Below are 72,089 nucleotides of genomic sequence, written 5' to 3' on the forward strand. Positions count from 1 at the left end.
GAGTTTGGATAGGTTGAGATCTTTCCAACAACTGTGAAGAAGTAGCAGCAGTGGTTTCAAGTGACATATGTGTTGTCACTGCATTAACCTCTGGGATCTCATCTTCTAGAGGAATCTTTTTATTTTGTTTAGTTTTGATGGACTTTTTGGATGTGACAACTTTCTTTTTGCGATCACCAGGAGTAGTTCGCTCAACAACAGAAGTTTGAGCAACTGATGCGGACGTATCTAAAACAGGCTCATCTCCCTTTGTTTCAGTTGTTGAAACTTTTGACTCTTTATCCATAAGTTTAGTAAAAGTTTTACTTGTAAGACTATTTATTTGAAAAGCTACACCTTGTTCAAAATCTGTTTGTGACACTTGTTTTTTGTGACACTTGTTTTCGTAGGTAGTAGCTTAGAAGTCTTGGATACAACAGAAAAGCATTACTACGAACACCTTTTTTCAATTTTTTCACATTTTCACATTATTCAACAAATCAGAAAACAGTGCTTGTGATAAATTGTAATCAGATTTTGTTAAAATAGCATAACCCAAATACTGAATGTTCAAAGGTATCTCATTAAATGCGGTGGTCTTGGCCGAGAGACAAGTTAAAAGAGTATGAAACAAAAATTTCATTGGCGGAGGGAAGTTTGGTTTGTAGATAGTAACTTCCTTCAATTGTGCATCATACCCTCTTTCAATGAAATCTGTATGAAGTTCAAGTTTTTCAAAGTTGTTCTTACCTCCCAAGTCGTCCAATGCAAATGTAGTGGAAATTGTAAAGGGAGAAATTCGTACCACACTTTCCCCGACCTTAGATGTGATGGCAACTGGATTATTATCTTCAGCCTCTATTTCAGGATTAAACCAAAATTGTCGGAGTGTTTCTGTATGAACCGGAGCATCAGCAGTAAGAATTGATTTGTATTTCGATGACGTTAAAAGGTCAATTATTGAGTGATAGCTGGTATTTTTGTTGGTTTTCTCGAAGATGGGGAGGTAGTTGTGAGGGTTTTTGATGTTCAGAGACATGATCGGAAAAGAAGGTGATTTGGGGATGAAACAGGATTTAAATTGGAGGGTTTTTAATATGTTGGAAACTGTTTTTGAGAATTTTGAATTTGAGACTGCAGTGGTAGAACCTCGATTTAGGGATGAAACAACTTTTATATAGAGGGAAGAAGTGAATGCTGACGTGGTAGTAGTTACAAATATTTGATGGCTAAGATCTGTCCACGTCAGAACCTCTCTTGCGACAACCGATGACAGTTGTTTGGAAACCTCTGTTGGTCGTTGGGAACAGTGTGAGTCAAACAGTCGTTAGATAAACAGAAGTTATGAGAACAGATGATAACTTTCAGCTACGTCAGAACCTCTGTTGTCATAATGGATGACAGTCAGCAGTTTAGTAAATCAACAGTCATTAGGATAAACAGAAATTATGACAACAGACGGTAACCTTTAATAGTGGATGTATTTTTAGGCAAGTAGAAGTTTCAAAAACAGTTTTTTCAATCGGTGTAACTCAACAGTCGTAAGTCTAACATCTGTTATATGCCCAACCACTGTTAGTATCAAATCCTCTGTTAGGCATTTTAAGATTGAATATCATCTGTTGTTCGTTAACATCTGTTGACCCGTAGCAGACCTTTGCATCTTCAGACATTTATTCATCAGCAGATGCTCTCTTTTGTCAGACTTTAGCTACAACACACCTTTTATAACACAAAATATACCGTAAATTCTTCCAAAAAACTGTTGTTGATAAACAAAATTATATAATAATACTTATAGCAGACGCTATATAATAATACTTATTCATCATTAGCCCAACCACTGTTAGTATCAAATCCTTTGTTAAGCATTTTAAGATTGAATATCATCTGTTGTTCGTTAACATCTGTTGACCCATAGCAGACCTTTGCATCTTCAGACATTTATTCATCAGCAGATGCTCTCTTTTGTCAGACTTTAGCTACAACACACCTTTTATAACACAAAAATATACCGTAAATTCTTCCAAAAAACTGTTGTTGATAAACAAAATTATATAATAATACTTATAGTAGATGTTATATAATAATACTTATTCATCATTAGCCCAACCACTGTTAGTATCAAATCCTCTGTTAAGAATGTTAAGATTGAATATCATCTATTGTTCGTTAACATCTGTTGACCCATAGCAGACCTTTGCATCTTCAGACATTTATTCATCAGCAAATGCTCTCTTTTGTCAGACTTTAGCTACAACACACATTTTATAACACCAAAATATACCGTAAATTCTTCCAAAAAACTGTTATTGATAAACAAAATTATATAATAATACTTATAGCAGACATTATATAATAATACTTATTCATCATTAGCCCAACCACTGTTAGTATCAATAGTCGTTAGAATACACAGTTGTTTCATCATCAGCAGATGTTCTCTTTTGTCAAACTTTAGCTACAACACACATTTTATAACACCAAAATATACCGTAAATTCTTCCAAAAACTATTATTGATAAACAAAATTATATAATAATACTTATAGCAGACGTTATATAATAATACTTATTCATAATTAGCCCAACCACTGTTAGTATCAACAGTCGTTAGAATACATAGTTGTTTCATCATCAGCAGATGTTCTCTTTTGCCAAACTTTAACTACAATAGACCTTTTACAACTCGAAGTATTGACTCTGTGTAATTTGTAGGAGCACCGATTCTTCAAAAAACTGCTATCAATGATCAAATTCTAAACATTTGTTTTATCTTTGCACTCATCTATTCACCATCAAACCAACCATTGATACTATTAAACCTCTGTTGACTTACCAAACAGATGTTCAAACACAATTCAACAACAACATAATCTGTTCACCATCAAACCTACCCTTGACACTATTAAACCTCTGTTGACTTACCAAACAGATGTTCAGACACAATTCAACATCAACATAATCTAAATCTTACTCAAACACTAAATAAGTAAAAACAAAACACAACATAGATTCATAAAATTAAAATTTATTCATTTATTCATGACATTAAAACTAAAACTCCAATAATTATATCACATACTGAACAACATTAAAGGTCAAATCTAACAATAACAGCAAGAATTAAGAAACTTTAGCTTCAACTCCATAGATTGCTGAACCTCTCGATGTATGTCCTTCAACATCGCCATGAACTCCACATCTCTATCACCACACTCTATATTACTGACAACACAAAGCTCACGAATGGAGGTTGAAGGCATCCGCATAAGATCTCTGGAAACCTGCTCTAGTGAACAGGCCAACTTGCAATCCATCAAAACATCTCTTCAACTCTTGAAGAGTAGCCCTATCTTAATACACCTATTCCTCGATTTGCCTGACAAAACGCTGCTTTAAATCATCTGATTTTGCATTTGTGAATGACGCCATTTGAATAAACTATATTACTCGACTTTCCTGAAAGTATGATATCTTCGTAGGAAAACGTGATGAAAAACAGGTGAAGTGACTATGAGTTTATATACTGAAATTTGGTATTATGAAAACGTGTACATTTAATATAAACATATTAATGTATATTTCAAAACAACAATCTTTTAATGCAAAAACCTTTTCAAACCCCAACTTTTAAGGGAAAACTGTAAAATTAAATACCAAGAAACCCAAGGGACAAAATTTCGAAGTTCAAAGAACAAAAGCATATTATCACAATTACAATTAACCTCTTGATTTACCATGTAGACGTGTTTTTAAACTCTATAAAAGACTGATGATTACTTTTGATTCAAAACATTAACAAATAGTCCTACAAATCACGTTCTGTAAAAAATTGTTCCAAATCAGAAAACCAACAAATAATCTACATGGCAAACTTCAGCTTCTACCACTGGTCAGACACCAGCAATGTTAAAACACGGTTCTCCATGTGGTCACTCAAAGAACAAAGAACAGACGAAGAACTAAACAGGAAAGTCGACATAATAAATGACACTAATTACAACAAAACCTGGAACAACATAGCATTGCTCGATGAAGTCCTCCACTCTCCTCCATCAGAGTTCCAGAAGAATGCAGAAGAGTTTCTGACACAACTTGTAAAACGGGATCAGAAAATCTGCAACATGCTAACTGACCTGAAAATCAAAAGAGAGCATGAAATCACATAGAGAAAGGCCAGAGTCTACGAAATGCTAGCAAGTGTTAACTCTAGCGTGTAATACTTTATAATATTTCTTTAAATTTGTATTTTTCTATGTAGTAGTTCATTTTAATAATATAAACATGCATCTTTACATATTCTAAAATGTCAGTGTCTATAAAAACTCTCAACATCATCAACAATTAATCAAAATAAGAAACAAACCTAACATGCAAATGTCTCTTCTCAACTGTTGTAGTACATCTGACTTTTCACGATATTGCACGAATCTATACTTTCTATAAAAGGAGAAAATCTTCCTGATGCAAGAAAACCTGACTTTCGATTTAATGAATATCGAACAATGCAACTCTCCCATCAAAGAAGATAGCACACGCAACTTTTCACGATGTTGCAACAATGATACTGCAACATCGATATTGAAAGGTTGATGTGTGATGGGAAGCTTCATTGAAACGACGATGTTGGAACAATGATACTGGAACGACAACATGTAAACATAATCAACAAACATTCGAACAAAGAAGTGTAATCGGAGATTAGCGGCAGAATCATGAGAAAGATGCATTTGAGAGGGAGAGATACGCTCACAGATGTGAGCGGGAGAGATTTGAATGTGGAGCCAGATTATTAACCCTTATTTATAGGATGAATATATGGTTTGAATTTTGAATTTTGAATGTGGAGCCAGAATTTTGAATCTCGACAGATGTTTATTGGGAACTGATGTTTGATTATAAAATGTTGAGGGCAGATGTTTAAACAAAAGTTTAAATGCTATTTTATATTAGGCTTAACATGGGAAGACCTTTCCTCAGCAGACCTTTGCATCTTAAATGTGGGCCAACTTTGAATTTTAAAGTCTTTTAATATTAGGCTTTATGATGTAATAATGACATAAGAAAAGCCTTGTTGGACATGCTCTCCTGCTGACACATCAGCTTTTCTTATGTCATTGGGATTTCTCCTTTTATAGAAAGTATAGATAGATTAGGTATCATTTAAACCTCCTAATAAATTAAAAGGATCACTAAACTTACCCCAAGCGGACGTTCAACCAAATTATTCAAACCATATTTTTCAGTACTCCGACCATATTTTTCACTACTCCGAATAAACCTAAGGGTGGAGGGTATAATGTGCGGTGAGTGGTGCGGGGAGTGGGAGTCACCGATCGGTGATTATACCCACTTGATTGAGTTATGCGGTGAGTTGGAGAGAGTGCACCAAAATCGGTGATAGTTTATCGAAGTGATTGAGAGAAAGTGATGTAACTTTTTGACCGTTTCCCCTTATCTTTTGACCGTTGCTTTTTTTTAACGTTATTTTTTGACCGTTCCAGATTTTTTATATAAAACCCATATTTTCAATCAATTTAAAACACACAACTCTTTCAAAAGTCTCTCTTTCTACCCCCACAAACACCATGGATAAACAAAACAAAGGTGAACCCAAGAAAAAAGGTTCCGCTAGCTGAGGATCGGATTTAAGAAAAAAGGTTTCGCAAATGAGACAAGGTGATTTTAGAGGTCCAAGTGCACCGGTTCAAGCCTCCTACGGATATTCACCAACCACTCAACCTCAATTTTTTTACCCCCAAACTTCACAACCATCTTTTTTTAGCACCCAACCTACTTTTCCACCACAAATATTTTCACACCCAAGCTTCACAACCGAGTTCGATCCATTTGGATTTAGGACCCAGCCAATTCAATCACCAAGAGAGAATGTCGAGCGCCCACTTCCTATCTACGATGAACACCAAGATTTAGAGGTTGTCCCCGAAACACAACATTTGGATGTAGATAGTGGCGAGGACGAAGAAGAATATGAGGATGAAGACGATGATATTGGTGAAGCAAGTGACCCGAAACAAAAGGAGTCAAGGCGGAGCGTCAAAGTTGGACGAAAACACATGAAGAGACCTTAGCCAAGGCATGGGTTCATTGTTCTTTAAACAAGAAACAAGGAAATGCACAAAAAGGTGACAATTTTTGGAAAAAAAGTTCTCGCCCATTACAACGAAACGGTCGGCGGAAGTACTCGAACAGTTCATCAAGTACGTTCAAAATGGATGCCTATGTTGACTAAGATAAACCACTTCAATGGTCTTTGGCAACAAGCGGTAATATTTTATTTGAACATTTAAAAAATATTTTCCATAACATTGTTTATGTTAAATTTTTTTTACTTTATATTTGTTATCTATGTAGGATCGTATTCACGGTAGTGGGGTTAGCGACCTCGACGTCATGAATAGGGCTTTAAGTGATTTCAAACCCAAATATCCGAGTGGTTTTCAACATATTGAGGCATGGGAGGTCATTCGTAAACATGACAAATGGGCACCGGTACCATTGTTGGGTGAAGATAGTGGAAGTTCGGGACAAAAAAGAAAGTCGTCCGATTCGGGCAACTACAATATGGGTACACCAGGAATTGAGTCACCGATCGATATACTGGACATAAACGTAGACCCGTCACCAACAAGACAAAAAGGAAAGAAAAGAGGCCCGCAACATCATCAAACGATAGCCAAGAGGCCCTCACCGAGAAGCTCGCGCAATACACTCTTATGAAAGAAGAAAAAAAAGCACGGGCGATAGAGTTGACGAGTATACGAAAGAAACGAGAGGAAGACACCATAGCGTTAGTGGCGGAACAACGCGAGGCGGTGAAACAACTTATGTATGATCGGGATTTGAAGACATTTACTGAGCCACACGACCATGCTCCACCCGAGATGTTGCCGTTTATTCTCGTGAGGAAACGAGATATCGCAAAAAAATATAATTGGCCATGCAATTTCTAAATATTAGTTTAAAATATTAGGTTTATTTTATGGTTTAATTTTTTAGTTTTAAATGTAATGTGCTTGTTTTTTTAATTAAAAGTACTTTTATTTAGTTTAAAATATGTTTTATTTATTTATTTATGCATAGTTTATAATTTCTAGAAAATAAAAAATATATAACTCAAACACCCTTTGGTGATTAATCATACCCCCTGATTGAGTGCAAAATAGGGAGTGGAATGGGGAGTTGACATGGCATAATATTATTGGGTAGGATTTCACTCAATCACCCTAGAGTGATTAACCATACCCTCCACCCTAAGCGCTATAACTAAAACGATCAATTATACAAATATGAAAAATGAACCATTGGTCATTAGTTTGGTTTTAGCCAATAACAAAACCGAACCAAGCAGGGGCGGTTCTTAGCTTGGGCCATACGGGGTCCCCGACCCACCTGTTTTCTCGCTTCATAGTGTAAATTTTATCGAAAATTTATGTTGTGTAAAATACTGAATTTTAAAAGTCCGACTCCCTTGATTTTACCGAAAACTAAGTTTAAGATCTGCTAATGAAACCGATCCCTGCTCACCATGTACAAAGAATGGTTAATGTTTTAATAGTATGGAAAATCAATTGGCCAAAACATAAACACCCTTCACAGCAGATGGCACGGTGTCACGAGCCAAACATTTGAAAGTCGCAATGCTGTGGGCTGTGCTTGAACGCTTGGGTCACTGGCTAGTCCTGGACTTTATCGGGGGACGGAGTCAGTGTCAATGAAGAGGTGTACGTGCCTAGTCGTGCAAATGACGAACGCACCACTGGCTGAGAGCTGGCGCCGCTCTCCTGATGAGTCCAAGGCAGGACGAAACCAGTGACCCACACAAAGAAGCGGTATGGATTGGCTTGTCCCCGGGGACTTGGGGACGCCACACGAGGGTCGAAAAGTAACCCCGTGACAACGGGCTGACTTCGTCAGTGCGCTTTGTCAATGGGAGTTTTTAAGTTTTTATTAAATCAAATTTCAAACCGTTTAACTAGGGCTGTTTGGCAACTTCTGACTGGCTAAATGCTGAACCAGTAAGAGGTCTGAACCATAAAGTGCTGAACCAGTAAGAAGTCTGAATCATTAAGAGGCAGTATAATGCTTAACCCTTCATAGACAAATGTTTGATCAATTCAGATTAGAGGTCTTAACTATTCAGACTCTGTATAATACTTAACCATTTAGATTAGAGGTCTTGACCCATCCTTTATGGTCGTTTAACGGCTTGACTGTGTATCAAGTTCTACAATTTTTTATTTGAGGATGATATGTCTCAAGACTCTGGAGGGAGAAGAATCTTTGTTCATGGTGAAAAAAATAGATTTGGACATTGGTTTACCTATGTGCAAGGGGTGTCTTTCTTTACATTGATAATTTTTCCCCAGATGTAATTTTTTTTGAAAAATTGGTTTTTAATAAACCAACCTTTGCCCCGTTGGTAAATAATAATCCTACATACGTAATTGGTATACAATAATCCTACCTATCAACATGTTGGTTCTTAATGAACTTCCGTTAATTTTTTTAACTGAAGCTAGTTTTTAAGTTTTATTTATTACACAAACAGTCCTTGTAGTTATAATTTACTAGTTTTAACTATTTTGTAAAACAAAAAAACATCAAGGGCCATGTAATTAAATTTTATACATACATATGTGTACTAGTTCCAGATTTATCACAAACACCACTCGAAAATTGGAATTTCGGACAAAAGAACTCAGCCACCGCCACCGTCACCGTCATGGGAATTCTCCGACGGATCAAGTAAACGACCATCAAAATTGGAATTTCGGACAAAAGAACTCAGCCACCGCTGTCGCGGCGTTGCCGCCGGCCATCGCTCACGGCGCTGTCGCCGTCAAAAGTCCTCACCGGACCACCTCCGCCTCGTCTCTCTGTCTCTTGCTGTGTCATCATGCCACCACCAGATGGTGGTGGTGGTCGGCCGTCATACAGATCGAAAAGGAAGGGGGTGGGGTGATTTGCAGGTGGGTGTGTGTGTGGGGTGGCCCCTATTTGTTTGGCGTGTGTGTGAATAAGATTGCAGAGATGAGAGGGATAAGGGAGGGGGGGTAGCGGCTGATTCAAAAATGAAGGGAATTAGGGTTTGTGCCATTTAAATAGCTAGGTTTACAACTATAGGGACTGTTTGTGTAATAAATAAAACTTAAAAACTAACTTCAGTTAAAAAAAATTAACGGAAGTTCATTAGGAACCAACATGTTGATAGGTATGATTATTGTATACCAATTACGTAGGTAGGATTATTATTTACTGACGGGGCAAATGTTGGTTTATTAGAAACCAATTTTCCTTTTTTTTTCAAAATGTTGAATTATAAGCTTTTACTAACAGAATTATTTTCTAAATGACTTGAAGACATTGTCCAAGTTAGGATTCTGAAAATGGTTAAATAGACTTTTAATTGATTAAGTATTACAACTAATAAAAGTTGTTGATTATATGGGTCAAAATGATGTTAAAATGACCAAATAGACACCCACAGGTAAATTCCATCTAGGGCTGTTCGCGAGCCGGACCGAGCCGAGCTAGGTCAAAACTCGGGCTCGGCTCGATTATAAACCGAGTTGGCTCGGCTCGGATTTGAAACCGAGCTGGAAATCTAAGCCCAGGCTCGGTTTGATTTGGCTCGATTTTGAAAAGAAAAATTAATACATGGCTATCAAAATTAAGTAATCTAAAATATTATTCAATAATTCAAAAAAACATATCCAAAATAAGCTCAATCTAATACATTATAAGCCAAAATCAAATTTAACACAAAATACGTTCTTAATTTCAATGAAATATATATAAATTCATTAGCTTGGTAATCAACCTTGAAATGTGGTATAGATGTCAAATTACACTCCTAATCACATGTAAATAATAATAAGCTTTTGTGATATATTATAAATGTATATAAAAATTAATAGGGCTCATAGGCAGTTGAAGAGGTATGGTCCCAATTCCCTGCCTACATGGCAGGGACCACACCACTTTTATGCACACAAGGCATCCACGTCAACGAAACACTCCAGAAGCTTCTAGAAACTTCTGGATGATTCACAGTTGGCACCAAAGATGCTCTATCCGACATAAAGGACAACACGTGTCACCACTAGCAGAATGCCACATAGGCCTGCGACAATTCAGGGAGCAGCACTGACAGTACCAGTACGAGGCATCCAGCGCAGGCGAATGCAAGAACGCCACGTGTACCACTACACCTGCCATGACAGAGCAGACCAAGAGGATATTCCCCTTGGTCGGACAGTTGGCACGCGCTCACAGCTGGCACAGCTGCTCCTTCCTTCTTCACCCTCCGGCTATAAATAGGACCCTTCATCATTCAGGTTCAGGATCTTGACTCTCCTTATTCACTCTATACACACACTGTTTATTTCCTCTCGGAACAGTACTTATTCTCACGCCGGAGCCTGGTTAAGAGGGAAAATCCCCTTCCCCCCTCTTAACGAGACTAACGGTGTTTACTGTTTTCCAGATTTCGAGCCATCAATACGAGTAGAAGGAGAGGTTGAACCCATTGGACGAAACGATCCCATTGATTATCCTTGTGATAATCACTGTTTCAACATTGGCGCCATCCGCTTTTTTGCAAAACCACTCTCACCTCTTTTCTTTCCTAAAAAACACTCGTAAAAATGGCAGACCAAAATCATTCACACCCAGCTGACGGAGAAGTTTCTTCCTTTGAACTCGTTTCGGACACGGCACACGTCCAAAGGGGTCAAAGGAACGAGACCATCCAAGAAGGTCAGCTGAACAACGAGTTTCCATCCATCTTCGGAAGTGCATCCAGGGCTGTTAGCCAAACCACAACTGGACCCACCTTCCAAACACCAGCAAGAATCATCACTCAAACCACAAACGGAGCTGCTCTCCAATCTCCAACGGGGATATTACACCAAACACCTCCGCCGATGCAGACTCAAAGCCATGGAGCAGGCCCTTCTGCTCCATCGGAACAAGCACAACTCAACTACTCTGCACTTTTAGGACTACCCGAGGGAAAAACTCTGGCTTCCTGGTATGCTGAACAAATGGCGTCCATAAACCTCGTTTATACGCAGCTCAGCGCACAACAAGCCTTGCTCCAAGCACAGGCTAACCAATCAGCATTCGTAACTCCACAACCAAGGTCTCTGAGTACACACACGGCTCAGCAGACAAACGCGTGGAACTTACGTCCAGAAAGAGGACCAGTGCAAAATGTAAGAAGACCTAGCGTACACGATACGCGCGATACTTATGCTGAGACAGAGAGCAACTTCGTTCAAAACTCCAATCTACAACGAAGGCCGATCCAAACCTGTTTGGGCGCGCGCAACATGAATACGGAATGGGAAGAGGAGGAAGACGACCCAACTTACAAGGAAGAATCCACAGTGTTTAGCAGACTTCATCCGGAGCACGAAGCATACAAACCAACCAAGCGCGCAGGGCATAACCCCAACGCAGAGCATGATTATACCTTGAGCTATCGTCCTGAGGACATGGCTGAAAATTCAAAATTCATTCGAGAAATCGCGTGCGCAACCATTGACAAAACGAAATTACCACACAACGTGGGTAAATACTACGGGTTGACGGACCCAGACGATCACCTCCAGGTGTTTAAAGGGGCAGGAGCAACAGGCGGATGGAACTTACCAACATGGTGCCACCTGTTTGCTCAGACATTCGTCGGCGCGGCGCGCATTTGGTTTGACAACTTACCGGCTGGCAAAATCAAATCATGGGTCGATTTCCGAGAGAAGTTCCTAGCACACTTCTCTCAGCAGCGAAGGCAAGCCAGAGATCCGGGTGATTGTTTGAACATATGGAGAAAAGACTATGAAAGCGTAGAAGATTTCATCACAAGGTACAACAAAGAATGTTTAGAGATCGGAGACATACCAGAAAAGATGATGCGCGCACACTTCATGCGAGCGGTCAAGTGTGACGATCTGGTTAAAAGAATCAAAGGGCGAGATGGAGGACCCAAAGACTGGGAAACCTTCATCGAAGCAGCCAAGACTATCGCCCAGACAGACAGGCAACTGACCGGTGACGATCACCGTCAGCGCGCGCACAACCATAACGATCGAAACAACAGAAGGAGCAGAAATCAACCCTGGAGGGCTTCTGGACACAGAGAAAGAAGCCCCCCACGGGACGATGCACGCCATACGATCAACCAGATAGCCCATCGAAAAGAAGTGAAGCGCGAAAATAGAGAAAAGCAGTGGACTCCACTAACCAAAACACCTTCTGAAGTTTTGGCCACAGAGAACCATCAGTTCAAACCACTTTTGCAAATGCGCAACAAGAGAGGCCAAGACCCAAATCTCTTCTGTGAATTCTACAAAGATACGGGCCACTTAACTGACGACTGTTTCAGTCTAAAGCAAGAAATCGAGAGAGCCCTACGAGATGGAAAGCTCACTCACCTGGTCAAAGGCGGAAAGCACGACTACCCAAATACAAAGAAGAGACGAGGGACCAGATAACAAAAAGCTCAGAAAGCTAGAAACACACATGGTGCAAGGAGGTCCACGAAGACCAAGGAAAAACTACAACAAACGCGCGCAAGATGATTCATGGCGCGAAAGGCAAGTTATTTTTCCAGTTGTTAGAGGGGGTCCAAGAGAATAGCGACCAATAATCATTCCGGGTGTGGTTGGCCACTACCAGACAGATTACATCTTCATTGATCCCGGGAGCACCGCGGATATTATATATGAACAGTGCTTCAATCAATTTGATCAAGAGATCAAGGCGCGCCTAGAGCCAGTCGATTATCCACTAACTGGTTTCTGCAACGAGGCCGTCTTCCCCTGGGATAAATATCATTTCCGGTGTTGCTTTCAGACGGGAGAAATTCAAGAACTGAAGAAGTCACATTCATGGTATTGCCGGCGCACTCAAGACATGACATCCTCCTGGGAAGAGAATCCCAAGGAGATTTCAGCATGATCTGCTCTGCACCACATTCCGCTGTTGGTTTCCCCACCGAAACAGGCACTGCGCTGATATATGCCAGCAAGGAAGTTTTAGCAACAGACGAAATCAGACCAGCCAAAGCAAGCAAGCCAGCACCACGCATAGAGGCAGAAAAATGGGTATTGAACAGCGCATACCTAGAACAAACGGTCACTCTGGGGTCCGCCATGTCCGACCTGACGCGCGCGGCGCTCAAGAAATTACTGCATGAAAACATGGACGTGTTCGCCTGGACACCGGCTGATATGGTGGGTGTTCCACGATATATAGCAGAACACCGTCTAAACGTCTCCGAAGATGCAAAACCAGTGGTACATGCCAAACGACACCTTGGCGACATCAAACACGATGCCATGAAAGAACAAGTGTTGGAATTGCTAAACGCAGGGATCATCAGGGAAGTCCGGTACCAAACATGGGTAGCAAGCCCAGTAATGGTAAAGAAACCGAATGGTAGTTGGAGAATGTGTGTTGACTACAAGGATCTGAACAAAGCATGTCCCCGTGACTGCTACGCTTTACCAGACATAGACGAGAAAATAGATTCTTTGGCAACATTTCAGTGGAAATGTTTTCTGGATTGCTACAAAGGGTACCACCAGGTCCAGATGGTTGTTCAAGACGAAGATAAAACCGCATTCCGCACACCAACGGGGCTGTATTGTTACACCAAGATGTCGTTCGGCTTAAAGAATGCGGGTGCAACATACCAAAGGTTGATAAACGAAACATTTAGTGACGCCATTGGTAAGTACATAGAAGTGTACATGGATGATCTGGTAATCATGAGCAAGGAAGAGAGCGCGATGCTGGCAAATATCCAAAAGACCTTCAACACGCTGCGCAGCGTAAGTATCAAACTAAACCCAGCAAAGTGCTCATTCGGAATGGAAGAAGGGAAGTTCTTGGGCTTTATAGTCACAAAAGACGGCTTCAAGGTAAATCCAGAGAAGGTCCAAGCCATAGAAAGAATGCCTTCACCATCAAACATCAAAGACATGCAGAAGCTAGCAGGACGATTAGCAGCACTCAATCGTTTTCTAGCTAACCATGCTGCAAAATCCTTCCCATTTATCAAGACCTTGCGCAACTGCATGAAGAAAAGCCAGTTCCAATGGACTCCGGAAGCAGAAAGCGCATTCCGCTAGATGAAAGACTGTCTCATCAAGCTACCAACTTTAACCGCACCAAACAAAGGAGAGCCTTTGGTACTTTACCTCTCAGCTTCCGATAGGGCAGTCGGGGCTGTACTGCTCGTTGATCGTCAAGGTGTCCAAACGCCTGTATATTACGTGTCTCGAACCTTGACCGACCCTGAAACCAGATATGCAATCATGGAGAAGCTTGTCCTCGCACTGATCCACGCGTCAAGAAGGCTGCGCAGATATTTCGCTAATCACGTCATCCACGTGCTAACAAACTACAACATCGGGAATATCCTAGCAAGGCCAGAAATATCAGGAAGGTTGGCCAAATGGGCAATAGAGCTAGGGGGACACAATGTGGTTTTCAGACCACGTCCATCGATCAAGGGCCAAGTCTTGGCAGATTTTATGACAGAAGTGCCAGACGACAAAGACAGAGAATGTAAGGCGATGGAGAAAGCTGAGAAAAAACAAACAGAAGAGCCATGGCTACTGTACACAGATGGTGCATCTAACGAAGATGGGGCAGGCGTAGGGCTAAGGCTAGTAAGCGCTGACAAACACGAGTCACATACGCCATACGCCTAGACTTCAAGAGCACAAACAATGAAGCGGAGTACGAAGCCTTTCTGGCCGGCTTGCGTTTGGCAATCAAAATGGGGGTCCGACACATCGAAGCACATGTGGACTCCATGTTAGTAGCAGGCCAAATCAATGGCCAGTATGAAGCCAAGGGCGACATAATGGCACTATATCTCAACCAAGCAAAGACTTTGCTACAAACCTTCTATTCCTACAAGGTGCATCACATAAACCGCAACGAAAATAAGCCGGCAGATGCTTTAAGCAAGCTTGCGTCGACAAGTTTCCAGCACCTAGCAAAGGATGTGCGTATAGAAGTTTTGAGCAACCCATCTGTTCCACTCAGAGAAGTAAGCGTCATCCAAACAGGAACCACGTCCTGGATGACACCCATAATCATGTACTTACAGTCTGGGATACTTCCAGAAAACAAAGCTGAGGCGCGAAAGATCCAATACAAATCAGAACATTATCAGATGGCAGACGGGATACTGTATCGGAAGTCATATCTCGGCCCGCTGCTAAGATGTGTCGACGCCGACGACGCGAATTATCTGATCCGAGAAATACATCAAGGCATTTGTGGTATCCATGCCGGGCCACGAATGGTAGTGGCAAAAGTAATGAATGCCGGATACTACTGGCCCGGGATGCATCTTGATGCCGTGAAAGAATTGAGAAAATGCAGTGGCTGCCAGAGGCACGCGCCAAAGACCATGCGCCCCAAGAACGAACTGGTGCCAGTAACGACCGCATGGCCTTTTCAACAATGGGGCATAGATATGGTAGGCCCTTTCCCAGAGGCTCTAGGGGCAGTCAAGTTTATAATAGTCGCGGTTGATTACTTCACCAAGTGGGTAGAAGCAAAGGCCCTCGCATCAACCACATCGGCAGTCGTTAAACGATTCATATGTGAGCAAATCATATGCCGGTTCGGCTTACCCCTCAGAATCATCACCGACAATGGAACAAACTTTGCAGCAGATGATCTCGAACGATGGTTCAAAGAACTGAACATCGAACATACCTTCTCTTCGGTTGCTCACCCGCAAGGGAACGGTCAAGTCGAAGCAGTCAACAAGAGCATCGTCGATGGCATAAAGGCAAGGCTCGGTGAAAAAAGACGAGGGTGGGTCGATGAGCTACCCAGCATATTATGGGCCCATAGAACAATGCCCAAAACAAGCAACGGTGAAACACCTTTCAGCTTGGTCTATGGGTCCGAAGCTGTGATCCCAGCAGAAATCGGGCTCCCATCTCCGAGAATGCTCTCCATGAACTTAATCAACAACGAAGAAGAAAGGAGGATCGACCTAGACCTCCTAGAAGAACGGAGAGAGATGGCAGCAATCAATGAAGCCAAATACAAATCAAAGCTCGAAAAGTATTACAACTCCAGAGTTCGAATCTGCACATTCAACCCAGGAGATTATGTCCTAAGAGACAATGAAGCGTCCAACGCGGAGAAACCAGGAAAACTGGCTCCCAAATGGGAAGGCCCATACATCATTGACGAAGTACTCGGCAAGGGAGCCTACAAACTACGCACCATCAACGACAAAGAGGTTCCGCGAACCTGGAACGCCCAACAACTCCGAAAGTGCTACATGTAACACAACCATGTAATCGTAAAGGGCGAACAGCCAACACATTTACTCTAATACAAGAAGTGTTTGGCTACTTTTATTTCATGCAAATTTCTTGTCACAACTGCATTTATTACTTTGGGCGTACACGAAAACATCAATGGCTCGACCATAGGAAACGTTGTAGACCTCCAAGGCTCGTCACAACCAAGTGAACAGCCGGGTCAGAAACACAACCAAAGCCTACAAAACGCCAAAACATAACTTCGTGCCCACATAAACACGAAAATATCGATAGCAAGGTAACTAAACATTGTAATGCTCCCAAGGCTGATTACAGCTGAGCTCACACATTAACCTGCAACTCGATCACTTCGTATGTCACATACAAGCGCGCATACTTAAACGACAGAATAAAAACGTTGTAGTAACACAACATCACCTGTCAGCGCCATCATTCATTCGTGACACCTGATCAAAGTAATTAAACATGCACATATTATGACGATAACAAAATTCGCATAACTATAGAAAAAAAAAAGCGACAAAACATTCACACGAATCCCAGGCACATACGCCTACAGGTAAACAAAAGTTAAATTGTTTTAAACATCCGACATTACAGGCCCATTCGCGGCCATACACGGCGCACAGGCCGGAGTCCACCTTTCAAGTCTGGCTGGGGCCAACACCCCCGGCCGCGTCACTATCCTCTCCTAACGCTTTCTTCAACAACGCTATCCCATCCACTTTACGAGCCAACTTCTCAGCAGCCCGGACAACAGCAAACTCAAGCGTGGCAAATTCACCCCGTTTGGCAGTAAAAGCACCTTCACAATCTTCCTTGTACAGCTCAAAATGATAATCCTTCTCTTTATTTATGACCGTTGCTTTACCTTCAGCATAACCAAACTTTCGGCCACTATTGTAAGCTGCCCTACCCAACTCAAACATATAAGTGGCAAGCTCAGGAGAATGCAGGATGCGATCAGCCAGCTGCACAAAAAGGAAGCTCGAATATGATGAGTAGAGGAAATAAAAATAAAAAGGCAAAAGCAAAAAGAAAAAGAGAAAATAAGGCAAACAAAGAACATTACCAAAGGCACACCACGTGAAAGCAACCACTTGCTGTCAGCTGAGGCCTCCTCAGCAAGAAGCTCAGAAGCTTGGTACTCAGCCGTCTTCTCAGCAAGCAAGCCCTGAGCAGTCTCACACTCACTAGCTTTCTCCTGAGCAAGAAGCTCCAGCTTGTCAATCCGAGCAACGTATTCTTTTTCTTTCTTCTCAGCAGCAAGGCGCGCCTGATTCGCCTCCTCAGCAAGATTGGTCTTTTCACCCGACAAGCGAACAATCGCATCTCGCTGAGACTGCAGCTCAACATTTGTACGCTCACATGCAGCTTCCCAATCCTTCTGCTTCTGAGCATTTAACTGTTTCTGCTCTTCAAGCTTTTGCTCCGCATCCGACACCCTCCACTGCAACCCTTTCTTCTCCGCATTGAACTTTTCCCTCTCCTCAACAAACGCCTTCTTCGACTGCTCAAACTCAAGGGTCTCTTCCCCCATTGACCGCCATTCCCGAAGAATTTCTTGAGAAGTAGCAAAGAAATTAACCCCAGCACGAACATGATCGTCCAAAAGGTCAAAACGGTTGCGGTTCTTCTGAAACATCCTCTCGGCAGGAGGAAGAGACAAAGCAAAAAACTCATGGCAATTGTCAGCATCACTCATCCTCGAGCCCTGAGTAAGTCTCCAGCGCGGGGCGTGAGGCAGGTCGTCACAAGCTGGGTTCCCCCAGGAATCAGCAGATTTACGCTCAAAGTGCGGGCTGCGCACGACGCCGGAAGTAGCCCCACCCCCAGCAGAGGGACGCTTAGTGTAGATGGTTTGTTTGGAGTAGTCTCGCTAGACTCCCCCTCCACTTCAATACCCTTGCCCCTATCCGCTCCACCAGCAGCTCCACCATCACCTCCGCCATCACCTCCAGCAGCATCACCTGCTTCAAACATACCTTCAGCGAAACCTTCACCACCTTCCACGTTCACCTCAACACCACCACGAGGAGGAGTCAAACCAACTGTCCTCGACGGAGGAGAAGTAGGTGGAGTAATCTGAGAAATATCTACCGCCCGAGGCTTCTTACCAATCTTGACTGCTATCATAAAACATGAATCAAGAACAACTCCGAGAAAACAAAAAAAAAACCAAGAAGGAAAAACACTACAATGCACAACTAGAAGCTACTTACCAGTTGGAGGAGCAGAGGCAGCAAATATCTCCTCCAAAAGGTTCCCACGACCCCCACTAAACACGCCCAAATCAATCTCAGACTCCGAGGGCGCTGGGGGGGCCTCTTTTTGAAGCTTTGCCTTCTTGGCAGCAAAGACAGCAGCAGCCTGCTCATCAAGTCGACGTTTGTGATCATCGAGAGCTTTTTTCTTCATGTGCTCAGATAAGGTAGCACTGTCATCAGGATCCGACTGTTGACTCTTCTCACCGACCCCTAAGCCAGACAACGTATCAGAAACTACCACATAACCTAGACAAGGATGAGTAGAGGGTCGCTTACGAGAAGAACCAGCACCTTTACTATCAGGCTTCTTCTCTCCCCTCCCAGACCTATCAGTCCTCGCCTTCTTCCTCGACTCCAACTGAGCAGAAGGATCAACCGGCACCTCTACATCATCTCGTCGCCAACAACCTCATGCACAGGTTCAGTAACATCACCCTGCGCGGTACCTGCACGCGCGCAACGAGAGGTTAGATCTTCAAAGTTTTGACCAGAACTTTCACTTGAAAGAACAATGACTTCTTCGCGACCCGCAACGAGAGGGTCATTCAAAACATCTTCACCTAGAACTTCGGTGACATATCTATTCAAGCTCTCATCTGACGGATGCAAAAAACGACCCCGGATCTGGTCCAACCACGTCGGATTCCCATCCGCTTGGATAGCCTCAACCATGGTACCAGCTGTCTTCGGATCCAAGACGTTTAGCAAGCTGTAACCAACTGCAAAGGAGCAACAAGATAAGGGAACACATCAAAATATACTAAACCTAAAGGAAGATAAATCAAAAATAAACTCAAGGAAGAAACATACATTTACCCTGATTACTGTACACAGGTTGACCCAATGGATGTTTGGGCACCCACAACAAACTCATCCCGGCCCCAACTAAAGCCATTTCATCCAGCTGAGAAATAGCAGTCGCCTTAGAAGTTATCCTTTTATACCAGTCCTGAGCAACATAATCTTGCACAACATCCACCTTCGGAATCCCTTGACTCACATGCCTGTACGGCATCTCTATTGGAATCACACCACGGCGGATGTAAAAGAACTTCTGTTTCCAATCATGAAGGCTCTTTAACGGCACAGAGCACACCGGAGCAACACCCGTTCTCGCTTGAAAAGAATAAAAACCACTGGTGTATGTAACGCTGTAAAAAACGTTGAACATTTCGAAAGTAGGCTCAAGACGATAAGCCCTACAAACATACTCAAAATGGGTAATGCGTGGAAGCCCAATCGCATTTATTTGAGAAATATGAAGTCCATAACCCCTTAACACAGCAGCAGTAAACTTCGTTATTGGTAACCGGAAACTACCCTCCCGGAAAAACGCTACATATAAGGTGATATAGCCCGGAGGAGCATCCAAAGCAGTAGATCCAGGAGGAGGATACTGAGCCCCCCACTCGGGACGGAAGTTCATCCCCCTCACCAGGTTCTGAAACTCATCCTCCTTCCAGTTAATAACAGCCTGATCCGGACCAGGAGGGGCCCTACCTCTATGCTTTCTCTTCTTCTGGGAAGGATTCTTCTCAGACATGATAAAAATCAAGAAGTGGGAGATCTGAATCGAAGAAAAATATGAAGGACGGGAGAATAAAGGAGGAAGATAGAGAGAAATCACACTTAGAATTCGAAAGTGAGGGAAGAAAGAGATAACCGCCCCATATTTATACCCATCGAATTTAATGCGATGGGTAGTGGAACGGCAGAGCACAGAAAAAGCATCCAATAGATGACTGACACGTCAGATGAGAGAGAAGACGTCGGCTCGTTTTTCGGGAAGCATGGGCGACAGGAGCGGCTGACGTGACAGAAAGTCACTGCAAAAGCAACTGTTCACCTCCGATAAGACAGGGATGTCAGAGGGTCACACCAAACACTTCCCCATAACCACCAAACTTCCAACAGAAGGAAACATCAAGGGCCAAAACCCATGCGCGATGCGTCCATTTGGCTCACTTTTTTCAAAGAGCCAAAACCCATGCGCGATGCGTCCATTTGGCTCACTTTTTTCAAAGAGCCAAAACCCATGCGCGATGCGTCCATTTGGCTCACTTTTTTCAAAGGGCCAAAACCCATGCGCCATGCGTCCATTTGGCTCATTTTTTTCAAAGGGCCAAAACCCATGCGCCATGCGTCCATTTGGCTCACTTTTTTCAAAGGGCCAAAACCCATGCGCCATGCGTCCATTTGGCTCACTTTTTTCAAAGGGCCAAAACCAATGCGCCATGCGTCCATTTGGCTCACTTTTTTCAAAGGGCCAAAACCCATGCGCCATGCGTCCATTTGGCCCACTTTTCCAAAGAGCCAAAACCCATGCGTGATGCGTCCATTTGGCTCACTTCTTTCAAAAAAGACAACATCTACACGCAACGCGCCCATTTCGGTTCATTTTACATATACCAAACTCTACGCGATGCACAAAACCCACAACTCTCATAAGTCCAGAATCCCTCCTAGACGATCAACTCAACTAGAAGGCACACTGGACTGGGGGACTTGAAGAGGTATGGTCCCAATTCCCTGCCTACATGGCAGGGACCACACCACTTTTATGCACACAAGGCATCCACGTCAACGAAACACTCCAGAAGCTTCTAGAAACTTCTGGATGATTCACAGTTGGCACCAAAGATGCTCTATCCGACATAAAGGACAACACGTGTCACCACTAGCAGAATGCCACATAGGCCTGCGACAATTCAGGGAGCAGCACTGACAGTACCAGTACGAGGCATCCAGCGCAGGCGAATGCAAGAACGCCACGTGTACCACTACACCTGCCATGACAGAGCAGACCAAGAGGATATTCCCCTTGGTCGGACAGCTGGCACGCGCTCACAGCTGGCACAGCTGCTCCTTCCTTCTTCACCCTCCGGCTATAAATAGGACCCTTCATCATTCAGGTTCAGGATCTTGACTCTCCTTATTCACTCTATACACACACTGTTTATTTCCTCTCGGAACAGTACTTATTCTCACGCCGGAGCCTGGTTAAGAGGGAAAATCCCCTTCCCCCCTCTTAACGAGACTAACGGTGTTTACTGTTTTGCAGATTTCGAGCCATCAATACGAGTAGAGGAGAGGTTGAACCCATTGGACGAAACGATCCCATTGATTATCCTTGTGATAATCACTGTTTCAACAGCAGTGGATGAAGATCGAGGATCTAAAGGGTCTACAGTGGTTATGTATGAAGTATAGAGGTTTAGGATGGCTGCTGGTTGCTGGTTATGGGCTGCTGAGGATGTGGATTAGAGTTCGTGTTGGAGAGCTTCTGGATGAGAGTGCTAGAAGTTGTTTTATTGAAGACTTGGGGATGCTTGGGATGGGAGCTGTGAAGTGAAGACTGAAGACTTGTTTTGTTTTTTTAGTCTTGATGTATAGGTTTTGTTTTGGTATTTTGGTTATGTTTTTTTGGACTGATTTTTGTTTAGATTGCTTTTGGTTGGTGTATAGTTTAGGCAAGGGCCGGGTTTGGTTGACCCATTTTGTTAGGCCCTTTGCTATTGGGGTGGTGTGTTCCTTGGGTTTTATGTCCCGGGAATCTAAACCCTTTTAGGTGTAAATATTTTTTTGTTATTAATAAAATTTACTGGAGGTGCCGCCATCCTTTACCAAAAAAAAATGTATATAAAAATAAAATAATACGAGCTAAGTCGAGCCAAGCTGGTATGCGAGCCAAACTGAGCCAATCCGGCTTGTTACGAGCCGAGCCGAGCTAGACTCACTTTCTAACCGAGCCGAGCCCGCTCAGCTCACTTTCAAATCGAGCCACATCGAGCGAGCTTTTTGGTCAACCGTAATTCCAACTATTGAAATTGGATCAGTAGATTGCCAAAATAAACTAAAGTTTGGTAATATTTATAATTCACCACGGCTCAATGGGTAAGGGATCAAAATATGTTACCAATGGTTGTTCATACGAAAGTTGTCTACAAGTAGAACCAGCGCTTGGTCGGAAAAAAAAAATACACTTTTTCGCTTGGACAAGAGATGGTCCGTTACAAAAACAGAAGACATTGCGACGTACATCAAATATTAACTTGATTTACACATTGAATCGAAACCTTGCAAAATAGGATCACAATCTCAATATGCACTTGCTACAATGCCTTCTTTAACGACTACCTCATGTGTCCAGAATGATGGCACGTTACATTACTTGTTATTAATGCTCAACCCATAGTTGTTCAAAGCCATCGCCTCTTGCGCCTAGGCCCATTTTTCAGGCGAGGCGAGGCAGTTGCGCTATCAGTCGAGGAAATTGCGCTTTAATTCTCCAGGTGATGGTTCAGGCGCACATTCCGGTGAGATTCCTAGATTCTGGAGAGCTTCCGGCCAAATTCTCTAAATTCCAACAAGATTCTAGCCAGATTTCTACTTTTCTTCAACGAAAACTACTTTATAACACTAATATTTTGGTACTAATTAGATGATATAAAGTGTTACATAATAGACTTTGTTTATTTTATTTGAAAAATAGTATTTTTTTTCTAATACATAATACACTTTCAATTTTTTTTAATACGTTTTATTTTTCTCAGGCCCTAGCTTTTTTTACGCTTTGCGCTTATTTTTCTCAACCCGTACCATAAATAGAAGAGACACACAAGACGTATATGCATATCATTCTTAGTGTCGAAAACACTACTTACCAGCATACTAAGCACAGTAATGATAATGTTGTAACATGTTGAAACTAAATACATACAAATGAGGTTTCAAAAACAATGGGTAGTGATTTGTGGCATAACAACCTATGGTGTAATAATCATTTCTCAATATGAACCAACATGTTATCATTTGTATAATATATGTATTTTAAAAGTTGTACCTTTTCTGCTTCACAATACATTACCACAGGTACTCAAATCAAAATCCAACATAGAAATGTAACAACTCCAATTGTGAGATCAGGTTACAAAAACTAAAGTTTCCACTACAAGAACTACAAAATCCTGCACCCAAAATTGGGAGTTGACATGATACGCGTACAAATCTGGACATCGAAAGTGCTCAAAAGAAGCATCTGTCCTTTTGTTTTGATCACTTTCTGATGTCTTGTTACCATCTTCAGTCGTAAAACTGACCCGATAATGTATTGTTCTTCCCCCATGAAGTTTTCTCAAGAATCACACACCAATTAGACTTGTCGTAAAATTGATCCACAATAACTGCATTCTTCATGCCAGAAACCAAACTGGAAGTAAAAAAGACGGGTTATCATTAAAAACTTGTTACTTTTGAAACTATATATGGGCAAAAGGAAGCTATACGAGGGGGCGTTTGGATGCGACTTTTCAAAGTGATTATTATGACATGCCAAAAATCAAGATTTGATATTAAGAAAATATTTGATCGAAGGAAAGGGTCGTTAGATCATTTGCATAAGACCACAAAGATCAACTACTGCTTACCGGCTTCTAATAATAATTGGTTTAAATGCACCTCCAATTCTCCTAACACCCCATCAAGCTAAATAACTAACTAATCTCTTGAAGCAATCTTGACGTTAACAAACTATCTATAATCAATTCAATCCTCAACTTAATGTCATCTTTTAGTATCTAATATCTTGAACCAATCTATAATTCTATACACTAACCAACATTCTATAATCAATGCAATCCTCAACCTAATGTCTTTTTTAGTAACCATGAGAACCCGTTACTAGTGATCTCACAGGACCCCACCAATACCCTGCTAACCAATATATCAGGTATAACGCAGCTTACGTTGGGCATGCGCCCTTCAAAAGGTTATAATAGGAAACGAGTCAACCTAGTATCTTACATAATTCATCGCCAAAAAAGCATGAATATATTATCCGAATTACACTAAATTAAAGCATTACCTTTCAAGTTCACCTTGACCAAACACATGATAATATCTATCATACACAATCGCGCCTTTTGAATCATCTTTCCTCGCAAGACCATTTTCAACCGCACCAGCCGAAGCTCCACTCACTTCAGCCCGGTGATACGGCAAATGCCACGGCACAAAATACTCTTGTTGCTTATCATTCCCACCTCCATTCTCACTCCCCACAACACAATCTTTACCTTCTTGATTCCCAACACTCACCTCAGTTTCCGGAATACTTTCCAAAGTAACCGCAGACGCGCTACGAACCCGTGGGCTACCCGGCCCAATCCACTCTTCCAAATACTTTCGCGTAAGCGGGGTCCACTTATTAAGCAAAGATCCATCCTCTTGCTCAACAGCCCACACAGTAATCAAAACATGCCCACCAACTTTAACAACCCTAACCAACTCATCAATAGCTTTCCTCCTCCTATCCTCAGTACTCAAATGATGCAAAACCGCTATCGAAATAGCGGCATCCCCGTACCCGCTTCGATACGGTAAATTCACAGCATCTGCAACCAAAACCTCATGACCCCTGTCACTACAGATCTGGATAAGGGGTGCACTAATATCACAGCCAATGAAGAAACAATCAGGATTTAAACCTAAATACTTGCCATTACCACACCCTGCATCTAAAACCACAGACCCAGATGGCAAATTGTGTAAAAAGGTTGAAACTTTGGGCCATTTTGCAAAACGGGTAGCGCTGAAATGAGGTGCGATTGCATCGTAGACACGGTGGACGTACTTTTTTTCGATTTCTGGAGTTGATTGGACGCTTGAGGAAGAACATTTGGCATCTGGGTTTGAAGATCTCTTTGTTATGATTTCTTTCATTGTGAGTTGGGTGGATGTTGTGGTGAATTGGAGAGTGGATGATATAGATTTAAGGGGGTTTGATTGGGTTAGGGGTTTGAGAATCAATTGGAAACCGTAAATGATGATGGTGGTGGTGGTGGTGGGGGTGGGGGTTTGGTGAATGTGAATTAGCAGATTGATGGATTTTGGGAGAATCGATTAGCCGCCAATTTGGTGTTTAATGGTGGTTAAACCCTAGCGATCTTTCGACACGATATTCTCGGTCATTTCATCCTATCATACTACCGCACACAACCAATGTTTTCAGAACTGGATCGGAGGTCGACCCGGTCGTATTACGTTGGACCGATCCGACCGGATTTATGACCCGTGTTACGTCATAAATTATATAAGTAATTTACTACTAAGTAAAAAGTTTGTGATATTTTTTTAGAATGGGCTGATTTCAAAAAGGTCCAAATCTAATTATGTATTATATCCAGCCCACAATTCATATCTTCAAATAAAAACACTAGTAACATTGCAACACTGCACGCAGTTCTTCCTTCTTCTTTAACAAAAAAAACCCTAGCAACACTTCCTTCTTCTTCAAAGCCTCCCTGCCCACCCCATACCCCATGGCCGCCCCTGCATCCGGCATACACACGGCGGAGGCACCGTGCTCCGTCGCACGGACCACCATAACCTCTTAATCGGAAGACGCAAGAGTTGATGACGAGGTGGCTTGGCCAAATCAGTGATGATTCGAACCACCGGCGAAGCAACGGCCGGTTCGACATTTCACCGGTTTTCCGGCCGAACAGCCGGCTGCCGGCCGAACCTCCGGCCGATTGCAGAAACAGTCTATTGCACGGAACCGGCCCGACCCGGCTTTTGCAGCGGATCCCGGCCTGACCGGTCGGACTAGCCGGTCCGGTCCGGGTCTGAGAACATTGTTCACAACCCAACCTTTAGGGTCTGCTTGGTATGGGTTAATGGAATGGACGGGGGGAATGAAATGGACGAGGTAATGGAATGGATGAGGTTGTAACGCCCTGCTTATTCGTACTTTCCATAATTAGCAGGTCTTGCTTGTACTTCTATTTTTGGGATTCTTGTGCTCTTGTGATCGTCCTTTCATTGTAATCGTTGTAAAATCCGAGACTTGAATCATAAATAAAGTTTGTATTCCTTTAAATTCGTGTTATACATACTTCATACATGTTCATACGTTTAATTTCGTGAAACATTTGATACATATTCGTAATTCTTGGAAACTATGTGTTAATCTTGCAAATACATGAAACTTACGAATAACACGTTTTTGAGTGCATATGATACTTAAATACGACGTTCATACGCTTAAACATACTTCATTATATACTTGTTTAATGTTCATGTTACCTGTTTGATCCTTATAATATGCCTTTGTATCATAAAAACACCTAAAACATGCAAATATGGAAACATAGGGGGTAAAATGCAAAAGATTCAAACTTTAAACATTCTGGAGGAGAGTCACGGGCCGCGATCTGGCCCTCCCCTTTGCTTCGCGGGCCGCGAGGCTGGTGGATCCGCGAATTTGTGAACAACAGCTACGGATTGGTCATTTTCCTTGTGTTTTGATTGGGTTCTTTGTGTATCTTGCATTAAATATGCACCAACAACTAACCAACCCTTTCCCCTATAAATCCCAAGCATTCTCCACACATTTTCCACTTTTCAAACTCACTAAACACTCTCAAACACTCCATTTTCAGCTGATAATCAGGAGCATATCAGATTCGTTACAAGTTGCTAAAATAAGCATATCTCACTCATTTCTTAACCTTTTCACTTGATTCTTTTTCCCACTTGCTTGGAACAACCTTAGGAACATTTCCACAGGTTTTCCATGGAAAACCAAGGTCTGGAATGTCACCAAAAAGACTCCAAAGTGGACTGTTACTTTCTGTTGTCATCAAAACTTTGTTAAACTTAGTTGAACTTGAGTTATCTCATCTCAAACCCATGTCCTTATGCTCATAACCACATCTATGGTTAGTTGGGTTTAAAAACAAGGCTGAGACAAGTAAAATCAGAGATTAAAACCTCAAAAACATTTTGTTTTAGTTAGGATTTTACCCACAAGTAGTGATCAAGCTTGAAGCTTGATGTATGTGTGATTGTAGGATTAGCTTGGGCTATCCTTCATAAGAATCCACTCACTACTTGATGTTTTTTCCATAGATTAGTTGTCCATTTTCCTTTATTATTTGTAAGTTCATGACACTCCTTGTTGTTTCTAACAACAAGTGTAGTGGTGAACAATAGAGGTACTTAAATGGAAGACTTGATACTTCCTACCTCATGTATGAATTATATGACATAAAGAGGTACCTAAATGGAGACCTTAATCTCCTACCTCGTGCTTGACCTATAGGACTTTGTAATCTCTATATAATAATCACATGTTATCTATATAATCTATAATTATCCAAGTAACTAGACCTTGATGATGACTTATTTGTTATTTGTCAAGTGTAAGTTACATCATCTTTGATCATGCACTTGTTACGATTCAAATGGACCTTTGAATCCATGAAAACAGAAAACACATAAACTCTTTTGAGTTTCAATAGTGTCAAGAACAAGTGTTATGTGTACACGATGATTATTTTCACATATATCTATTTTTCATGTACTTTAAGCTCTAAATCCTTAGACCGAATGTAACCATCTCTTAAAAACTCCAAATCGAACATAACCAATCTCCTAGTCTCAACAACTTCGTCGCATTGGATAATCGGAAAGAATATGCAATTTTGTGAGTACACTTGACCCATTTTCCTTTTAAATACACTTTGGGTGCAACATGTTTTACTTGTTAAAATGCACGAATCACAAACATGCTTTATTCATTCAATCCTTATACATGCTTTGTTATGCTTAGGTTCATGCTAGAATTCATACTACTTGTTAACCCGCTTTAACAATTATAGCGCTATAGGAGTAGCACACTACCCGACGGGGTTTTTGTTAAGTTATATTCATTACGGTCTCGATATTGCTATATCGAGGGATGCTAAATTCTTGTGGACACTTGGGTTTGACTTTTACTTATGCATGATAGTTTGACCGTGTATACCAAATTGCTATGTTAGATTGAAAATACTTTTTATACATATGTCACAAGTCTAAAACTAGTGTACTCGCCAATACTTTTGTATTGAACTATGCTTTTAAAACATGTTGCAGGTTTAACGATGATGTTGGTGATGCATGGAATCTAGTAGGATGCTTAGATACACACTTTAAATTTTGTACCCCTATTGTATTGTATTTCATTATTCATGTGTTGTATTTTCTTCAAATCCTTGTAATTGACTCTTTAGAAATGAAATGAGATTTATTATTTAAATACTCGTCACAATTATTAGTGTTATGATGTCTCGAGTAATCTATTTTGTCTCACTCCGATGTTTCCACCATCGGTTGGGGTGTGATAGCGGTAATGGAATTGATCATTACCATTCCATGTCTTGTTTGGTTTACCATGTGTGAATGGAATGAACAATTACTTTTTGTTGTTTGGTATGCGAAAAAGACGAAGGAATAAAATCAGATGGCGGTGGTCAGTAATGGGCGATGATGAGGCATGGTGTTAGGTGTCAGTTGTAATGACGACGGTGGTGGTGGGTGGAGACAACGGTGGTGGTGGTGATGGATGGCAGTGGAGGTAGGTGGCGATGGTGGTAGCAGGGGTGGTCGGAGGTGGTAGCAACGACGACGGTGGTTGGAGGCGGTAGTAGTGGTGGCGGTGGGTAGTGGCTGTTGATAGCGGTGGCAGCGTAGGTGGCGGCGGTGGTCAGAGGTGGCAGTGGAAATGGTGGCGGAGATGATCGAAGGTGGGTGGTGGTGATAATCGGAGGTGGCCGTGGCGTTGATGGGTGGCGGCGACGGCGGTGGTGTGGACGGAGGTAGGTGGTGGCAGCGGTAGTGGCGGGTGGCAGCGGAGGTGGGTGATGGCGGCAGATGACGGTAGTGGTGGTGGTGGTGTGTGGTAGCAACAATGGTGGGTTGTGGTGTTGTTAATGAAGGGGGGGATGGAATGGAAAAAAATAGGGGGAACGGATGGAATGATTTTGAGGGAATGAAATGCATTTTGGAATGGACGATTCCATTCCATAGACCAACCAAACACTCTTTTCTTCATTCCCTCACAATGTTCCATTCCATTCCACCTCTCATTCCTACATACCAAACGCTACCTTAATACTAACTAGTAGTAAAAAACCCGTATGCAAACATGGGTGGTTTTTAGAAATTTTACATACATCATTTTATTAAACAACGAATAACTATACAACTTTAAAAATACTTTTTATAGTTATAAGTTGTTTAACGATGATGTTGGTGATGCATGGAATCTAGTAGGATGCTTAGATACACACTTTAAATTTTGTACTCCTATTGTATTGTATTTCATTATTCATGTGTTGTATTTGCTTCAAATCCTTGTAATTGACTCTTTAGAAATAAAATAAAATTTATTATTTAAATACTCTTCACAATTATTAGTGTTATGATGTCTTGAGTAATCTATTTCGTCTCACTCCGATGTTTCCGCCATCGGTTGGGGTGTGACAGAGGTAATGGAATTGATCATTACCATTCCATGTCTTGTTTTGTTTACCATGTGTGAATGGAATGAAATTACTTTTTGTTGTTTGGTATGCGAAAAAGACGAAGGAATAAAATCAGATGGTGGTGGTCAGTGATGGGCGATGATGAGGCATGGTGTTAGGTGTCAGTTGTAAAGGCGACGGTGGTTGGCGGTGGTGGTGGATGGCGGTGGAGGTAGGTGGCTATGGTGGTAGCAAGGGTGGTGGGAGGTGGTAGCAGTGGCGACGGTGGTTGGAGGCGGTAGCAGTGGTGGCGGTGAGTAGTGGCAGTTGGTAGCGGTGGCAGCGGTGGGTGGCGGCGATGGTTAGAGGTGGCAGTGGAAATGGTGGCGCCGATGATCGAAGGTGGGTGGTGGTGATAATCGGAGGTGGTCGTGGCGTTGATGGGTGGCGGCGACGGCGGCGGTGAGGATGGAGGTAGGTGGTGGCGGTAGGTGGTGGCAGAGGTAGTGGCGGGTGGCAGCGGAGGTGGGTGATGGCGGCAGATGACGGTAGTGGTGGTGGTGGTGTGTGGTAGCAACAGTGGTGCGTTGTGGTGTTGTTAATGAAGGGGGGATGGAATGGAAAAAATTGGGGGAACGGATGGAATGATTTTGAGGGAATGGAATGCATTTTGGAATGGACGATTCCATTCCATCGACCAACCAAACACTCTTTTCTTCATTCCCTCACAATGTTCCATTCCATTCCACCTCTCATTCCTACATACCAAACGCTACCTTAATACTAACTAGTAGTAAAAAACCCGTATGCAAACATGGGTAGTTTTAGAAATTTTACATACATCATTTTATTAAACAACGAATAACTATACAACTTTAAAAATACTTTTTATAGTTATAAGTTGTTTAACGATGATGTTGGTGATGAATGGAATCTAGTAGGATGCTTAGATACACACTTTAAATTTTGTACTCCTTTTGTATTGTATTTCATTATTCATGTGTTGTATTTGCTTCAAATCCTTGTAATTGGCTCTTTAGAAATAAAATAAAATTTATTATTTAAATACTCGTCACAATTATTAGTGTTATGATGTCTCGAGTAATCTATTTCGTCTCACTCTGATGTTTCCGCCATCGGTTGGGGTGTGACAGAGGTAATGGAATTGATCATTCCCATTCCATGTCTTGTTTGGTTTACCATGTGTGAATGGAATGAAATTACTTTTTGTTGTTTGGTATGCGAAAAAGACGAAGGAATAAAATCAGATGGTGGTGGTCAGTGATGGGCGATGATGAGGCATGGTGTTAGGTGTCAGTTGTAACGGCGACGGTGGTTGGCGGTGTTGGTGGGTGGAGACAACGGTGGTGGTGGTGGATGGCGGTGGAGGTAGGTGGCGATGGTGGTAGCAAGGGTGGTCGGAGGTGGTAGCAGCGGCGACGGTGGTTGGAGGCGGTAGCAGTGGTGGCGGTGGGTAGTGGCAATTGGTAGCGATGGCAGCGGTGGGTGGCGGCGGTGGTTAGAGGTGGCAGTGGAAATGGTGGCGCCGCTGATCGAAGGTGGGTGGTGGTGATAATCGGAGGTGGCCGTGGCGTTGATGGGTGGCGGCGACGGCGGTGGTGAGGACGAAGGTAGGTGGTGGCAGTAGGTGGTGGCAGCGGTAGTGGCGGGTGGCAGTGGAGGTGGTTGACGACGGCAGATGACGGTAGTGGTTGTGGTGGTGGTGTGTGGTAGCAACAGTGGTGCGTTGTGGTGTTGTTAATGAAGGGGGGATGGAATGGAAAAAATTGGGGGAACGGATGGAATGATTTTGAGGGAATGGAATGCATTTTGGAATGGACGATTCCATTCCATCGACCAACCAAACACTCTTTTCTTCATTCCCTCACAATGTTCCATTCCATTCCACCTCTCATTCCTACATACCAAACGCTACCTTAATACTAACTAGTAGTAAAAAACCCGTATGCAAACATGGGTAGTTTTAGAAATTTTACATACATCATTTTATTAAACAACGAATAACTATACAACTTTAAAAATACTTTTTATAGTTATAAGTTGTTTAACGATGATGTTGGTGATGAATGGAATCTAGTAGGATGCTTAGATACACACTTTAAATTTTGTACTCCTTTTGTATTGTATTTCATTATTCATGTGTTGTATTTGCTTCAAATCCTTGTAATTGGCTCTTTAGAAATAAAATAAAATTTATTATTTAAATACTCGTCACAATTATTAGTGTTATGATGTCTCGAGTAATCTATTTCGTCTCACTCTGATGTTTCCGCCATCGGTTGGGGTGTGACAGAGGTAATGGAATTGATCATTCCCATTCCATGTCTTGTTTGGTTTACCATGTGTGAATGGAATGAAATTACTTTTTGTTGTTTGGTATGCGAAAAAGACGAAGGAATAAAATCAGATGGTGGTGGTCAGTGATGGGCGATGATGAGGCATGGTGTTAGGTGTCAGTTGTAACAGCGACGGTGGTTGGCGGTGTTGGTGGGTGGAGACAACGGTGGTGGTGGTGGATGGCGGTGGAGGTAGGTGGCGATGGTGGTAGCAAGGGTGGTCGGAGGTGGTAGCAGCGGCGACGGTGGTTGGAGGCGGTAGCAGTGGTGGCGGTGGGTAGTGGCAATTGGTAGCGATGGCAGCGGTGGGTGGCGGCGGTGGTTAGAGGTGGCAGTGGAAATGGTGGCGCCGCTGATCGAAGGTGGGTGGTGGTGATAATCGGAGGTGGCCGTGGCGTTGATGGGTGGCGGCGACGGCGGTGGTGAGGACGAAGGTAGGTGGTGGCAGTAGGTGGTGGCAGCGGTAGTGGCGGGTGGCAGTGGAGGTGGTTGACGACGGCAGATGACGGTAGTGGTTGTGGTGGTGGTGTGTGGTAGCAACAGTGGTGCGTTGTGGTGTTGTTAATGAAGGGGGGATGGAATGGAAAAAATAGGGCGAACGGATGGAATGATTTTGAGGGAATGGAATGCATTTTGGAATGGACGATTCCATTCCATCGACCAACCAAACACTCTTTTCTTCATTCCCTCACAATGTTCCATTCCATTCCACCTCTCATTCCTACATACCAAACGCTACCTTAATACTAACTAGTAGTAAAAAACCCGTATGCAAACATGGGTGGTTTTTAGAAATTTTACATACATCATTTTGTTAAACAACGAATATCTATACAACTTTAAAAATACTTATTATAGTTATAAGTTGTTTAATACACTTTTACACATATTAAACTCATAAACAATACAAATGATAAGTTGTTTAATATATATTACAATACGAGTTCTTCCCTAGTTTCATATTTGCTGTATTTCCAACCTCTCCCAAGAAAAACGACTTCTTCCCCAAAACGTCAAATGCAGAAAGGATAGATAGGTGTATAGATATTGTACCAAAACTTGTTATCTATTATAGACAATAGACAACTATAAACATAGATTATCAGTTAATATATCACTTACATAGGACTATCTCCGTTGTCATATCCAAAAAAAGGAGTACCCATCCATTGACAATGTAACATGTTTATAGACATAACTACATACAAAACAAGTCTAAGAAGCTAAATTACTACCACCGAGGAACCAAATGTACAACCACAAACAACTATCACATCAAACAATGTTTATAAACCTCCAACCAAATCAACACTCATGAAGAGGGCTTTCTCTTTGTCACAATATGCACAACTTTTGTTAGCTTCAGAAACTAAGTAGAGTTGTGAAACTCAAATGAAACTTCATCACCAAAAACAATATTGCAAGATCTCAGATAAGCAGACCATCCAATAATTCCGTACCTGAATCCAGTATTGGTTTTTTTTCAGATCTTGTCAACAGTTCCTGGACTTCACCTTTCAGGTTTTGGATCTTGACAGGCTTAAGATTATTAATAAGTAGATCCAAGGCAATACATCTGATGGCAGACGCTAAAAAGCAGAAAACTGAATAATGAATTTTATAAAATATTGATATAACTGAAATTGTTGAAATAACGAAACAAAGTAAGGATTGCAAAAATTTACAAGCCTTTGTTCAGCTTGTTTGGTGAAGTGTAAGACTGGCTCTGAAGTGGATGATACTAAATCAAGCTTTTGAACTTTACACGGTCTATGAACGGCATGTTTACTGGTTTTGCCACGAAGATTGTGCATCTTTTCAACCTAAGTAAATTAATTTAGACTATAACAACTCTGAATTGTTGAAATTTTCTAACTTTCTTTATCAACACAAACTATGTTCTCAACTCAGCTTTGAAGTTTAAGACTCAATCATATAGAAGAATATCAACATATTGAGACAATAATAAAATGGAAAATGTAAAATTAATAAACGCTTACATTAGATACAACACTTGGAGAGACAGGAGTGTCATGAACAGAAAAATCTTTAGACTGAACTTGAGGATCGTTAACATCAACAACTATGTGACATCCCGTGAGAACACTTAGTTATTTAGTAACCGCACGCTAAATTTCATGACGAAATTGTAGGACCGGTTTTGACTCCGAAACGATTGTGTAACCGAACGTGTGACGTGCGGAATCCGTACACGAACGTGACCGAACACACGAGACGTAATATAATCTGTGATTCTATTGATCAAATCTGAAAACGTACAAGAACCTGAATCACGATGTCACTTTCTCTCTCTAGTTTCTCTCTCTAGATCTAGAAAGCTCCAAATGACAAATGTAGCAAAAGTTTTTAAACTAAATATAACCTCTCTATTTATAGTCCAAGGCATTTAATGAGGTTTCTCATTAATTACAATTATGCCACCTTGACTTTTGGTCTAGCTATCACTAATATAACAACTTGTTTTCTTCTGTTTCTCGCTACGGCTCGGATTGACGAAGGCTATAGACATAAATGCACCAACAGACTCCCCCTTGGATATCGCCGCAGTCAATCTCGTAGCGTCTTGTCTTTCTCTTTGAGTCTTCTTGAAGCTTTAACACGTCTTCATCAACGTAGACTCTCTTTTGTTTGAACAGAATCCCCGTGGATCTGTTTTCAGCTTCAGCTCCCCCTTTCGGTAAACTCTTCTCTTCATCAGGCTCCCCCTTTCGTAAAGCTTCCGTGCTTTTGGGATCAACACCTGGCTTTTTGGTTACAAGCTCTTCCAGGAATGATACCTGGCTCTTTGCACGCTTCCGTTTGCGTTAAGCTCGTCTTCAGACTCCCCCTTAGACTCGGCTTTCGGGATCGTAGTCTGGTATAACATCTGCAACACTCAGACATTTATAAGTAACAACGTTTTAAACATTCAATTTTCCAGAAATCGTAATCTGGCACTATTCAACTTTCTAAATCACCCCCCTATCAACAATCTATACAGATTTGGCAGTGTTAAAGAATCCAATTCCCTCACAGTTAATCGTCCAAGTCCAAACTAATGACCTTGGAGATATCACAAACTGTTTTTGAAATTTTTGATTTTAATTCAAGTATCAAATTAATGAACTTGTTTTATTTTCAGAAACACAATCAGCTTACTAAGATTTTGAAACTCAGCAACTCAGACATCGGTTTATCGAAAATAAAGCAGAAATCAAAATCTTTTTGTATTTTTCCTGAAAATATAAAGCAGTAAAGAAATATATACAAACATATTTACAGACAATATTTTTGTTTGAGTATGCGTCAGAGGATCATATCAGTTTTTGACAAGTCACAAGTACCATTGAGCTTAGTTACACATTAAGAATTAAACAATTCACTTAGATTGTCGATATACTGATCCACTTAAATTTTCATACAAATTTCAACTGATTCAGGATACGATTTAGATGTTTTAAGAAACTTAACTCAATCATGTGTCCCACCTCTTGAATATACTCCCGTATCCATAATCTCAATATTCAGTCTTACGGGTGATTATACTACAATGATATCTGTACATAAATTAGGGAATGCGAGAACTGAGGGATCTCAGGTCGATACTTCCGTATGCGCAGAGAGATATCAGTTTCGAATTTTCGGTATGTCCCCTTTAGAGGATCTTTTAGCTACAACAACAATGATTATCAATTTTATTGTCTAATCAGCTGAGGGCTTATGCTATGTTTTAAGCATTTGAGAAAAATATTATCCAAGGACTAGGTCAGAATTTCCATTCAGCAGAAGTCCCGGAATAATACCCCAGACATCATTGAGTACAAAAACCTAATATATCAGAATACGAGACCTTTCAAACGAGATTTCAGGGGTTACCTATATATCCAAGTAGTGTTCCCCACGAAATAAGTAAGTGTTTGAATTTAGGTTTATATCCCGAAAAGTTTACTAAATGTATCAAAACCTATCAACATATCATCAGTGAGACTGTTTAACACTATTTAAACATTACAATTCTTTAGCATACTGTAATTGTCTACTGATGTACTATCATTTCCTCTTTTTACGCAAAAATCAAATTTTTGAATTTTATCATGTTTTTGGCTTTTTCAAATTTTCTAATGTTTTTGTATTTTCTGACAATTTTTCTCCCCCTAAACTGCAAAACCATTAAAGGAAATTTGACAACACGATGCTGATAGCTTTGTCTCGCCATCCATGTTCTACTAACTGTGCACTGAATTACACTAAAACCAGTAATTACACCCATGATTTACAACACATTGATCTTAACAGTTTGAAAACCGTTTTTCAATCTGGTGAAAGTAATCATGTTTGTTCAGCCGTGAGGGTTTCGGCGTATTCAATCAACACATATTTTTGAAATTTTCTGTTTTTGACAAAAATTAAAAACAAACATATTTTTGGTTTTTAATTTTTCAAATTTTTAGGGTTTTTGAAATATTGTTTATTTATGTATAGAAAACACATAAACTCCCTGTTTCAACCAACACAGGGTCCAGCAGCCTCTGCTTCCTCTTCATGTGCCAGGCTGCTCCAACTTTCAATCTCACAATCTTCAGTATTCTTGAGCACCTGCACATTCAACGAATCTCAATTAGTTGAACAATTTAGCCCAGGTCTGTTGAACCTTAGGCATTTCAACACAATAATTTTCATTCAATGCTGGAAATTCTTTATCATTTTTCACAAAAGCTTTCTCAATTTTAACTTCAACGTTCTCATCTTTTAACAAATCAACATGTTTCTTAACACTCCATGTTTGACCTTTCGGTGTTCCTCGTTTGTAAAAATGTGAATCTTTTTGAACACTTTGGTTTTGAACAACAACTTTTGGTTTCCAAAACTCTTGGGGTTTTGTCATATCAACTGATGTTTTCCAACTTTGTGTTGTTCTGAATCTGGGTGTGTGAGTATTCCAGGCCTGTCTTGAATCAAACATGTTCGTGTTTAATTTCCAATTTTGATTTGAAGCAAACTTGTTTGTGTTATACCTCCAAGTTTGTTTCGAATCAAATTTGGTTGACCTTTGTCTCACATTCTCAGATTTTTGTTTCTCAGCATCAATTTTCTTTTGATCAACATCCACATGTTTTAGATTTGGACACTTGCGTGCAAGATGTCCTTTTTGATCACATTTGAAACATGTTCTCATGGACACATCTTTAACCTGTGGTTGTTGCTTTCTCTTTTGTGCCTCAAACTCAGCATTAGACTGTCGTCCAATTTTAAGTTATTTCTCTTCACCTAAACTGTTTCCTTGAACAAAACTCATTTTTGCTTGATAATTTGGCGTCTCATTTTTCTTTCCATTATGTTTCTTCTTATAACCCAACCCAGCCTTCATGTTTTTCTTTTTGAAACCAGGTTTGTTATACGAACCTTTATGACTCTTACCGACAAACTTTGAAATCTCAGACTTCTCAATCTCAACCATTTTGAAAACTTTGTCAACTTTTTCTGAAATCACATTCTGAATCGGGAATACAACATCTAAGAATAATTTGTCTGATCCAATCATGGTATAAACCAATCCCTTTGAATCATCATTCAAATTTTTCTCGGAGTTTATGTTCTCCAGATATCCATCATGAAGATTTCCTTCATCTTCATCCTTTGATTCAGATTTACTTGTATCAACCGACTCTTCTTTCAACACACTTTCAACGACTTTACCTACCACCTCTGAATCATGAGAATCATCAGATTTGGAATAGGTTATGTTAATGTTGTCTGGCAATTGGTCTACCATGTTGAAAGCTTTTTCGACCTTTTCCTCATCATAAAATGCAAACTTTTCCGGTGGTGGAACTTGATGAAACTCTGAGCCAATGCCTTTCTTGTTCTGCTCAAACTCACCATCTCCCGGTTTTATTTTGAAAATTCTTTCAAGCACATATGACGACACATGGTTACTTTTTAACTTGTTGTTTTCCTGTTCTAAATCAGCAATCTGTCGCTTTAGCTTAGCAACATCTTCAATATAGGAATTAACAACATCTTGTTTTATAGCATACATTCGTTTAAGCTCTTTGGTTGTTTGAGAAAGATAATTCATTCTAGATTGAGCATATTTCATTTCATCTTTCACTTTATCATATGACTCTTTTGTAACATGATATGATAATTTCATTAAGTCATATTCCTTTTTCATTTCTTGACAAGCAATTTCTTTTTGTTCGCATTCATTTTTCATTTTCAAAACATCTTCTTTCAAAACGTCATTTTCTTTTTCTAACTTTGTACATTTTCCTGAAAGTTTTTCATCATTTTCGTTAAAAACCTTTTCTTTTTCCAACATCTCTTTGCATTTTTCTTTGAAAATGTTTTCGATTTTTGTGAATTCAAGTTCCCTTGTTTTGAATTGCTCATCTTTTTCAGTACAAGCTTTGCACGGTTCCATGCATGTCTTGCACTCATCAATCTGTTTTAAGTTTTCAGAATCTGAATTTACCTCAGTGATTGGCACTTCGGTGTTTGATGTAGTTGCCTCAATTTGCTTCTGATCAGCATCATCTTGTTTCTTTTCAACACTGACTTCCTCACCAGCATCACCAACATCCAAATTCACATTCTTTTCTTCTTTTTCTTCTTTCTTCATCTCTTCTTCAATCTGCTGTTCTTCAGTAACAGCTTCTTTCACAACTTCTGCTTCAACAACTTTTTCAGCAACCTTCTTCAAATTATCCACCATCTCTTCAATATTTTTCTTCATTTTTTCTTCATCCCTTTTTCTCAAACATGACAGCATAGCATATCTGATATCTTTTTCATATTGTTTAACGTATGCATCATCTTTCATCACCCTTCTGTAGTATTCGGCTCTCAACGGGACAGCAAGAAGAACATCATCAAAAATTATGTCTTTCTTTGGAACAACCGGTTCTCCTTCTCTGTTGTGGTAACATTCTCTCTTCTTATCCCATCTTCGACTGCTAACAGCATTTTCATACTCTTCCTGCATGTCGTCCATTCTGTTGTAGACCACGTTCCATTCTTTGTAAGTCTTCTTACTCAAAATCTCTTCTCGAGTTTTCTCTTTAATTTCAGCCATGATGTTTTCTTGAATTACCTTGAATATCTCGAATTACCTTGAATCAACAATCAACAAAATCAGTTCAATCACTAACAATCAACTGAATCAAACAAGTATCCGATCGAGTGAGTCAACAAAAATCAACAATATAACAAGGATAAGATGACAGTGAATTGGGTGAGAATCCGTTCGGGCAAGTATCCAATGCTTTGACACCTGAATCACAACAACAAATGAAATGATTAGGGTCGGGTGGAACTCCGTTCGGATTTCCACTCGATTTGTTGCACTTTGAACTTGAACAAACAAAATGCCTTGAATCGGATTGTGATAACTTTTGAACAATGTGGTAATTCAATCAACCCACCACTTGATTGATGACACAATACGACAAAAATTTAGATCACTACTCGACAAAATATTGATTTGATTGGGTGACGTTTTCGAACTTTTGAGAAATGAACCGGTTTTGACCACTTTTAAATCTCTTCACTTGGAGTTTGTAATTGGGCCAATAATATCGATCAATTATGGACTTAATATCAATCACGTGAACTGAACTGACACACTTGATTTTAGCACTTGACTAATGAGCCAACAAATGCTTTTAATTGGACCGATATTTATGTTGTAAAAATATGATAGGGTTGATTACAATGAACACTTGTGATTGGGCCGATTAAGTGCTTAAATTGTGAGTGGGCTGCTTATTATGACATCAGATCTTATGTAACACAAATGCTTTTAATGAACTTTGATAGGGCCGACCACTAACACAACAACATGATTGGGCCAACAACAATTACCAGTTGATTATTTATGCACATGGGTAGTTAACTTCTCGATGACAATTAATGACCGACAATTCACAAATTCCAAACAAATTTTCTTTAAAGTCCGACAAACTTATTAAATCCAAATTGTTCTGATTGGCCGCAATCATCACACACATATGGACTATATTTAATATCCGAACAGACCAACTTTATTTATATGTGAATTCTGATTGAACCTTTGATTTTATGATCAAACAATTTAATCAATGATGACGATGACAGATAAGCGAATCTAATGATACACCTATGAGCGGACCTAATCTGCTTTGTCACTAAAATGAGCGAACCTGTTGAACAAATAAGCGAACCTACTAATCGACTAATAAGCGAACCATACACTATTCGAATAAGCAAACCATGCATGTAATTTGGAGCGGACTTGAGCTTGACAAATAAGCGGACCACAAATAATGTCACAATAAGCGAACCTAGCATGCAATATGGAGCGGACCTGAGCTTGTTCGTAAAAGCGAACCTGCAACTATGACGCGAATCCGAACGGAAAAACTTCGATTTCTCCTAAACGGCTAGGAGTTTCGATCTGAAACTTGGTAGGGTTGTAGATCAGATGTTTACGCACAACATATCAAAAAATCAGATGATTTGGACCGTAAAAACCTGTTCAATTTGACGATTTTCAGTAAAAAACGTGAAAAATATGAAAAAGATGAAGAAGTAGATGAAATTCGGATCTGAATCTGATGTAATCCTGTGCGAAATCGTGTGATAGATCAGTGCAATCGAGCTCCTGCTCTGATACCACTTGTAGGACCGGCTTTGACTCCGAAACGATTGTGTAACCGAACGTGTGACGTGCGGAATCCGTACACGAACGTGACCGAACACACGAGACGTAATATAATCTGTGATTCTATTGATCAAATCTGAAAACGTACAAGAACCTGAATCACGATGTCACTTTCTCTCTCTAGTTTCTCTCTCTAGATCTAGAAAGCTCCAAATGACAAATGTAGCAAAAGTTTTTAAACTAAACATAACCTCTCTATTTATAGTCCAAGGCATTTAATGAGGTTTCTCATTAATTACAATTATGCCACCTTGACTTTTTGTCTAGCTATCACTAATATAACAACTTGTTTTCTTTTGTTTCTCGCTACGGCTCGGATTGACGAAGGCTATAGACATAAATGCACCAATCTCCTTGTACACAACTGTACAAGGAGCTCATAATTAGAAAGTTTGGAAATAAATACCTTAGATGGTATCTTTTGAATTATATGCCACATACATTGTCTATGATGCGACTTGTCAAATACATGCTAACTGCTTGTTTCATGGCATAATCTTGATCGGTTAGTACCAAAAGAGGTTGTCTCTCGTTATGAGCTTGAAGAAATTTTTGTAGAATCCATGTGTATGACTCGGTTGTCTCGTTATGAAGCAAGCCAGCACCAAAAATCATGCATTTTTTGTAATGATCAATGCCAATATGAATGGAACAAAAATCATATCGTACCTGTAAAAAAATCCCTTATAAAAAAACAATGTAATGAACTAAAGAGCTGGTAAATGTGAGTTTATAACTTACATATTCGTGTGGTACATTGCAGCAAAAGCCAAAACATTCCCAAATGCTTTGTAATTCATTTTCGAAACATTGTCACACCAAAATAGTAACTGGAGTTCCGTATCAACAATCTGGGTATCAAAAGTGTAATTTTCTTTGTTCTTGCATCTTGAGTTTAGTTTGTCAACTAACATTTGGGCGTCTCATTCTCCTATGAAATCTCGAATATCTCTCCCACAATTTTTATAGTCCATAACCGTTTCGTGGACGTTATGATTGCCACCTTTTATGACCACATGGACTTTGTGGGATTTCGTGGGACCAATATTAGCATTACGACATTTTGTTATAAATTCTTGAGTGGAGAAATCAAGTTTCCTCTTCTTTAGCGATAAATCAAGATTTTCAGGAGTGGTAAACCCATGGTTGTGATGTTGTACCCAGTCATATAAATCAAACCTCGTCTGTATCTTTCAGACGTTTTAATTTGACACAAGCTTTACAGTCTGTAACTTTTATGTTTGAGCATCGTTTGGGGGAAATAGTATCAACCTCAGTAGGTTGACCATCAGTACCTTTAGGTTTGTTGGCTCTAGAACACAAGACATATCGTAGATTTATAATCTTTTGTCACCAATTTTTTCTTTCTTAGATGTACCCAAACGTGTACAAAACCCTGCTAGTTGTGCATATTCCTTGTACATTGCAATTGCGGCTTCCATTAAACTAAATATCGCATTGAGAACGGGTTTGAAGCCGGGTGAAACAACTGGCATCCAATACCTACTGCCGTCGGGTGTTTCGTATACGTTGCTAGAAACTGACTCTGAACATTAATAGAAAAAAGAACTATAAGTATTTAAGTTTCAAATAACATTCTTATACCAATTGGTATGTATATCTGTGCTGTAAATGTATGCACATACGTATATTTGTGTTGTATATGGTTTTTTGAAAATGTATAAACATGTGTATTGTGTGTACAATACTAATAATCTATGCGGTAAATATGTACTGGATATACACATATGTATATCTGTGCTGTAAATGTATATACATATGTGTACATGCAACTGTTGTCTTTATGAAAAAAACATGCTGTAAATACACATGTGTATATCTGTGTTGTAGCCCTGTGCTGTAAATGTATATAAATATGTGTACATGCAACTGTTATTATAACGAAAAAATCATTTACTTCTAACTGGAAACAAAAAATTCTATCATACTGGGAATAAACAACTTATTAAGAATTCTATTAAAACAACACCCAAAAATAGTTATTTCTCGACATATAATCAAAGTCAGCATAATGCTTCAATCTCATTATTAAAATCAATAATCAGATGAACTAAAAGCATATTTACAAAATCGTTTACGCTTGCGACACAAAAAATAAAAACCAGCTGGACCTGGTCGATACATATGAGATGAACTAAAAGGATATCACAGAAACAATAACCGGACGATTCATGGTTGTGTAAAAAACGATATTGAATTCTGCTTGTTGTCTTGCGTCTTGACTACTAGGATCGCTACTATTAGCATGCTCCATATTGGTCGATATTCTTCGTATGTTAAACAAACAGATGATTTGGAAAATACTGGGCAATTTTCTTCGTATATTAAACAAAGAGATGATTTCGAAAATACTGGGCGATTTTCTTCGTATGTTAAACCAAGAGATGATTTCGAAAAATACTGGATAGAGATGTAATCAAAGGGATCGATAGGATCGACGGGATCAACAGGGTCCTCCATATGCTGGTCCATAGGAATATACTCAATGTCGCGGTCAGGATCAAATCCTGGAGGAAAAACGGGATCGGAATCCTCAATATCGTCGTGCTCGAACACAAAGCTCGGAATGGGAGCGGCAGAAGATGCCTGATCAGGGTCCGAGTCATGAACAAAATGCTGAGTGCTCACCTCGTGAGACGGAGCAGATGCCACAGACTCAAAAGAGTCTGGGACTGGTGAGTGAACGGGCGAGTCTCCAGCTGGGGCACCAGCGATCATCAAGAGACCGCCAGCGGGTAAAGGGGCTGCATCAGGAACCTCGTCCTCAAAAGGCTCGTCCTCGTAGAGATCAATGTCGCCGTCAGCCTCGGCGTCTAGTAATAGCTCGTGTGCTGGGTAAGAAGCAAGAGGAATCGGAGCTGGAATCACAACAAGGGGAAGATACTCAGCATGATCGCCATCAATAGGCTCATAGGCACCCTCGGGTAAAGCGAAGGGCAAGGAGTCATCAGTATGCTCATCAGCGCCGTCGGGTAGAGCGAACGGCTGGAAGTCATCATCATCCGTGCTCGTGTAGTCTGAGGTATGCACCTCATGCTCCGATGACACAATGTCATCCGACACTATGGGTAGAGGTCCAGTGGTATCTGAGTCTCCGGTGCCTGATGTATCCATGTGTCTGTAACACAATCACAAGTATGCACAAATAATCAGTAAATCAGGTAATCACATAAGTTACCAAATAATAATCACATAATCCACCTAGTCCCACTAGCCTCCCAGCCTCCCAGACTGTCCTTCCTAGTCCCACTAGCCAACTTTCCCAGCCTCCCAGACTGACTCCCTAGTCCCACTAGCAAACTTTCCCAGCCTCCCAGACTGACTCCCTAGTCCCACTAGCAAATTCTCCCAGCCTCCCAGACTGACTCCCTAGTCCCACTAGACAACTACCTCGATCCATTAGATCGAGCCTCGGCCTCCCAGACCGAGCCTCAGTCTCCCAGACCGAGCCTCAGCCTCCCAGACTGAGCCTAAAAATAATAAATAAAATATGCTCAACATTTGTTTATAAAAAGGTTTTGGATCTGGACTTAAGTGGTATGCAGAAAAATGTTTTCGTGAGAGCCCTAGTGATCATAGTCTAGACTCAAGAAAGAATCCTAGTTCGCTATGATCAGAGCTCTGATACCAAGCTGTCACACCCTGGCTTTGCGGAAGCGTGGTTAATTTGGTGTGACTTCTTAATACCATAGCTTAATCATAACAAGCTATATGAATTAAAAATATGCAAGATCATCCATTGATAATAAAATAGTAAAACATTGTCTTAACGGGTTAACACCCAACAACCATAACTTGTCTAAACATTACAAATGCAAACTTAACATAAACATGATTCAAGGACTGTGACTTGTCCAGGAAAGAGTCACAAGCCTCGAACCCTGGATGACCTCGGGCCTAATGTAGCGGAAAACAAGCCATACCGCGCCAGATCGTTAATTTCCTGAAATACATGTAAGTTGAAAAATCAACAATAATGTTGAGCGAGTTCATGCGAATAGTGAGTAAATAAACCTTTATCTTTATCAAAAACCTGGTATGTAGCAAATAAGGAAAAAGAGATCACCAATGGTTTGCAAGGCCATTGATATGTGTGAAGTGCAAGTAGGGATGACTCAAACCTAGCGGATTTATGCGTCGGGCACTAAGTCACCCCGGGGTCCGTTATGCTGGACCTGGGGCTGGGCTCGCTACACCCAGATAGATCTACCGCTCCTGTCCCTCGGTCCTACTACGAGGATTAATGGCCTCAAGTTGTGCCTACCCACTCACATGATCTAAGTAGTAAACCTCCTTACGCTAACCATACCATGTATAAACATATTCATAATCATTGTAACATGTATTTCACCCCCGCAGTTTAGAAAACTGAAAACAGTTAAGAGAAAAGGGGGGACATGAACTCACAGTGAGTGCGTCACAATACCAAGTAATCCAAATATCCAACTGCTGCGCAACGACCTACATGTGCTAATTCTATTAGACGGATGGCCGTGCCTTAGCTTTATAGTTTACATTTTCGGGAAACGGTTAGACAACCGTTCCGTGTATATACTTGGTAGAAAATCTCCTTCCCAAGGATGGGGGAATTAATACATGCGTGTTTATAATATTAAGTCTCACTTAATATATTTTATTTCTCATTCCAAAATATAATTATTTTTCTCAAAAATAATATATTTTCTTTTTACATAATACTTTCCAAAATAATACGTTGACAACATATGCGTTTATGAATATTTCCGTATAAAGCGTAAGTTACGTTTTGGCGATTTAGTGGTAATAGTAATTACCGTTGTAACTTATATGTTTGTCGTGTAAGCGTTTGTATTATTTTGGGTTCGACAAAGTTAGTGAATATTATTTTTACTCTAAAAATAATATTTATATATTTTCACAAAATAATCATAAACAGTGTTGTGAAAAATATATTTATCGAATAAATATTTATCACGTTTATTTTTGTGAAAACCCCACCTCCGAATATTTGTAAATAAAGTCATGGCGAAATATATTTGAAAATATGTCAAAAGTAGTCTAACACTTGTAAATAATTCTAAGTGTTAGATTTTAGAAAATTTCGCCAGAGTTTCCCCTGTAACTGGAGGTGGCCACGCTTTTAAGCGTATCATTTTCTTTTACAAATCATTTCAACACTTCTTTTAAATCAACCAATCAATTTCCAACACATTAAACAAGTTTCAACACTTCAAACTTGTAGACTAGTATGTAAAATCGCATTATTACATGAACTTGTAGTTTTTCTAAAAACTATTGTGTAGATCTCGTTATATTTAGCGGATCTATGTATATAATAGTTTAGTCTTGTAAAAACCCCGTTTTTAGAACAAATCATCCTTTACAACTTCCCGACAACTTTTATAAAAATTGTTATTTTGTCGGATCTTTCGTTTCACAAGTGTTTATACACTTGTAGTTTATAAAAAATCATCTTTGTTAGCATGTTATCCAACTTATATAAAACATGATTTTCTCGACACTTGGTTCTACGAATGTACCACTTATACATACGTAGATCGGCTCGTTTTAAATACTATTTTTTTTCATGTCAAAACACTTTTACACAAGTTCATGCTTCTCGTGTGGTGGAGTTTCACCTTTTAACCCTTGTACAAAAGAAACAAGTGTATGTCAAGATTCGGGATCTTAACAAAGTCGGGTTAAACGATGATAAGAGCCACCACATCGTAGATCGGGTCTCTACAACCGACATATTCGAATACTACGACTTTTACACGCGTTATAAGCTTTTAACCAACAATATTCGAGTTTTAGTAGACTTTAAAGATTCAAAAGATGGGTTACCGACTTTTAACCGTTAAAAATCCTTTTAACCACTTTAGATACGATCAAGAACAAGTTTTAAATGTTATACCTCTAGCTCGGGGCTAGGGAAGATCTTTGGCGAAAACGGCGTGGATAAAAGCAAATGAACGTGGTCCTTCAACTTCCGTTTGCTTCAAGCTTCCTCGTACGTGATCCCCAACACTTGTGTACACTTGGAATGGCAAGACAAGAACCGAAAGTATGATGGATGGGGGTGGGTGGTCACGGCCGAGAGGAGAGGAGGGCAAGAGAGAGAGAGAAGTTGGTGGTGGAAAGTGTGAAGTCTTGTGTGTGTGTGTGGAGGGTATTTATAGAAAAATCAAGCGTTATCGTCCATCGGTTCACAAGTCCTCTAGATATCCACGAAACCAAATAAAATAATAAAAAGGTGTACCCTTAGTTCCATTAGAATGGAACCGGCCTAAAGGGGGTGGGGTCACCCGGTTGGATCTCGATCGTTCAGTTAGTGTTTAGTTAAGTTAAGTTGGTTAAGTTTAGAGATTAACCCCGTTAGTTGTTTAACGCGTTATAATGCGGGTGATAGGGTAATCAGGGACCCTAACTGGCTCAGAAAAAGGCTAATAATATTTCTGGCAATATTTTTATGTTCCGGGTATAGTCCGGTTGTTCGGTCGGATAGTAATCCGTTAAAGTGCTTAAGTAATCCTTTAAGCGTTGTAAATAATATTTTTAGCGACACAATTTATTCTGCAAAGTGTCAGGAATATTTCCCCATGTTTTGGCACTTTAATAATTAGCTAGAAGCTAGTACGTTGATAAAAGTGCTGTGTTTTGTGCTTAGAGTACGTTTTAGGCACATCCAATCTCTGTATCTTATTCCTAGAGACGCAATTATACAACCCTTGTATCCCTAGTAGTAAAATATTTCTGGCTCATACAGGCCTTTAGAGGCAGTGTTTGCCTGATGCTGGCTATATCAGCATGTTCAATAGGTTATCCGTTCAAATGCTACTGTGCTTTTGTGCATCATGTTTGTCACTAGAGTTCAGTAAATAAGTAATGTAGTGACAGAAAAATCAAAGTATGATGCAGATATGTACATGTATCAACAATCAAGTAGCAGTTTATCAGAAATCTCAGTTAAGCACAGTAATTAGGCAACAATTAATAGTTAATTAAGTCGTACGGATACCTGGGTTTGTGAGGGTTGTCACATTCTCCCCCCGTTAAATAAATTTCGTCCCGAAATTTTAAATTCTGCTTGTAGAAGCAGGGTTCTTAGGAAATAAGTGGGGGTATTTCTCTTTCATTCGGTCTTCACGCTCCCAGGTGAACTCAGGACCATGTCTAGCATTCCAGCGAACTTTGACGAGCTTGACACTGCTCCGGCGGGTCTTATTTACTTTCCAATCCGTGACCTCGACAGGTTCTTCAACGAAGTGGAGCGTGTCGTCAATATGAATTTCGTCGGTAGGAGTGGCAACGTTAACTTGAGTTGGACTTCTCTTCAGATTGGATACGTGAAATGTATCGTGAACATTATTTAGTTTGGCAGGTAGATCCAACTTGTATGCTACGGTCCCAATTCTTTCCAAAACCTTGAATGGACCAATGTAGCGTGGATTCAACTTCCCACGTTTCCCAAAGCGTGCCACACCCTTCCAGGGTGATACCTTCAACAGGACCATATCCCCAACCTCAAACTCTTGAGGTTTCCTTTTCAGATCTGCGTAGGCCTTCTGACGGTCACGAGCCGCGCTAATGCGATCTCGAATCTGTGCAATCTTATCTGTAGTTTCCTGAACTACATCGGGACCTACCAATTGTCTATCACCCGCGTCAGACCAACAGAGCGGCGACCTGCACTTGCGCCCATATAAAGCTTCGAATGGCGTGGCACCAATACTGGTGTGGTAGCTGTTGTTGTATGAAAACTCAACCAGGGGTAAATGCTTATCCCAGCTACCGCCTAAATCCATCACACATGCTCTCAGCATGTCCTCCAACGTCTGAATCGTCCGCTCACTTTGACCGTCGGTCTGCGGGTGAAAAGCTGTGCTCATATTCAGCTTTGAGCCAAAAGCTTCCTGGAAGGATTGCCATATCCTCGATACGAACCTCCCATCTCTATCAGAAATAATCGAGAGAGGTACTCCATGGCGTGTAACAATCTCTCTCATGTAGATTTCAGCCAATTTGCTTGTATGATCCTTCTCGCGGATACGTAAGAAGTGTGCTGACTTTGTTAAGCGATCCACTATCACCCAGATAGTGTCATGGCCTTTTGGCGTCCTTGGCAACTTCGTAATAAAATCCATGGAGATTTCTTCCCACTTCCACTGGGGAATTTTTGGTTGCTGCAGAAGTCCCGAAGGCTTCTGGTATTCCGCCTTAACTTTGGCACAAGTTAAACATTTGCTCACGTAAAGAGCAACATCGCCTTTCATCCTAGGCCACCAGTAATAATCTTTAAGATCTTGGTACATCTTATCCGCTCCAGGGTGGATAGAGTACCGCGACTTGTGAGCTTCATCAAAGATAACCTCTCTTAAACCACCAAACAGAGGAACCCAAATCCTTTTCCCAAAACACAACGTTCCTTCCCTGTTTGGCACCAATATCTTCTCCATCCCACGGAGATATTCTTCCTCAAGGTTTCCCTCCTTGAGAGCTTCCTTCTGTGCTGCACGAACGCGCGAGGTAAGGTCGGTTTGAATTATTATTTCCATAGCCCTAACCCTTATGGGCTTGATTCTCTCTTTACGACTTAGGGCATCAGCGACCACATTCGCCTTCCCTGGATGATACTTGATCTCACAGTCGTAATCGTTCAACAACTCGACCCATCGTCTTTGCCTCATGTTCAACTCCTTCTGGTTGAATATATGCTGGAGGCTCTTGTGATCTGTAAAGATTGTACACTTCGTACCGTAAAGGTAGTGTCTCCAGATCTTCAAAGCAAAGACCACTGCGCCTAGCTCCAAATCATGCGTGGTATAGTTCTTTTCGTGCACTTTCAGTTGGCGTGACGCATAGGCAATAACCTTTTGGCGTTGCATCAACACACAACCCAATCCTTGACGCGATGCGTCGCAGTATACCACGAAATCGTCAGTACCTTCTGGTAGAGCTAAGATTGGCGCGTTGCAAAGCTTATCTTTCAATATCTGAAACGCCTCATCCTGTTTGATTCCCCAATCAAACTTCTTATCCTTTTGCGTGAGGAGCGTCAATGGTTGAGCGATCTTTGAAAAGTTCTCGATGAACCTTCGATAATAGCCAGCCAAACCCAAGAATTGCCGAATCTCGGTTGGCGTCTTTGGCGTTTCCCAATCTTTGATCGCCTCGATCTTGGTCGGGTCCACGTGGATTCCATTTCCATTCACCACGTGCCCAAGGAATTGCACCTCACGTAGCCAAAACTCACACTTAGAGAACTTGGCGTACAATTGTTCCTTCTTTAGCAGCTCCAGAATGGCTCTAAGATGCTGCTCGTGCTCAGCCTTTGTCTTCGAATAAATCAAGATATCTTCGATGAATACAATCACGAACTTATCCAGGTATGGCTTACAAACTCGGTTCATCAAATCCATGAACACATCAGGTGCGTTTGTCAAACCAAACGGCATAACGAGAAACTCGTAGTGTCCATATCGAGTTCTGAAGGCTGTCTTCGGGATACTCTCCTCCTGTATCCGTAGCTGATGGTATCCAGATCGAAGATCGATCTTTGAATAGAAGCTTGAACCTTGAAGCTGGTCGAACAGATCATCGATTCTTGGCAGGGGATACCTATTCTTGATCGTCAGCTTGTTCAACTCTCTGTAGTCAATACACATCCGAAAACTACCATCCTTCTTCTTCACAAACAAAACTGGAGCTCCCCAAAGCGAGAAGCTTGGTCGGATAAAACCCTTGTCTAACAACTCTTGAAGTTGTGTCGACAGTTCTTGCATCTCAGACGGAGCGAGTCTGTAAGGTGCCTTAGCCACAGGCGCGGCGCCTGGAACTAAGTCGATGCGAAACTCCACTTGCCTTTGAGGTGGCAAGCCAGGCAAGTCTTCTGGAAAGACTTCTGGGTACTCCCTCACGACAGGGATGTCTTCGATCTTCGGCTCAGCAGCCTTCTTATCTACAATGTGTGCTAGAAAAGCAACACATCCTTTCTGCAAACACTTCCTCGCTTTCAGGCAGCTAATTATCCTTAACGGCGTCTCACGCTTCTCCCCATGAACAACAATGGTCTCACCATCATCGGTCGGGATACGAACAATCTTCTCGTGACAAACTATCTCTGCCTTGTTACTCGATAACCAATCCATCCCTACTACCACGTCGAAGCTTCCCAACTGGACGGGTAGTAGATCTAGAGCGAACTCACGCTCTCCCAATTCGTATACGCAACCTCGAATCACCTCGTTAGCTTCTACTAACTTCCCATTCGCTAATTCGATCGAGTAAGGAATGTCTAACTTACTGGCGGCTAAACCAAGCATGTTCTTAAATTCTAACGATATGAAGCTATAATCGGCACCAGTATCAAACAAAACGGATGCATAGCGTTGGTTTACAGGGAACGTACCAGTGACAACATTGGGATCCTGGCGCGCTTCCCTGGCTTCCATGTTAAACACTCTTCCGCGTGCCTGGTTTAACTCTGGGCAATTCTTCTTGTAATGCCCTTGATCTCCACAATTGAAACATCCGGGCCTCTGCCCGTTTCCACCATTGTTTCCAGCTTGATGGTTTCCCTGGTTCCGATTCATGGCGCCTGCTTGGTTAGCATTATTGGCACGGTTTCCATCACCACCTTGGTTTCCTTGTGGGCGGTTCCCATTACCACCACGGTTATTCCTATTCCCATTTCCTCCTTGGCCTCCCCGGCCAACATTAGCCCAACAGAAATCCTTCGTATGACCAGTCTTCCCACATGATTCACAAACTCTCAGGCTGCAACGACCAGAGTGATGTTTTTGGCATGAGTTGCACTTGGGGTGTGCACCCATGTATCCCTTCCCTTTCTTTCTACCACCAGCTGAATCTTGAGCTGGCGCACTCGATTCTCCCTTCTTAACCACCATCCCGGTGCTCTGCTTGAAACTCGAAAACTTTCGCTTATTACCACCAGATGACTCCACATGAGTCTCCTTCTTCTTGGGCTCAACCCCATCAAACTTGTTCAACCGAATCGCCTCTTCGGTGAGAGCTACACTCAGATCAATGGCTTCTGTGATGGTTGCAGGTTTGGAAGAAGTTACCATGCTGATTATCTGAGGAGCCAATCCCCAGATGAAGCGTTCAATCCTTTTGAACTCAGGCGTAACCATGTAGGGTACCACGTGCGAAAAATCGTGGAACCTCTGAACATATTCAGCTATCTTCGAACCTTCCATCTTTAGGTGCCAGAATTCGGTCTCCAACCTCTGAATTTCCGCGCGAGAACAGTACTTCTTGCGCATAAGCTCTTTCAACTCTGTCCAGGTCAGTGCGTAAGCTGCGGCTTCGCCAAGGGTCTGGACCTGTAGATTCCACCAGGATAGGGCTCCATCCACAAATAGCCCTGAGATGTAGGTGACTTGCTGATCCACTGCGCACTTGCTCATGCGAAGTATGGACTCGGTCTTCTCTGCCCAGCGGACGAAAGCAACAGCACCACCTGTGCCGTCGAAGTTTATGGGCTTACAGTCCAAAAATTGTTTGTAGGTGCACCCTGCACATACATTACATCATAGGAACGCTTTAGCTCGATTTTGACGGATTTCAATACCCTTCCGATAAACTAGAAAGCCGGCATTAGCATCTGCTAAAGGAATCCATTTAGGCCATGGTATGTCTTAATGACTTAGGGTTACCATGAGGAGGATTTTGGTTGCCGTTAATGTTCGAGCTACTTCCGCTTGGTCCTCCTTGCGAGGCAGCATATTGAGCAATGGCGGCAGCAATAACTTGCTGTAGTTCTTCAGGAGTAGTGGGCATCGGCTGCGGTTGACGTCTTGGTGCCATCTTCTAAAGATGCGTACGTCGATTAGGCCATAATAAACATACGTATATAGTAATAGTAATAGCATATAACATCTCTTGTTATCAATATATCACACACAACATCCCATGTCCCAACATCCCATGTCACAAATATCCTGCACACAACATCCCATGTCCCAACATCCCATGTTGCAAATATCATACACACAACATCCCATGTCCCAACATCCCATGTTGCAAATATCATACATACAACATCCCATGTCCCAACATCCCATGTTGCAAATATCATACATACAACATCCCATGTCCCAACATCCCATGTCACAAAACATAAATAAGCAATCAAGTGAATCAGATATGGTGAGAATACGGCGATTGTTATATATATATCGAGACCATAATGTGGTAAGGGTATCAGTACGTCATTGTATCATACAATCACAAATCAAATAGGGGCTACATCACCCCTGTCAAAAACAATATCACATCAGTGTCACATACATCTAGTACATCAACAAATATCAACAAAATCAGAAATCATCAGATGGTCTCCAAAAGGCTGTGCAGTCACAATCGCGGTCGTCTCACCATCGTCTACCACTATGGCACCGATGAGCTCTATGCAGATGGGGGTGGAGGAGGGGGAAAGTGAGTGTAGAGTAAGCGGCGTAGATGAAGCCAATCCTCCTCCATCGCCTACTGAGTGCGAATAACAGATGCAATCTGCTGCTCCATAGTCGAAAGTCGGGCAGCAAAGTCAGGAGGTAATGATCGAAAAGGCTGAAAAGATGAGGATGTCTGACCAAGATATGGACCTAGTGATAACTGAGCTCTCTCGAGCTCCTGGAGTCGCTGTGTATGGGAATCATGCTGATGGACAAAGGACATCAAGACGTCCTCTATGGTATGCCCCATATGGAATGGATGATATGGATCAGTGGGTGGCATCGGTGAGGAAGATGACCAAAGCAGTGGCGTGCTGGTGGGATCGAATGGTGCTACATGAACAGAAGATGGAACAGGTGTCATCTGAGGTACGAAAGGCATAGGCATCGGTATGTGCCCAAAGGGGTGGGCTGAGGAGCCCTCTCCAGGCCCTGCTGGAGGTACAAACGGTGGGATCTGAAATGAAAAATCAGTATGATGTGCCTCAGTGTGATGTGGTGGAAGTGGTGGAACATCCTCGTCATCCGGTATCCAACCGTGCTGAGCCTCCTCATCAGGTGGATCCATATGCTCTGCAAATAGAGCGTGCTCAGGCTCAATGGGTACAGGATCAAAAGGAGCAATGACAGGATCAACATGATCAACATGATGGTCAACAGGGACGCCAGCAATCAAAGGTGGGTCAACAAAAAGATCAACAGCATGATCAGCAACTAACAAAGGGACATCATCAACAGGAAGATCGCCAACTGGCGGGTCAGCCAAAACGGGCTCAACAGGAACGTCAGCATGTACCAAGTCATGCTCATGCACAGGATCAAAAGCAGCTGCCTGCTCTGGGGCTACGGCAGGCTCCGGGTCGTCAAAAGCCATGTCAAAATCAAACTCTGGATCAAAGGGATCGATAGGATCGACGGGATCAACAGGGTCCTCCATATGCTGATCCATAGGAATATACTCAATGTCGCGGTCAGGATCAAATCCTGGAGGAAAAACGGGATCGGAATCCTCAATATCGTCGTGCTCGAACACAAAGCTCGGAATGGGAGCGGCAGAAGATGCCTGATCAGGGTCCGAGTCATGAACAAAATGCTGAGTGCTCACCTCGTGAGACGGAGCAGATGCCACAGACTCAAAAGAGTCTGGGACTGGTGAGTGGACGGGCGAGTCTCCAGCTGGGGCACCAGCGATCATCAAGAGACCGCCAGCGGGTAAAGGGGCTGCATCAGGAACCTCGTCCTCAAAAGGCTCGTCCTTGTAGAGATCAATGTCGCCGTCAGCCTCGGCGTCTAGTAATAGCTCGTGTGCTGGGTAAGAAGCAAGAGGAATCGGAGCTGGAATCACAACAAGGGGAAGATACTCAGCAGGATCGCCATCAATAGGCTCATAGGCACCCTCGGGTAAAGCGAAGGGCAAGGAGTCATCAGTATGCTCATCAGCGCCGTCGGGTAGAGCGAACGGCTGGAAGTCATCATCATCCGTGCTCGTGTAGTCTGAGGTATGCACCTCATGCTCCGATGACACAATGTCATCCGACACTATGGGTAGAGGTCCAGTGGTATCTGAGTCTCCGGTGCCTGATGTATCCATGTGTCTGTAACACAATCACAAGTATGCACAAATAATCAGTAAATCAGGTAATCACATAAGTTACCAAATAATAATCACATAATCCACCTAGTCCCACTAGCCTCCCAGCCTCCCAGACTGTCCTTCCTAGTCCCACTAGGCAACTTTCCCAGCCTCCCAGACTGACTCCCTAGTCCCACTAGCAAACTTTCCCAGCCTCCCAGACTGACTCCCTAGTCCCACTAGCAAATTCTCCCAGCCTCCCAGACTGACTCCCAAGTCCCACTAGACAACTACCTCGATCCATTAGATCGAGCCTCGGCCTCCCAGACCGAGCCTCAGCCTCCCAGACTGAGCCTAAAAATAATAAATAAAATATGCTCAACATTTGTTTATAAAAAGGTTTTGGATCTGGACTTAAGTGGTATGCAGAAAAATGTTTTCGTGAGAGCCCTAGTGATCATAGTCTAGACTCAAGAAAGAATCCTAGTTCGCTATGATCAGAGCTCTGATACCAAGCTGTCACACCCTGGCTTTGCGGAAGCGTGGTTAATTTGGTGTGACTTCTTAATACCATAGCTTAATCATAACAAGCTATATGAATTAAAAATATGCAAGATCATCCATTGATAATAAAATAGTAAAACATTGTCTTAACGGGTTAACACCCAACAACCATAACTTGTCTAAACATTACAAATGCAAACTTAACATAAACATGATTCAAGGACTGTGACTTGTCCAGGAAAGAGTCACAAGCCTCGAACCCTGGATGACCTCGGGCCTAATGTAGCGGAAAACAAGCCATACCGCGCCAGATCGTTAATTTCCTGAAATACATGTAAGTTGAAAAATCAACAATAATGTTGAGCGAGTTCATGCGAATAGTGAGTAAATAAACCTTTATCTTTATCAAAAACCTGGTATGTAGCAAATAAGGAAAAAGAGATCACCAATGGTTTGCAAGGCCATTGATATGTGTGAAGTGCAAGTAGGGATGACTCAAACCTAGCGGATTTATGCGTCGGGCACTAAGTCACCCCGAGGTCCGTTATGCTGGACCTGGGGCTGGGCTCGCTACACCCAGATAGATCTACCGCTCCTGTCCCTCGGTCCTACTACGAGGATTAATGGCCTCAAGTTGTGCCTACCCACTCACATGATCTAAGTAGTAAACCTCCTTACGCTAACCATACCATGTATAAACATATTCATAATCATTGTAACATGTATTTCACCCCCGCAGTTTAGAAAACTGAAAACAGTTAAGAGAAAAGGGGGGACATGAACTCACAGTGAGTGCGTCACAATACCAAGTAATCCAAATATCCAACTGCTGCGCAACGACCTACATGTGCTAATTCTATTAGACGGATGGCCGTGCCTTAGCTTTATAGTTTACATTTTCGGGAAACGGTTAGACAACCGTTCCGTGTATATACTTGGTAGAAAATCTCCTTCCCAAGGATGGGGGAATTAATACATGCGTGTTTATAATATTAAGTCTCACTTAATATATTTTATTTCTCATTCCAAAATATAATTATTTTTCTCAAAAATAATATATTTTCTTTTTACATAATACTTTCCAAAATAATACGTTGACAACATATGCGTTTATGAATATTTCCGTATAAAGCGTAAGTTACGTTTTGGCGATTTAGTGGTAATAGTAATTACCGTTGTAACTTATATGTTTGTCGTGTAAGCGTTTGTATTATTTTGGGTTCGACAAAGTTAGTGAATATTATTTTTACTCTAAAAATAATATTTATATATTTTCACAAAATAATCATAAACAGTGTTGTGAAAAATATATTTATCGAATAAATATTTATCACGTTTATTTTTGTGAAAACCCCACCTCCGAATATTTGTAAATAAAGTCATGGCGAAATATATTTGAAAATATGTCAAAAGTAGTCTAACACTTGTAAATAATTCTAAGTGTTAGATTTTAGAAAATTTCGCCAGAGTTTCCCCTGTAACTGGAGGTGGCCACGCTTTTAAGCGTATCATTTTCTTTTACAAATCATTTCAACACTTCTTTTAAATCAACCAATCAATTTCCAACACATTAAACAAGTTTCAACACTTCAAACTTGTAGACTAGTATGTAAAATCGCATTATTACATGAACTTGTAGTTTTTCTAAAAACTATTGTGTAGATCTCGTTATATTTAGCGGATCTATGTATATAATAGTTTAGTCTTGTAAAAACCCCGTTTTTAGAACAAATCATCCTTTACAACTTCCCGACAACTTTTATAAAAATTGTTATTTTGTCGGATCTTTCGTTTCACAAGTGTTTAAACACTTGTAGTTTATAAAAAATCATCTTTGTTAGCATGTTATCCAACTTATATAAAACATGATTTTCTCGACACTTGGTTCTACGAATGTACCACTTATACATACGTAGATCGGCTCGTTTTAAATACTATTTTTTTTCATGTCAAAACACTTTTACACAAGTTCATGCTTCTCGTGTGGTGGAGTTTCACCTTTTAACCCTTGTACAAAAGAAACAAGTGTATGTCAAGATTCGGGATCTTAACAAAGTCGGGTTAAACGATGATAAGAGCCACCACATCGTAGATCGGGTCTCTACAACCGACATATTCGAATACTACGACTTTTACACGCGTTATAAGCTTTTAACCAACAATATTCGAGTTTTAGTAGACTTTAAAGATTCAAAAGATGGGTTACCGACTTTTAACCGTTAAAAATCCTTTTAACCACTTTAGATACGATCAAGAACAAGTTTTAAATGTTATACCTCTAGCTCGGGGCCAGGGAAGATCTTTGGCGAAAACGGCGTGGATAAAAGCAAATGAACGTGGTCCTTCAACTTTCGTTTGCTTCAAGCTTCCTCGTACGTGATCCCCAACACTTGTGTACACTTGGAATGGCAAGACAAGAACCGAAAGTATGATGGATGGGGGTGGGTGGTCACGGCCGAGAGGAGAGGAGGGCAAGAGAGAGAGAGAGAAGTTGGTGGTGGAAAGTGTGAAGTCTTGTGTGTGTGTGTGGAGGGTATTTATAGAAAAATCAAGCGTTATCGTCCATCGGTTCACAAGTCCTCTAGATATCCACGAAACCAAATAAAATAATAAAAAGGTGTACCCTTAGTTCCATTAGAATGGAACCGGCCTAAAGGGGGGTGGGGTCACCCGGTTGGATCTCGATCGTTCAGTTAGTGTTTAGTTAAGTTAAGTTGGTTAAGTTTAGAGATTAACCCCGTTAGTTGTTTAACGCGTTATAATGCGGGTGTTAGGGTAATCAGGGACCCTAACTGGCTCAGAAAAAGGCTAATAATATTTCTGGCAATATTTTTATGTTCCGGGTATAGTCCGGTTGTTCGGTCGGATAGTAATCCGTTAAAGTGCTTAAGTAATCCTTTAAGCGTTGTAAATAATATTTTTAGCGACACAATTTATTCTGCAAAGTGTCAGGAATATTTCCCCATGTTTTGGCACTTTAATAATTAGCTAGAAGCTAGTACGTTGATAAAAGTGCTGTGTTTTGTGCTTAGAGTACGTTTTAGGCACATCCAATCTCTGTATCTTATTCCTAGAGACGCAATTATACAACCCTTGTATCCCTACACACACTATGGGTGTAGTAAAATATTTCTGGCTCATACAGGCCTTTAGAGGCAGTGTTTTCCTGATGCTGGCTATATCAGCATGTTCAATAGGTTATCCGTTCAAATGCTACTGTGCTTTTGTGCATCATGTTTGTCACTAGAGTTCAGTAAATAAGTAATGTAGTGACAGAAAAATCAAAGTATGATGCAGATATGTACATGTATCAACAATCAAGTAGCAGTTTATCAGAAATCTCAGTTAAGCACAGTAATTAGGCAACAATTAATAGTTAATTAAGTCGTACGGATACCTGGTTTTGTGAGGGTTGTCACAAAACGTGACCCATTAATCTTCGACCCATAATCCGTTAAACCGCGACCCGATAATGCACCGACCCGTGACCCGTAAACAAACCCGAATAATCCAACAATCACCCCCTTAATCAGTGTTTGTTTACGCCTTCACCGCAGCACCGAATCACCTCGGTTTCGAACCACTATGACATCTAACGGACACCCGATCTATACCTCGATCACGTCCAATGTCTCGGTTCAACTCGAATCAAACCGACCAGGCTTGTAACATGTCACATGGCATAACGTTGGTACACCGTTCATTCTAATCTTGACTTATCACGAATCAGCGACCTACCCCGGTCACATCCAAAGCCACCTGATTGAACTCCAACGCCATAACGTCACCACCGTGTTCTTCCTTTCTTTTCAACAACCTTTTTCCGATCACCCTTGTTCAAGAGGCTCTCCACCGACAAAGAAAACAAGCCACCCACTTCTTCCGTTTCTCGACGTGCCAAACGAGACGAATCCAAAGCCACCTGCTTTGACGGATCCATTTTGCCCGTTTTTCACGCACCCACGCCGGTCTCCTCTCATCACAAACAATACGATCAAGGCTTCTGCATAAGATTATGCTGTTGTCACCGTTGTATAACAGCTGCACAAACCCGCAACTAACATCCGAACAACCTTGAACCTTCTTTTGATCACTATTAACAGCCCCGGAAAACAAGTGTTTATCACTGGTCACCCCCGTCGTCTTAACCGGTACGTCTACCACAACAATGGCCTACTTAAAACACCATAACGCCTCCGTCTTCTGCTGTAAAACAACAACGAAACAGCACCGAAAACTGGTGTCGATCACCCTGTCGTCTAAACCGGTACGTCTACCACAACAACGGTTGACCCGAAACATCTTTCTGTTTCTGTCTAATGCTGCAACCAGTCCCGAACAACCCGTTTTCCTGTTGCGTTTGCCCCGCAGCGACGGGCTAGACCCTTCTTCACCCTGCCCTCCACCGACCGACACACCCGCCTCCGATCTTCAAACCCGCTTCCTACGAGCCCTAGACTCTGATACCAAATGTTGATTACAGGCCCCACTCAACACACACTAATACTCACGTATGTATGTGAAATATGCAGAAAAAAGAAATCACAATATTTGAAAATGAAAAGCTTCTGTATTCGAATGAAAAATGGTTGTAAAACAAACTTACTAACTCCTATCCTATGTATATTAAAAAAAATAAAAGCATGTGCCATAAATAATAAACAAGTCCACAGTCCACGTCCCTTTTCTTTAGCATAAATCCAACGTCCACTTTGAATAGCTTCCAATAAAATCGGTCAACTCCTGACCAAATATTTTAACGTGCAAACTATTGATGAAACGTGACCATTAATCTTCGACCCATAATCAGTTAAATCGCGACCCGATAACGCACCGACCCGTGACCCGTAAACAAACCCGGATAATCCAACATCTAGAACCCCATTATATATATATATGTGTGTGTGTGTGTGTGTGTGTATGTATGTATATATGTATAGGAAAATGATCTGTTAGGAACCACCCTTTATTGCGAGAACCGCGAGAACCAAGTGTGAACACAACCAAAAAATACTTAAAAAAACCAAAAAACACTCAAAAAAAATTTTCTAATAAATTTTATAAAAAATAGCTATATTTCGTCACCAAAAAAAATCCAAAAAAAAAAATCGAGTAACAATTATCCATGCACATGTGCATATGTATCATTTCTTTGACAAATTCCGTAATACATTACTAATATCAGACAATTGCACTTTCATTTACACTACCATTCATAATACACTATTTTTACATTAACAATATTAGAAATGCACATGTGCATCTATATGTATGAACTTGTTATAACATTAACAACACTATAAATGCACGTGTGCATCTATATGTATGAACATGTTATAACGTGTTTTGATACACCACTTTGAATACACTTTCCCTTTCATCTGTCATAGCATCCATAATATACTACAATTACCTCCTACCGTCTGTAATCCAATACCATTGCCTCCTACCATCCATAATACAATAGAATTACCAATATTTCACTTTATTACATCTACATCAACACCCTTTGTACCATCCAAACAACATATTACATCATAAAGTGACAAATATAATCAAACCATCAACCACTAGATATAACTAATTAAAACACATGTATATGGGCCTACTTCATCATTTAAAATCACAAACTTTTTGTACCAAAACACGTTATATCATGGTTATACATAATGATGCACATGTGCATTCTTAATATTGATAATGTAAAAAGTAGTGTATTGCTGATGGTAATTTAAATGAAAGTGCATTTTTCTACTACTGGTAATATATTGCGGAATTTGTCCAAGAAATGATACATATGCACATGTGCATCCATAACTGTTACTCGAATTTTTTTGGTAACGAAATATAGCGATTTTTTTAGAAACATATTAAAAAAAATTGTTTGTTTTTTGGATTTTTAGGCATTTTTTTGTTTCACATTGGTTCTCGCGGTTCTTGCAATAAAAGTGGTTCTCAAATGAACCTTACCCTATATGTATATGTATGTATATATGTATAAATGGATAATCCGAAAGACTAAAACGGAGAACACTATTATTATTTTTATTATTATCAGTCTTAGCTAATGTGAGGCTAGTTCACTGGGTAGAGTCTCTTGCCTTTTAGTGGAAGGTTTTATGTTCAATCCAAAGCATGTAGTAAATTAGGATTTATTTGGTGTAATTTAATAGAGTGTAACCATTTATTATTATGTCAAATTCTATTTACTGTCGTACGTGACTACTTTGAGAGTCGTGTTCGATGAAAGAACCCTTACTTGATGTAAAAGAAATGTAACATGATATGTTTTATCGGTCAATATACGTCTGCGGTGTTTTTACATTTGTTTTCTTGATTAATAAATACGTGTCGGTATTCTTGATTGGTTTACGTGATGTTTGAGTAAAATTCATAGCGATTATGCAAGTGAATTAAGAGTCAAGAATCATCATTGTCATTAGTAACTAGTAAGGTTATGACTTTATTACAAGGGTGTGTTAAAAGTGTTTTTAATAACTCAAATTCTCTTAAAAATATTTAATATATATTTTTAACTCTATAGGCTTTTGTAAAAAACTAAAACACTTTTTTTTTATCCTAACACTAAGATCCTGCATAATGGGTATTATAGCGGTATAAAGGGGCTTAATATCGTCCTCAACACAACACCATACAGGGGCGGATGTACATTAGTGTAAGGGGTGGCGTCCGCTACGGCTTGACGTTCCGGCGGTAGTGTAAAATTAGTGTAAATTTTGGAAAAATTTGACGTTTTTTCGATTTCGTTACCGCTTATTTATAAATCGTTACCGCTTGGCACGAATTCTAGATCCGCCACTGACACCATAGGCGTTATATGGGCACGGAGAGGGATATAGATGTTTATAGTATAACGTCAAATGAGGAGAAAAAAATTGGAAGTTAATGCTTGAAAAGGCATTGAGTGATGTTAACAATTACACATTTTTTTAAAGAGGGGGTTATGATCCTGATGTGCCGAAAAATGTCTCTTTGGGGGCATTAACTATTATGGATGGTTGAAATGCAATTTTAATTTTCTAGAATGTTTACAAAAAAGTGAGGATATCTTTTCATGTGTCAAAATAAGTTTTTTTAAATTTTGAAGTTTATTTTATATATCAAATTATTTAAAACAGAGACGATTGTAGACTAATGGCAGATAGACGAGGAGTAAGTTGCGACACTACCCCATTCTGAATAGCAAACTCTCATAATAGTTTCATTTAATAAGCATTTTGGACAAGTCTTACACATATTTAACAAGGAAATGACAGCTATAGTAACTAATATCTTATACAGTAAAAGGTATTTGGTTATCCTGATCAAAAGAACAAGACTACGCGTTTTGTCACAAGACAAGATGATCCTCCACTTCATCTTTCTTTTAAAGACAAGTGCGATGCCTTTTTTTCTTCCTTTACAACGACCATGGAGAAAGCAAAGTTAGGCTTTCCAATGCCGTCCTTTTGGTAAAGAAAAAGCCAACATTGACAAGAAACTTGATATCGATTATGAGACCAAAGGCCAAAGGGTTTTCTTCTAGAGAAAGTTGTAGCGTAACCAAGGTGGACAATTGAATACCAAGTAGAAATAGTTGTATATTAGTATGCATGTTTCTACATTTTGGATGTTATATATGTTGTATAACCAAGGTGCTAACGTCCGAGGCCAAAATTTCAAAGGGCCCGAAAAGTCTTTATAAACTTGTATATATTTATTAAATTATATATTTAGTATATTTATCCGTTTATTATGCAAAAAAATATTGGCGGTGTAGTGGCAAAAACTAGCTCAAAATAATGTAAAGGTCTCTTAGTTTTTATTTTTGTAATTCCACTCTTAACCATAATTTTGGGCCTAATTCTTTTCGTCGCCTGAGATCTAAATTTTTTCAAGAGCTTTCGGGGACTGCTCTGAATTCAAATTTAGGGATGTCGCATAAGCCGGGTGATATGGTTGTTCGCCCCCCCCCCCCCCGGGGGAGCTGATGTGGAAGGTCGGGGGATGGAGCGGGGACACCTCCCCCTTCCCCATTCAATTCCGAGCAGCCGTGGCCACTGGCCCGACTCCGGTCGTTTTTCTTATTTATTTTTTTAAATATTACCGCTAAAGAGCCGTTGGAGGTAAAAGAAAATAATTTAAATATTTCTACATTATATAAATATTTTTTCACATGTTTTTACAACATGATCTATAACGAAAATGAGATTTAGTTAGTTCGAAATAGAAGGCAATGAATAGGAAACTCTCAAATTTTAACCGTATTTACAACAAAGCATCTGTTAACCGGTCAAGTGGGATAAGTGACGACAAAGTTTTATGGAAGACTTATGCAAGAAACAAGGCAATATATAAAGGGCCATTCCCCACACCAAGCCTTGGGATATTGTAAAAAAGCGTCTGTAAGTGGACCCCCATGCCAAATAAGGTTGCATAGGCGAAAGGTCCAAAACATGCGAGTCAAATGAATATAGTGTTGGTGGTTCGGGTGCGTGTTGCATTATTAACATTAACGGGGATCGCATACTCTTTGATGAGGATGAGATACAAGAACCTCAACGCCCAATTGGGAGGGACAAAGCCAGACAAGAAGCTTCATCGTCGAAGAAAGCTCCTGACGGGTCCTCCATAAATGATAACTTGATAATTCAGTTCGCCTTATTTAACAATAAACAAATGGAGAGGCTAGAGATTAAAAAAAAATCTAGTGAATGCGGTCGAAAGGAAGATAAAGAAGCTTTGGCTACAAAAAAGGTCGAGAGTGAGATGGGGCTTCAGCTAGAGATGTGGCGAGATCGATAATTTACACCGGCAAAGATTTATAAGATACAATTTTGAAGTACATATATAATATACACATTGACGACCCTATTGTTTATATGATACAATCTGAAGTGTATATACACATTAATGATTTCATTGTTTAAAAAGTAACAAATATTACTATTGCATCAAACATTAGTATCATATCCAAAAGGTTAATAACAAAAAAAAAATCACCCTTTTTTCTATTCTTTGTGGAATTATCAGATTAAACTTATCACCTTTTTTTCTATTTTTTTTTTTTGGAATTATTAGATTAAACTTGGATAGCCAAGTCTAAATAAATATATATGATTAATAACTTCATAACAAGTTTTGAAACTCCATAAATTTGATAATTAATTTCAAAATTAGGGAGTTTGAGTTCATTATCATGATGTAGGCGACTAATGATTTTGAAGTCAAAAGTTCATTATCATTATGACGTCGAGTTCTATAATTAAATAATTATAGGAAGTTGAGTTCTTATACCAATATTAGATGGTAATATCTAAGGATAAATTATTTTTTGAGTTTTTGTGTTTTATGAATTTTAACTACTTGAGTACAAAATCAAAAAGTTTAACGACCTGAGTCCCCATAAATATTTTCTTTAATCATTTGAGTTCAAATTTCTAAAACTATTAGAAATTTTTGGTTAAGTATTGTTAAATTACCAAAATACCTTTATATTTAAAAAATAAAAAACTCTCTCTTTCTCTTTCTTCACCCTTCATCTATCTTTGGTCTTTCTTTCTCTCTCTTCCACTTCTTCTTTCCTTTTCTTCTTTCATAAGAAAACTCTCACACACACTTCCACACTATCTATTTACAGGAAAAATATAGAGAGAGAAACAGTTAAGAGAGAGATTCAGGGAGAGTGAGAGTCGGAACAGAGAGATGATTGGAGAAGGTGACCCTTTCTAGATGATCGGTGGTGAAGATTGTGGGCATTGGAGTTAGCGTAATGGTTCCGGTGGAGAACAAAAACAGTTGTAATGGTTTTGGTGGATGTTAGTGACAGACAATGGTGTCAGGTGGGCGGCGGGGATGGTGGTTGGGGGTGGGGAGATGGTAGTGGACGGTGATTGAAGAAAATAGGAGCGTCCCACGATGGAGAGATTCACCGTTGAACAGTTAAAGGAGGTGTGTAGGACGGTGATTAACTCACTTCGGCCACCGGTAAGTTTTCTCTCCGGCCACTTTTCTTCCTCCGAACATTGCCAGGTATGTGTTTTCTTGATCTGATGTTATTTTATAGAGAATAGTATCACTTCTGTCTTGATAATTGGAGTATAAGAGGGTTTTGAACATTTGATCATACAGAGATGGGATGGTGGTACAGTGGTGGAAATCCACTGCAGCAATCTAACCTGTGGGAGATGGATAGGGTAGAGGTTGTTGATCGGAGAGGGGCCATGGAGACGGCCATGGAAGACTCCGTCACAGTAGTGGGGGTGAGATGGTGGTGGTGGGTGTTTGGAGGTTGCAGTAGTGCAATGGTGGTGGCAGTGGTGGGGATGATGGTGGGGTAGTGGTGGGGATGGTGGCTGTGCGGTGGTGTTTAGAGAGAGAGAGAGAGAGAGAGAGAGAGAGAGAGAGAGAGAAGAGACTTATACTGATGTGCATATAAGACTTGTACTTTGTGTGTAAATGACCAAATTACCCTCATAGTTAACAGACTTGGTGGATAGAGTTAGAAATTTGGACTCGAATGGTTAAAGAAAATGCTTATGAGGACTCAGGTCGTTAAACTTTTTGCTTTTGGACTCAAGTGGTTAAAACTCATAAAACACAGAGACTCAAAAAATAATTTACCCTATATCTAAATGTAAAATCAGTCACACCAATTTCAATTTTGCCATTAGTAAAAGCAAGCACAAGGCCACTATCACAACATGTTGAAAAGGCATAAACAATTTTATCAAAAAAGGCACATAATAAAAACTTATTTTTTTAATCATCTATCTGCTTAATACCAACAAAAGGCACATTCTTAGCATAACATATAATAAAACCAATTTTTCTAATCATCTATCTCTTTATAGTGATTATAGACAATGGACATATGGCTGCATAATGCACAAGAGAGCAAGATTACCGTACCATCAGAGAAAATAAAGAACTTGGTCACATATATCGCGTCTTGAGGTGGCAAGAAGCGCAGCTGGAACAGATTGAAGATAGTTGAACCAGATCAAGGTATAAACAACAACAGTGTTAGCGTTTAACCGGTTTATATGTTCAGATCTGGCTAGTTGAAGAGACCTTGATAAAGAGAGAAAGTGTAGTTGGGAAATGAAATATGAATTTCTTCACTTCTGCTGAAAATGAGGTATAACGCTTAAAACTTAGGCAGGATAACTGGTCAACCTAGACAACGGGTTATATTGATCCACCCCTATGCACAACCATTGCCAAGCTCCCCATCAATTTACTGGTCAATAGGTTAGAACTTTCGACTCTAGCATTTCATAACTATGACTTCAAGAAACGGATGCGGATCGTTATTCTTCATAAACCGTTAGCAAGAATGCAAGATCAACAAACATGAGAATGATGTAAAAAGGTAGGAGCTTGATACTAAGTTAAATAAAAATAGTGACATTCAGAAACATTAACAAAAAAAAAAAAAAAAAAAACCAACTGTATCATACCACTGATAATTTCAGTTCATAAAGTACATAATAGATTTCATAATTGATAAAAAAAAGAAAAAAATTACAAAATACATTCTTGGAAAATGGCATAGTGGCCCTGCAGCTAAAACTTGAAATAACCAAATCGGTTAAATCTGATGCGATCATGGCAGAGTATCGTGCGGGTCCCCTTCTAAAATGTAAAAAAAAAAAAACGAACTTTCATTAATCCTAGACGTGACAGATATTAACACTGGTACGCAATAGCAAACACCATACCTATGTCTATGGTCGTCACGTTTCTGATCTCGTCCTCGGTCTCTTTACCTTCATAGGCTAGGTCTACAATAATAATCCTTTTTTTCAGAAAAGAAAAGTTAGGATTATACATATAATAAAGTTGACACAAATCATGTATAAGTACATTGCAAAAAGCCTAAACCTTTTCATGACCCCCAACATCAATATCCATGAGTTGCTCATCCTCTTCTTTTTCCTCAAAATCATCTTCAAGTGCACTTTTTCTAGGTTCCAGGGCACACAAACAAAGACAATGTCTTAATTTCATAGCCCTTTCATCATAAAGGATCATGTCAAGCCATGGTTGGGCATCTAAAGCATAAACGTTGATCTGTTTTAAAGACCAACTTTGATTATCGGTTAAAAAACAGTTACAAAACGAAGGAATCATCAGAGTGTTTATTAGCACCGGTTACCACTGCCTAAAATCTAGTTGTTTAAAGGAAACTGTATGCCAATTTTGTGTGTTCTAGTACTTAACTTATATACAAAATAAACATGAATCAATATGAAAACGAAGCTATTATAACTTCACAGTAAATTAACTGACAATTATAGCTTAACTAAAGAACACCATGAGTTTAATGGAATTAAAGAATATCAAGTTACCTTTATAGGCCCGTATTCTACACCATATGGTATCGGAAAACGTTACTACTGCCGCAATCAGCCTCATTGACCTTAGTGTATCAAGAAAGCCCAACACACAAGTCAATATAATCACTCAACAGTGAATAGGTGCTGGAGAAATGAGAACGGTTCATAAAGAAAATACTGAGACTTACATAATTCGCAGGCGTCGCTGCCCTTGCGAAACCCTAATCCGACCAGAATCAAACCTACAACTCCAACCACCACCACCTATTCACCTTCAACCCATCGATTCTGTCATCTGACTTTCGAACCTCCATTCTTCCACTACTGTCTCATGAGGCCTAACCATTAACCCCAGAACTGAAACCACTTGCTCTCTATCTTTATTCGCTTTATCTTCCTACTTCTAACCTCCAACTCTTTCAATTCAATTCAGGGGAAACAAAGAGACAAATATTTAAAAGATAATGTCATGGGTTTTGATTAATATAGATGTAAGTGAAGTGTAAATTAACAACATTAGATCTTTGGAATTCCTAATTCAATGTGGAGAGATAATTAAATAATGGGGTTTTGATTCTTAGATGTCGATTAAGGTTCCTGGGGCAAGGAAGGAAATGATGATTTATTAGTTGTAAATGTTGCTTTAATAGTTGGACGTGCCGAAATCACTAAAATGTCCCTAAAGTGTTAAATTTTTTGACAATGCACAAGTTTACCCCCTCTAAAAAGCTTGCATCTCTTATACATGTTGCTTTAAAATTTATACACAGTGTAAAATTACCAAAAAGGTAGACAATTCAGTTCTCTTAATAAGGTATATAGATTTATTTTAATTGTGTAGTTTATTTGTTAAAAGCCATCTAGTTTGTTAAGTTATGTATTTTTTTAATTATGTTTTTGTTTAACTGTGTTGTTTTTATTAATGTATAATTTTTATTTTATTTAATAAATAGATTTTAGTCATTAAATGTTTAATATAATATAAAAATGGGAGAGGGGTGAAAGGATATGGTGACATGACATCGAGGTGACAGTCAAAGATCAAAGACCAAGAAAGAGTGTAATGCGTAGCTTAAGCGGTGGACATAAGTATATTTGAGTAATATGTTATTAGATTTTTTTATTACCATTATCATTATTATAATCAAAATATATGATTTGTTTAAGTTTTGTTTGTAATTATCCTCATTCTATTTATATAAATAGTTTATCAATAATACATAATATCTTATAAAAAATAATACATAATATCTTACAAAGTTTTTATTATTCTGTATGTGGTATCATAGTCTTTGGATCTTGTCTTTTTCAATTCTCTATTTAGACCACCCGTAGTGGGACGTGATTTTTAAAAAAAATTGCAAAAAAACGCCCCAAAACGCCACCACCCCCATTACATGGGGCGTTATCCGGCGTTATAATTGACTTTGGATGTGGCCGGCGTTTTTAAAATAACGCTAAAGTGGTCAAATGCAAGTGTAAAGGTGGCCAATGGGAAGTTAACCAAGTGTAAAGGTGGCCAATGGGAAGTTAACCAAGTGTAAAGGTGCCATTTTTTTTTCTCTATAAAAATTATTGTTTATTGATTGGAAGGGGCGTTATTGGCATAATGCCCCACTACGCCACTTTTGCTATAATGCCCCATGCTGACTGAGATGCCACGTGTCGAATAATGCCCTATGGTAGGGGCATTATTTTGTTCCACCACTACACAAGGTATTACTATCCCCCTCTCCGCAAGTACATCCACCAAAACCTTGGTAGGTTGTCCTTAACTAGGGCTGTAAACGAACCGAACGAACACGAACGAGATCTTGTTCGTGTTCGTTCGTTAAGGAAATAAATGTGTTCACGAACGGTTCATGAACACTTACCGAACGAGATTTTATGTCCGTGTTCGTTCATTAAGGAAATGAGCCTGTTCACGAACGGTTCACGAACACAAGCGAACACAAATAAATTTGGCGAACGCGATGAAGGATAAATGTGGATGGCCCAGAGAGTAGCACTAGAACTTGAATCCCTTATTGTGGAACGGAGGTAGATCATATTCGTCGATGTAAATAATGAGAAAAGAAAGGGAAATGGTGCATAAACAAGGTGAAAGAGGGTTTCCTAGTTTAATTGTTAGGGTAATGAAATAAATAAAAGTTTAATAGTATAAAAAATATAGATAAAATATATGAAAGTATAAAAATATTTAATTAAAACACGAACATACAAACATAAACGAATGCAAATGAACGAATGTTCACGAACACCTTACCGAACGTTCACGAACACAATTGAACGAACGAGACCTTTGTTCATGTTCGTTCATTTAACTAATCGAACGGAATTTCTTGTTCATGTTCGTTCGTTTATTAAATGAACGAACATAAACGAACTTCCCGCCAAACGGTTCACGAACTGTTCGCTGAACGTTCTGTTCGTTTACAGCCCTATCCTTAACCATTATGTCCCTCGCTGAACTTTTTCCTCTCGTCCTTCTACACACATCATGCTTTGTTTACTTTTCTAATGTTGTTGTTTTACTACAACAATCTTAGCTTCCATTGTCGCATTCGTAGCTTCTGTCACCATTGGCCGTGTCGTGCGTCTTGCTATTATCGCTTGCCTTAAATCTTTTGCTGCCATTTGTGGTATCTTGTTACGAAATTTGTTTACATCCATACAGCCCGTCGAGGATTATAAAGGAAGATTATATGAAATAACGAATCATAGTTAAATATGAAGTATAAGATTAATATTAATATTAATAAATCGTTAAAACTTTAAATAGTACGAACATATCGTCCGATATTTTAAGGGTCATGCTATTCTCACACGGGGAAAATTATTTTCACACCCCAAAGCGCCGCGCTATGGCCATAGCGGGGCGCTTTGGTTGACAAAAGTTGATTTGACTGACGTAAAGGCGTACGAGGTTGCAGAGACATAAAGTGATACGAGGTTGCAGTGCCCCGTGAACCCTAAGCGCCGCGCTATGGCCAAAGCGCGGCGCTTCGACCCCAAATTTTCATTATTTAAACCTGCATGCAGAGAACATTTAGCATTCGAGGGTATTCGAGTGTGTTGTTGTTTGTTGATTTCTTTGCTCTATTAGTTACATTTTTTGAAAAAACGATGTCGTGGTTAAGTAACTATCTTTTCGGTCAATATTTTGACGAGTCAGTTGTTCCTGATTCTTACGAGGGGACCGCTATTTCTGACTCGTTTGAGAAACCGGTGTCGTCCAACTTGAGGGAGACAGAGGTTGTATCTGGCATTCGTTATCGTGATAACACGGTGCAACTGGATTTGAATACCCCTGTGGAGGACCCTTACGCACAACAAGGTTATTCGAATTTCGGTTACGGTGGCGACTATAGCTTTGTACAGCAGGAGTGTTATCCAAACGACAGTTACGGTTGTCAACAGAGCTTACAAGGTTATTCGAATTTCGGTTACGGTGGTGAGCAAAGCTTTGTACAGCAGGAGTGTTATCCAAACCAGAGTTACGGTTGTGAACAGAGCTTTGAACATCAAGTGTATTCGAACCTCGGTGACGATGGTGAGCCGGAGGATGTGTCTGTTGACGAGGAAGGTTGTTACCCGGTTACATTTTCGTTTGATACAAAGCAGACCTTTTCGTCACGTAAAGAGTTGGTGCGTTGGGTACAAGACACGACAAAAGACAATGGTTACCTCATTGTGACTAAGAGGTCGAATAAAAGAGGAGATAATTACAAGATTTGGTTTCAATGTACTTTTGGTGGGGAGCATAAGAGTATAGCTACACAGAGGAAAACGGGTAGCAAGAAAATAGGCTGCCCGTTCGAGATGATCGGGTTTTCGGAATCATCCGGAAGTGTTTGGAGGATCGAGGTGACGAAGGCGAAGCATAACCACACTCCTATTGAAAACTTCGAGGGTCACGCGTATGCGAGAAGGCTTTCTTCGGAGGACAAAAAACTGGTTAAGGAGTTGGCAGAGCAAGATATTCCCAACCAAAGTATCTGGCGAACGCTGAAAAAAAACAATCCGGCTAGAAAGCTTATTCCGAAAGATATACACAACGTTGTTCAGAAGATCAACGCCGAAAAAAATGTCGGTAAGTCTCCGATGCAAAAACTTGAAAACATTCTTATCGAAAAAAATTACACTTATTACATGCGCACGAATGAGATATCGAACGAAGTTGAAGACGTCTTCTTTGTTCACGAAAAATCATTCACTATGTGGTGTGCCTTCCCGCATGTGCTATTGA

At 40.5% G+C, this 72,089-nt stretch overlaps 1 protein-coding gene across 1 annotated transcript; it reads right to left on the reverse strand.

Moving 5' to 3' along the window:
• Positions 1–23,390: 23,390 nt before the first annotated feature.
• Positions 23,391–25,547, reverse strand: LOC110918392 (tRNA (carboxymethyluridine(34)-5-O)-methyltransferase). The gene is made up of 2 exons (XM_022162725.2): positions 24,461–25,547; positions 23,391–23,806 (listed from the first exon to the last, which is right to left on the reverse strand). The coding sequence occupies exons 1-2, from the start codon at positions 25,315–25,317 to the stop codon at positions 23,680–23,682; spliced, it is 984 nt and encodes a 327-aa protein (XP_022018417.1). The 5' UTR covers positions 25,318–25,547; the 3' UTR covers positions 23,391–23,679.
• Positions 25,548–72,089: the final 46,542 nt, after the last annotated feature.

The sequence above is a fragment of the Helianthus annuus genome, chromosome 2, assembly GCF_002127325.2.
Source record: "Helianthus annuus cultivar XRQ/B chromosome 2, HanXRQr2.0-SUNRISE, whole genome shotgun sequence".
Lineage (NCBI taxonomy): Eukaryota > Viridiplantae > Streptophyta > Magnoliopsida > Asterales > Asteraceae > Helianthus > Helianthus annuus.

Coding starts and splice junctions, on each gene's coding strand:
- LOC110918392 (XM_022162725.2), bottom strand. CDS start 25,317: ATGAAAGAAATCATAACAAAGAGATCTTCAAACCCAGATGCCAAATGT. Junction 23,807..24,460: donor GGTCAAGGTGAACTTGAAAG/GTAATGCTTTAA, acceptor TTTTACTTCCAG/TTTGGTTTCTGGCATGAAGA.